This window comes from Ruditapes philippinarum, unplaced genomic scaffold, assembly GCF_026571515.1.
Source record: "Ruditapes philippinarum isolate M1 unplaced genomic scaffold, ASM2657151v2 ctg25_1_1_1_1, whole genome shotgun sequence".
NCBI lineage: Eukaryota > Metazoa > Mollusca > Bivalvia > Venerida > Veneridae > Ruditapes > Ruditapes philippinarum.
The window spans coordinates 198,281-263,707 of NW_026852675.1; the positions used below are offsets into that span (position 1 = coordinate 198,281).

Sequence of the window (65,427 nt, forward strand, 5' to 3'; positions counted from 1 at the left end):
CGTATAGAATAACATAATATACATTTACAATAAATACCATTCCATTTGCACAGTTATAATGCAAACTATTTGTCATAAACTAATGAAGACTCTTTAATATTTGCCAATGTAAGGTGACTTGGTGACTTATAGGTCCATTGGACTGGACCTAAATAAAGTTACTCTGAATTCACATGTATCACATCATTGAATTTACACATGTCACTATAGTAAATGAATTTCTTTTCTTATCTTTTCTTTTCTTTTCTTATATCTTATCTTATGTTATATGTGCGTCATATGTTCAATTATCTACGGATATGTCCTGTATAATTACTTAATAAATTGTAGTATCTTCTAGAACTTCTAATTATGTGAATGTCGTTCCCAATTACGCTATTGGTTATAGGCTATAGGTAACAAGATTTGGAAAAAACGTACGGTATAAGTAAAACACATTAGGGTGAAAGTATATCTTAATTATTGATAGGTATTCTTAAAAGGGTGATAGTGTTTCTGTTAAGTTACAATTATAGGAGACATTGTCTTCTCTGTCCTTGAAGAAGAGTATCTATAGTTGGGTCATAGTAACCACTAATCCGACAAAAAAATTTCCTAATAAAAGATTTTAAAAATTCAGATTTTGGTCTAAGGACGTATCCGTACAGAATTGAAAATAAAACGTACATCTTGATCAATTCATTTAGATCAACATTGTTCTTCCTTTCTTACTATACTAGGCCATTGTTTGGAATTTATATGATATAAAATTAGCGTTATAAGGCCTTTTGATCCGCGTTATAACGCCTTTAATTGCGTTATAACGCTTTTTGATTCGCGTTATTACGCCTCTTGTTTCGCGTTATAACGCGAATAAAGGCGTTTGAAACGCGAATTGAAAGGCGTTATAACGCTAATTAAAAGGCGTAATAACGGGAATAAAGGCGTTATAACGCGAATCAAAAGGCGTAGTTACGCCTTAATCGCGTTATAACGCGAACCAAAAGGCGTAATAATGCGAATAAAGGCGTTATAACGCTAATTAAAAGGCGTTATAACGCGAATTGAAAGGCGTTATAACGCTAATTTAATACCATATAATTTCCAAACAGTGGCCTACTTATGTATGGAAGGAAGAACAATGTTGATTTAAATGAAGTGATCTCGATGTACGTTTTATTTTCAATTATGTACTGAAACCTCCTAAGGCCACAGTCTGATTTTTTTTAAATCTTTTGTCATGAAATGCTTTCGTCAGATTAGAGATAAACTATAGATATTTTTCTAAAAGACAAAGAAGACAATGTCTCCTATAATTATGACTTTACTAAAATACTATCATTTAGGCATACGTTTCAATAATTAAGATATACTTTCACCCTTATGTGACTAACTTATACTTTCTTCCAAATCTTGTTACCTATAGCCTATTACCTATAGCGTAATTAGGAACGACATTCACATAATTATAAGATACTACAGGTTATAAGGTAATCATACAGGATATATCTGAAAATAATTGAACATATGACGCACATATAACATAGGATAAGATAAGATATAAGATAAGGTAAGAAAAGAAAACAAAAGAAAAGAAAAGAAATTTATTTACTATAGTGACATGATTGTGTAAAATCAATGATGTGATACATGTGAATTCAGAGTAACTGTATTTACGTCCAGTCCAATGGACATATAAAGAGTCTTCATTAGTTTATGACAAAAATTTGCATTATTACTCCGCAAATTTAATGATAGTTTTTGTAAATATAAATTATATTATTCTATACGAGTATATATCGTGAGCAATAAATTCAGATCAATATTGGGTTTTCTTTCTCGCGTCACTAGGCCATTTGATTAGTATAAATATGGTATAAAATTGGTATTTTAATGCTTTTAATTTGCGTACGCCTTTTGGTTCGCGTTACTTCACCTTTTTTCGCGTTACTACACCTTTTGATTTGCGTTATTACGCCTTTTGTTTCGCATAATAACGCGAATAAAGGCGTTATTACGCATTTTGATTCGCGCTATAACGCCTTTATTCGCGTTATTTCGCCATTTGATTCGCGTTATTACACCTTTATTCGCGTAATTACGCCTTTTGATTCACGTTATAATGCCTTGTTGGGGTTATTTCGCCTTTTGATTCGCGTTATAACGCCTTTATTCGCGTTATTACGCCTTTTGATTCGCGTAAAAACGTCTTTATTCGCGTTATAACGCCTTTGCATTTTTATTTTTTTTATTTTATTTGACACTATTAGGCTTTCGTACACTTCTATTACACTACATATATATAATTAAAATCGTCACCAAGCAAAGAACTTAAATATACATTGACATTTATTCATAAAGTCAAACACACGACAATAAAGTGCGAAGTAAATTCATGATGTGTTTAACGTCGTATTTATTTGGATTATTTCCCTTAAAGATTAATTTTACAAAACAAACACGTATAACTTCTCATGCATATTAGGACACTCAGTGAAAGATAAACGCCAAAAGTAATCGTATTCGATTTAACATTAATCAAATAATTTTAGTACTAGGTTTTTGAGCGACACATTAGCTCAATTATAACGTAATGCAAACTTTTTTCCCAATCAAGTCATAAATGACAAAGTAATGGACCGGACACGACCGTCTTTACAACATACATGACTTTGTAAGAAGAATTGTGTCCTTGACCTTAGTGCTGGAAATCAAACTGAAGCTATTGATATAACATTTGTAAGGGGTTATTAGTTATTTATCGTCACTGTAGCAGCCTCAGCGAAATCCAGTTCTTTGACATCTCCTGAAATGATAAAAGAGGATTTTGAGTCTTTAAAATATCAGTAAGTTTTGCAAACAAGAAGTTTTACCCTTTTAAAGACGATCATACATGTATATCTATAAGTCGATGATTAAAATATTTTATCCAAGCGCAACAGCTGGATAAAACTTCAATACCAATTTATTCATCAAAAACGTAATAATTTTCTTTTGATTATTTTCGCTCAAGTAAATGTTAAAATTTTCAAGGCTTTCATTGCTTTGTGACACAGCACGTTTTTAATAGCTCCTACTCTATCACATAACCATGCCTGACTTAAAAATAACGGTTTTGCACATCCATTGACGTCAATTGCGTTATACATACACAGCGATAAGTAAGCGAAGCATATGAGACTATCTGGTACGTGAATGGGTGCAGATTTTCTGTGTTACGATGCTTCCACCCAAGATGGAGGAACGATAAACAACAAGGAGGTACGTGATATTTTATTATCTACGTATTAAGACAAATGCGTAAAAGTAGAATAGTATATACATGAATAACATAAAAATAAATTCACTTTAACATCAATATATACACCACGAATGTAACATATGATTTATATGAATTATTTACTAAACATTTTGGTGCATAAATGCACCTGAAATTCGAACCGTGAGAAATGGTAAAGAGTTCAATATTCGTACAACAGGCACTTTACATTATAGTGAATACACTTATTACACAACATGTAAAAATCATCTTTGCAATTTCGACATTTTTTTCTGTGGATTTGTCGTGTCGAAATCTGTCTACTTTCTGTTTTGTCCTGATAACGGGGCAGACATTTAGCTACGATGCGGACTTTCAGTGAAAAATGAAAACAGTCATAAATCAGGCAAAGGATCATACATATGTATCAAAAAGTATATGTGAAAATATTAATCTTTACGTTATATGCAACTATTCTTCTTTATCATTATAAAGTATTTGTGTAAGATAATTAATAGATAATAAAATGCACGTGCCTTCTTGTTGTTTATAATATTTTCCATCTTGTATGGAAGCACCGTAACGCGGAAAATCTGCACATATGAGCAGATAATGACTAGCGTGCAATGCCTTCAGATGATGCATAGTATCCTACTCAGAATGCATGGTCGTTTGTAAATATAGTCAATGGTACCGAAACATGGGTTCATTTTCATAAACCAAAACAAACACCTGACCAAAACAAGATTTGGGCTTCCAAGTCTGACCAAAGACCATACATTGCAAAATGTCCATCAGTATATAGAAAGCAATTATACTATTTTCGTTACAACTCATGTTCCGCCCATTCAAGTTGCTGTTCCTGAAGGCAAATATGTTAATGCAAAATTTAACAAGTTCTTCGAAAACTAAACAAATACTTTCGAAAATAAAAGACTCGCAAACTGTTTGGCCAATGTCAGACAACGCGTCATCGCACAAGGCGTCTATAGTGCAAAACTATCTAAAGCAATACTTGAAGCAAAGTTTAGATCTGGAGGTTGTTGAAGGTGACACAAATCATTTAAACCTATGAAGAATACAGTTTTACGTTCTTAGATGTTTAAACACGTAGTTAGCAAAACTTGATGCATAAGTTGTCACACATGATTCATGCTGACAGATTAATTAAAAGCTGTTCTCCATTGATAACAAATTCAAGCAAACGTTGTTATTTAATATACCTAATGTTGACCCATTGTCTTGAGGGTTGAATAAATAATAATTGGTATTGCTCCTTGCTCATACCAGCAAACTGGTTCTCCGTCAACAGTGCAAAACCAAAGTTTTGTCTCCTTCACAACCGTTAAATACAGCACTGGCATAGAAGTGTCTTTTTCTGAAGGCAGAATAATTTCAAATAATAATAGACTTTACAATTAAGTGGGTATATGATAATGTGAGCATGCAATAGCATACGTCAGCACATTTTCACCTGTTTTATACAATTTTTTACTAAACCTTGTTCTGCTAGAAAAATTAGTTCTTGACAGTCACATTTATTTTCGTTCACTAGTATTTTATAAAACAAACGCGAAGAAAAGGCACAATGTAACAAAACACAAGTAAGTAAGACCAGAATGTATATCACTATATACTAAAAAATCGTACACTAGTCTAGATCTGCTTTCTGGTTATGTCAGTCTGCTGGTCAAAAGTGACGGTTTATAAAAATTTTACTCGGAGACCAGTATATTAAGAACACGGTTCTCATCGAAAGATAAATTGCAGAACGGGAATTCAATTCACACATAGGAATATAATGTAACTGATTCAGATATTCAGAAACAATATTTACTAACATGATTATATTTTGTACCATATTATAACGAAATGAAATAGATGTGGAGTCACAAGCATGTCTCATTACATGAAATGAGATCTTTTCCCGAAAAAGGATTCTGAGTGAGTTCACGTTCTGAATTTCAGGTATATTCACATTTCTGTAAAGTATGCCAAGTAGATCTAGCTTTGAGGTCTTGCCTAGGTCGTGACATACAACATTGATTAATATATACATAATTATTTATTCTTAATTTGGCAAAATTTGTAACATTCCATAACTTTTAAGATTCAAAGAGGTATATGCTAAACCATGAGCAAGAAAAATTAAATGACATACTAAGTTTACCGCCGTGCTCTTCTGTAATATACAAAAGAGAAAGCCAAGCAACAAATTACAAATACAAAAAGTGTTTTTCCAAAATACTCACAAAAAACCAGTAACAATTCCAAAATAGTTTGTTATTGACGTTAGGTTCAAATCAGTAGAGCTTGACTCAATTACACGTTCTTTCTGGAACCAATCCACTTTACTGCTTCCGGATCCGTTGAAGTCTACCCAAGCAACTTCAGTGGCGTTTTTATAAACGGAATATCTAACCTGTAATTAAATAGATTTAATTACTTTAATTCTGATTAAACATTTTTGATGTTGTTTATATTTCTTTGAGATATGAACTGCTTTTTATTAGAACAGGACTTCAGATATCAAAAAATTGCAATCGGACAAACAGTAGTAAATGGGTCGTGGAAAGTTTTTGAATTTACAATAAACATGCAATGCTGGAATAACTGTATACCGGTTGCAAACAAGTTTCGATAAATGTTTAAGAGCTTTCTTTTAAAAATGAAAAAGACGGACATCTTCAACAACTGATATTATGGCATTGAACATGACGATGTGACGTAATAGAAATGAAAAAAAAAATAGAATGACAAAAATCAAGGTATGTTTTTTTATAAAAGAAGAATAAAACAGTATACAAATACAGGTTTAATAAAAGGCTTATTATACAGTCTTAAGGCATTTAAAGTGTTGTATTTGTGACACATTTATTTTGAATTTTTTAACTATGCGGTCTAAATATGTATTTATGTATTTGTAAACGAATTGAACACAATAAAAGTTATTCCTTTTAAATCACTGAAAATGTATGACAAAAGTAAGACAGGTTCCATTGCTTGTTTTGTTTTTGGTATATAATTTCACAGCGACTTTACCTTTGTAACATTTAAAGTATCCCATTTATCAATTCTTGGATCTCTGTAATGGTCGGTGCAATTCGTATTGGAAATGTTTCTGCATGACTTATCACTAGTGGATTCAATACCGTCTCTCCAGGCATTTAGTGCGCTTTTCCCATTCCGAGCTACAACCTTAAATATTACACCTGAAAAACAACAATGGCAATGACCAATAAACACATAGTTAGATTAAGAACTAAAAAAAACCATTTAAATAAGATGTTGCATCACAAAAGGAACAATAAACGTTGAACCCAGTTATACAACTTAGACAAAATTGTCCTCACATAAAAAAATACAACAGTATTATAAAGTATTACAGCAGTCTAAAATAGTTCGACCAACAGATATCATCTAAGATATTAAACAGTGTAACTACGGACAAATCAGGCATCCCTTACACTAACAAATCTCCAAAATATACATCACCTAACCAGACGTCACATAAAATATTAAACCTCGAACAAAATAGACATCACCAATAATAAAACAGTCATTAACCTAGAACAGGACACATATTGAATAACACAGACTTCATACAAAAAGTTAAATCTTGGACAAACAGTCAACGACCTATAGCTATTACCTTACAAAAGTTTTAAATGTTTATTTTGAAGTCGGTATTTTGCCAAAAGTTTTACGATTGCACGATACCTATATCTAATATCATACCAGAAATACACACCTTTGAATAAAGACATCACTATAGATATATCAACTAGAACAACATCTCATATCTGATTAAAAAGATTTCACTTGAGATAAACTATACTAATGAAAACAAATTAACCTTCATAATTATTTTATTTGGAACAACTATACGTTATTTGAAAATTTCTAATTAAACACGTAGTCTTCACAAAACAAAAGAGACATCATTTAATTTCTCTTTTATTTGTATTTAAATAACACCCTAAAATTGAACTTACTGTTAGACTTGGTGCATGTGATATCCGGATTCCAAGATCCATCCGACATACACTTAATGTCTGACGTCACAGTGTTGACATCAATCGTTGTCTGGTCGATACACGTCACAGTTCTAACTGATCCTTCAGTTATTCCACCACTGGATATAGCGGCGTTTCTGATGAAAGGCTCATCACATACTGAACAGTGAAAAATGATTACACTTAATTATAAGGAATTAAACTTTTTAGATACAATTTTCGCGAATTTTTCTTTCAAAATCCTGCTAAGAGGCATTTTGAGATGCTTTTCTTAGATTCGAATACACTTTTTTGTGAAATTGCAGTGAGAAAATTGTTTTATCAGTTTTAAGTGTACTTATTATAAATAAGATTGTTTACTTATTACATGAAAGTGCAATCATATTTGCTATGCCCAGGATTTAGAAAGAATATTTCAATAGTTTAAAAGAGATATATTCTAAAAATGATTTTTCTTTTTTACAATAAGGCACTTAACAGATTTTTTTTTCTGCGATTCTTTCCATAAACGTAGGAAAATATAAAAACAAATTAAAGTGAAAGAACCAAAAAGGGATCTATCTTTGACAAAAATATTAAAGACCCATTATGTCTCAGAAATACTTTTAATTTTCTTTTTCAAAAGCTTTTTGACTTAAGTGTTCTTTCTAGTATTTAAAACTTTACTAATTGACCAATTTCCCGATCCATCCTTTTCATCTGTGGCTTTGTAGCAATAAATTTAGTTAGAGTGATTAAGTAATTTGTAATTACTATTTTGTTTATATTTTTTACTTTTATGACAAATAATTTAGCATTTATCGCTACTTTCTTCAGGTAATAAGCATCTAACATTCGCTAAAACCACCATTTAAACATTATACAAATCATGTAAACCCTTTGCTAAAGATTTAAAAAAATTAAAAAATAATTATAAGGTGCCTTAAAAAGAAAAACCCTAGTGGATTACCATTACAGCTATTTGGAAAATTTGTTTAAAATTGTATGCAATTAGGCTGACTGATATTGCTACACTTGGAGGGTAGTGGCTCTACACTTGTTGATATGGTTTACACAAAATAACTCCTGGTTGTTTCTATTTACCTATCAGAGAATAGGAAAGGCGGGTCTAAAATTTTTACCAGCTATCTAATTAGCGCAAAGTGGGAAAGCTTATTCTTTATGATAGCTAACATGAAGATGTTCCAGGCAATCGTCGATTGGACAAACTTTAAGATCATATTGTTAAATATAACATGAATACAAGTGACATATTCAAACTATTCTCTTATCATTCCACATCAAAATTAATTATAATAACCCTTTAAGCACTGTACAGTAGCATTCCATTTTCAATTTTCAAGACACTTGGCGACAACCGGTTTCCCATTCTTCTTTGTGTATCCTACGTCACATTTGTACCGTATGACGCCACCTATTGCTCTAAGATTGCCTAACACTTTTCCATTGGCAGGTTGAGTAGCATTAGCACATTCTGCGATAAAAAATGACAAAAAAACATTTTCTTTTTGATAAGATACATCGTTATTGGTTTTATTTAAGATATCTGTGTTTGATTTTTTGGCTATAATGGAAGGAAACTTTATTGTACTTTCTTTTCAAACAAAGCAGTTCCAAGTTTTCAATGTGTCGCTTTACAAAGTGCTTTTTGATTAAAAAAGAAACAAATTATATCAAGAAACAAATCAGTTTCAATCAAATATTTCTAAAAGTTCTTTACCACTTTGTCGGCATCTGTTCGTGGACAAATCGCAAACTTGGCCTCTATTGCATTCACCACACGGTTTCTGAATTGAATTTAAAATTATGGAATAATGACAAGTGATTTCTAAACATCTTAATAAATGTATTTTTACTAAAAAACTTTGGACAAAAAGAATCAAATATCATTTTTATTAAGATCTTTCTAATACTTTTGCCTCAATTAGATTATTTGTTAAACTGTTTGTTCAAATCACAAATACTCAGTGGAGACAGGAAACGTGAGAAGATCATGTAAGATTAATGTTGCATGCAAATCCCCCAAACATTCTTATTTTACAAACTGCCATTATCCAGTTAACATTCATGTAAGAGTAATCAGTCTTGAACGTGACCTCCAATTATAACCCAAAGAAATGCATAAGTTTCAAGTGAATACCCTGATTAGTTGTACCAAGAATTTTTAAAGTTGAGAAAGGACCATGATAATTCTGTTAAAATCCATGATAGTGTAACGGACCTGGAAAGCTCTCTCTAGGTATGAGCCCCAATTTTAAATGAATTAAACTTTGGTAGATTTTAAGATTGATGTTGCATGCAAGACTGTAGCCAATAATTTTCTAAGTTAAAGAAGGGAGGCCAGAATTCCATCAAAATCATGTTGCATGCAAAACTTTTACCGGTTATTTCTTTAGTTCAAAAAGAGTGTAATTTCTGTCGAAATAGTGACCCCTGCTAAGGATAAAAAACCCAAAACATGCATTCAGTTTCTAGAGAATATTTTAAGTAGTTTTTAAGAATGATATGGCATTCAAGAATTTAACCAAAAATGTTCTAAGTTCAAAAAGTGCCATATGTCCGTTAAAATCTATACAAGAGTAATGTCCCTTCACAAGTGACCTCCTATTATTGATTCTACAAGATGTATGACGTAACTAGCCAATATCATTCTTGGCTTATGATATATGATGTTGCATGCACAAAACCTAAAGGGGTGTTAAGCTGGGACCGATCCTACCTCGGATGTTTCAACTTAATATTGTAGCTTTTGCCACAGAGCCCTTAGTTGAAATATTCACAAAAGACATAGAAAACAAATACAAAATAAAAATAACAATTAATCAAAAAGAAAACAAATAGCTATGTGTTCAAAATGAAAAAGCAGAGCGTGACTGTGTAGTTTTTTACGTGCACGAGTGTATGTTTCGCTCTGTACCTTCAATCCTATGCTTGAGGCTGTGTTTTTACGCGCGTGCGTGTGTGACTTAGTAGTTGCGTGCGTGCATATGTGGATGCGTATCTTCCCGAATTTATGTGTTACAATGTAGATGCGCAAGTTCGCTTGCGTTACTGTGAAGCTTAACGCCTGCATGTGTTAGCATGAGGCCGAAGAGCTTCGCCCCTGCATGATCACGTGACATTGTATATTGTATCTTGTAGCATGTGCATTTATGTTTTAAGTCAAACTAAGACATACCGTCTGATAAATGATGTCGGATTTTTTCACTTGCATACACGTGCCGTTTTTAAAATATTTCAAGCTTGAATCTAGTAAGAAAAGTTCACAAATACCTAAAGTATTAACATAATTCAATGTTTTACAATGGGGTCATAATCCACATTCAATCACACAATCGTTAATAGAAATGCCATTGTAAAAGCCAATACGAGTGTTCCTATCTTTACACTTTGTTGTGCCGGAGAGCGTATAACTAAATGAAATCCTGTTCACTCCAATGCCAGTAAAACTATATGCAGAGTTGAAGAACAAATGAAATATGAAAACATTTTCATTTTGTCTATGAATCCTTCAGTTAAATGAATAACAATTGTGCCTTATACAAAATTTCGTGAATCGCGTTTTGTATATTTCCTGCTTATTTAAGCATTGCCAACAGAGTTGAAATTTTAATAAGTTAAACGTGACATAGATAAACTGATATGGGCAAATGGTATCAATAAATAATAATTTCCTGTCTTTTCCTGGTTGAATGTTTTGTATATATATCTTAAATTAGTTTCAAAATGGAAAGTTACTTATACTTATGACTGTACTATGTCGCATGTAGCTCTCGACGGATTTCTCTCTCTGCAGAGCTGTATACATTGCGCTAAGTAACATAAAGATGTTCGAGAAGAACAAACGAATAAAGCCCCCGGGAATATTTGTGAACAACATGCAACAATTTCAAGTGCCATGCTTCGCTTCAACTAGAGTAATACTTCCCGCCATAATGTTGGTAAAGGGTATTCAACGTAGATGCCATGAAAATGTTAACTTGCATAATCGTCATTATCGTCATCATCCTCATCCTCATCATCAACATCATAACAATCATCACCTCAATCGCCATCAACATCATCATTAAACTCACCATCACGTCAGTCATCATGAAACCCATCAACAACATCATCATCAGATTATAATTTTCTGACTTCAATAATCATTATCATAAAACTTATAGTTATTAACATATAATTATAATTATCATCGCATTCATATCCATCACCACCATCAAAATCGAGGAGGTTCGTTACATTTTTAAATTTTATGAGCATTTTGCAATTATGAGACGATAAAAAAATTAAAAAAACGATTTAAGGTAGAACGCGACACTTTGCTAACTTTCGAATAGGGTCTTAAAAATTGGCATGTGAGAAGTTGACCATAGTTTAGATTTGCTTTCGTTGATTTTATTCCAATAGTGTTAGCCATTTTGTTTACACATGACGTCAAAGTTAATCACCAACGCCCGTTTTCGAACTTGACGTCGTTGCGTATCCTTGGCCACTATTTCGGGTATCACAACGACACATGCGGGCAAAATGCCATAAATTCTACAGTATTCGACGGAATTTTATTTTCCTTCATGCTGATATAAATATATAGTTTTACGCCGAAGTATATTGAAAAATGGAATGAAAATTGTTTATTTTGTGTAAAATTTGACGTTTAGTGTAGCCACATTTTAAGGCTTTAAAGCAACTTATTAAAATTTCCTGAAATATTTTTTTTGATTTTTTTTCTTTAAATGTCTTGAAAAATGTATACTCAGTCTAAATGACTAAAAAAACAAAGAGGCTTACCGCCTCAAATTTTGACCTATTTTTCTTATGCACGGACTCTGTAGTTTCAGATTGATGAGACGTTAAACGAAAAGTATCCTTAAAACGATACTTTGCCGAGGTTAATCTGCTTTTATTTGCAAAACTCATTTCCAAGCCGGCCTTGCATTTCGCTTAGTACTCTCAAGTCCTGCAAATTAAGGACTAAATAAGTCATAACATTTATCTTGATATCTTGCACATCATTAAAATATTATCAGGTTTGCAATTGGTATACATATATATGGATACTGCATACCACGGGGCTCTTGCAGATTAAAGATAAAATGATACTTAAATGAAAAATAGACCTTCCAATGCGCAAACAAAGAAAACATTAAATGTTATCAGAAATTAAAAATGATAAAAAATGCACACGACTTTAAAATATTAGTCATAAAAAGTCTGCAGACAAATTTTAAACACGATGGTGTTTATTGAATGCACTTAGCAATTATGCCAGCATCCATGTATTGAATTTTTGAATAAAAATAATGGACAGCACATCAAAGTTAAGACACATTTAAGATTTATTTCATCAAGTCATTTTTTAAAGTAATAATAATCTAAGCGGTTCTTCCTTCATGAATTAAGTTCACAGCATGACAAAAATGGACGCTTCAAGTTCAATTTTTATGAAAATTAAAGAGTTATCATGTTATTGCGATTTTAATTCAGAAAAAACATAACATCTTAAACTTTTTAGAAAATTTACAACATGAAAATTGTACCAAAAAAATTTATACCGAAAAAATATAACAAACATATGTCAGTTTAAAACGCCTTTATGATCAAAATGACATTTGAAATACGCTTTGCATTGGAAACGGCAGTCTCTACACACAGGTAACAGCAAATTCCCTGGTTAAATAGCCACCAGCGGGATTAATCAGATTATTATATCAACTTTAAACGCACCTCTCTTTGAGTTAGGCTTTATCCTCCGGCGAAAAGTCAAAGCTGATTTCCCACAAAAAAAAATTCCGCAGCTAGGGCTTAGTTACAAAAAATGCTGCTACATAACAAAGTTAAAGTAATTTTGTATTGATATAAATGTAACTCCAAACTTGCCTATAGTGACAGTAAGACTTTAAAATAGATTGGTCTGCAATGGGTACGTTTCCAATAAGTATTTCAAATATCGATGAAACAGTAGAAATGTATTATTTCGATATTCCTAAAAATATTTCTTGAAAATGAATGTTAAATAAGTTTTAAGTTATTTAGTTAAAAATCCTAGAATTATGATGAACAATCATATTTTGTTCCAGAACACTTAATTATCTGCTATACAATGTATATAGTATCGGACCATGTATCTCACATTATCTCATAAAGTTTATATTCCTTAATATATGAACAATAAACAGGTGTCTTATTCTGATCAAATATCGTGAATTTATTTAGATTTTGTGATGAGTCATTGTTTGTTTTTTACAAAGATGTTATAGCGGTGAGATCGGGCAATTATTTCTTTGTCGTTTATCAGTAATGTAAAAATCAAACTTTGCAACGTTCAAAGTACAGAACATCTAAATTTTTGACATGCAAAATATCCAAATTAGTTTCATCAATATTATTACGTCATTTTGTTCTGGAGTTTCAATCTCTAAACATATATCAGTAGCAGAGTTTTCAGAAAAAATCTCTATTTCATATTTTTTTTCTGAACATTTCATTGAATAAGTGACTATTTGTTTTGCTATGAGCGCGCGTGTGTGGCTGTGCTTCTCCAATTATTCATGTGTTTTTGTATACCTTAGCTTGTGCATATGTTTGATTTTATAGCTGCGGTCGTGCATGATCTTTCGAGCTTAGTGAGTGCATACATGTAGAAATTATTCATACCTTGTGATATATGATGTCCGATTGTTTCACTCGCAAACATGCACCATTTCTAAAACCATTCAAACTTGAGTCGAGCGAGAAAAGTTCACATATACCGTTAGTGTTGACATAATTCAATGTTTTACAATGAGGTCGTAATCCACATTCAAGAACACATTCTTCTATAGAAATACCAGTGTAAAAGCCAAATCGAGAGTCCCCTTCTATACACTTTGTTGTCTTAGAGAGCGTGTAACTTAATGAAAACCCGTTCACATCTATGTCAATTAAACTATATGCAAAATTGAATACATTAAAACAGATGAAAAATAGAAACGATTTCATTTTCAAAATTGTATGGTTAACGGTTCTTGCAATTCACTATCGCGGGTATTAGGCTATTAGGTATTAGGTATTTTAATTTTTCACATAAATAAACATGAGCTCTTAAAACAGAAATATGAATCAAATATAACTAAGAAATATACAAGAAATACCTTGAACATCGTATGTTTGTGCTTTTCTCAGTCCGATTTTATTGAAAAGCGTTTAAATGCTTTTCAATTTTGTGTCATTTTTCACTATTATAATAATTATTATGGAAAAACAGAGCGAGCTAATGATCTGAAATTTTGCACATAAATTATAAGTATAGATCTTCATCAAATGGAGTAATAATCTCAAAAAAATTATTTCAAGTCCCGTCATGTCAAAACACCTCAGTGGAGTCCCTTTAAAGTAAGGTTTTAATTATAAATTGAAACCAAAAAAGGGAAAGCAAGCGTTGGTTGAAAAATCAATTGAAATACTCGTATGCTTGTATGACTAAAAAGGGAATAATGTTTCTTTTTTCGCTTAAGTTAAATATTAAACCAAATTCATGAATCAGCAGCAGTACTGAAGTTGAATCATTAGTATCTGATTCTGCAAACACTCAATGTATAGCAAAATGTGATTTCTCCGTGCAATGCGATATACAAGAACGCAAATACAACAAAAGCCTTACAGACAATGATAAACTCAAATCTGAAAATGTAAAACTCCTATCAATCAAAGATTAAAATAACAGACTTTCAGAAAATAACAAAATTTCCAACAGTGACTAGAATGCAAAATATCATATTAATGTAGCAGAAAAACACAAAAAAAAGAAAATCAGTCATTTAAGCAAGAAAATAAATTACTGAAGGAAAAGGCCTCTGCACAATGTTTGTAAGAAGACACCATTGAGACACCACAGTCAGATTTTACATCCATGAAAGAGCAATTTTAGGAAATTGCATGCTCACTCGACCTAGTGAAGAGAAGCACAATGAATGCACCTTTATCGATGAGCCCCTTTGTACCATAATAAATTTAAGTATCAAAATTGGAAAATTTCCAACTATTTTAAAACAATCAAAAAGGTAACACCTATCTAAAAGAAAGGTACAAAGACACAAAAACCCATTACAAACCAATTTTAGTGCTCCAATTTATCTCTAAAATATTTGAAAAACATGTATAAGATCACTTTAAACTCTTTTTAGAAAGAACTAATTTACTGCTCAATCAGGTTTCAGGTCACACCATTCAAGTGAGACCTTTGATTTAGTTAATCACAATGTTCTTCTGGAAATAACCTACTATTCTATCATCTCTCATCACAGGCTATTACTTGGATTAAATCATATCTGTCAGATAGGTCACAAAATGTAAGTGTTTCAGGTGTTATATCTAAAACTGCTGACTTTGTCACAGGAGTACCCCTGGGCTCAGTCATGGGACCCCTACTTTTTCTTAGTATGTATAAATGACACATATCTGCAGATAAAAAGATCTAATGCTAATATCCAGGAACGATGGTTAGTAAAAAAAACAACCCTCCTATATGACTGAAATACTGTTTGGAAAAAGCGTAAAATGAAACAAACAAAAAACTGTGTAAGAAGGATTTAAATGTTATGAGGATGTTAAAAGGCATCGATTTTGGGACTGATAAGAATAGCCTTTTACTCCTACCTACATAAATCCTTAATACGTTCAAAGATTGATAATGGTGCTCAAATCTGTTCTTGTCCTAAGAAAATTCTTTTAAATAAACTCGACACCGTAACATAAAGTGAACAAATCTGTTTTGCCGCATCTCGCAAATTCAGAAAACACAATTATATAGGTAAAACCCATATTTATACAGATTGATCTAAGGACCTGGACTCTGGCAGAGTAGCCTCCTCGGCGGTTGTAATACCTTCCCTTCAATTTGAAAATAAATGATAGATTAACACATTCATCTATACTGCCGAGCTCCTTTCAATTAAAAATGCTAAGTACTGGATTAATGACAGCAATATTAATAAAACTGTCATTTTCTCTGATCTACTCTCTTCACTGATCTCACTGATATCTAACAACAGTCAGTAGAGAGCAGATTTATTAAATGAAATCATTCTTTTAAATAATAAAGTCCTAAACCTAGGAAACAAGTTACATGTACCAACAGGCAATGAACAGGCAAGCAGGGCGGCCAAATTGGCTTAAACCTCAACCTTGTCATTGAATCAATCTCACTCTCCCCCACTGAGGTTTACTAGTACTCAATAATTAAAAATATAAAGTAAACTTATGACAGACTGAATTGAATTCCTACCAAGGTCATCACAAACATATCAATAACTCAGTGCAGTGGGGCTCAGGTGTCGAACAATATTCAAATCATCTTAAACTAGACAAAGCTATTACAAGACTGAAATTGGGCACAACCCTATTACCAGAGGATATGGGCCATTACGTTAAGCGAGATTGCCCCAATTGTGCTCAGTGTGGAGTGAAGTATGATATATCTCATTTATTGCATGAGTGCGACCAGTTCAAAGAATAAAGGGGCCGAGTGGTTAAGGTCGTTGACTTTAAACCACTTGCCCCTCACCGCTTTGGGTTCGAATCCCGACAGGGACTTTGAATTCTTTCATGTGAGGAAGCTATCCAGCTACCTAACGGAACGTCGGTGGTTCTACTCAGGTCCCCTTCCTGCCTGAAATAATGCATGGAAGGGCACCTGAGGTCTTCCTCCACCACTGACCACCAGTAAAGCTGGAAAGTCGCTAAACCTAAACTGTGTCGGTGTAACGTAAAGCCCAGAGCAAACAAAACAAACAAACAAAGAATATAGGAATGAGCTGCGGCCCGCACTTAATGTGATGGGCTTAGGATATTACACAAAAAAATTTACTAAGTCCACCTTATAAACATTCAATACACATTTTAAGACATTAGAATTATCCTTTTTAACTGTTATTTAACAGACTAAATTTAAATAAATGATACCCCGTATTTGGGAATACATGATCCAATATTCCCATAAAATTCTGCTTTTTGTTTTTCATAACCTAAACTTTTAATTACAATAGTGGTGGCATCTTAATTCTTATTTATTTATTAAAACATAACTGTGATCCCAGTTGTAGTTTTAATATAAAAAGTCATGACAAAATAGATAAATACAGAATCCCTAAAGAAAGCCCAACACGGCAAAATTGAAAATGTTGCAGACTCGGTTTGATTGAGCCTGTTCATGGACGGTACTGGAAAGTGCAAGTTACCGTCCACGCCCCCAGCACCGGCTTAAGCAGAATTCAACATTTAACATAAACTGGTAAAATTTAGAATTTTGAAACATCCGCAGATGTGTTCATATGGCGGTTATCATGGAACCTTCAATGTGACACTTCCGTGCCATTCCATGAAAAGCGGCATATGGTCCCCAAGTAAAAAAATGCGTGTGCCCTAAACGAGAAAACAATGGGCGGAACTAAATAAAATGGAATTTTGAAAGGGGATCCGAGGTTATGAAGCCTGCGTATCACAGATAGGACGTCAAAAGACAAATTTAAAAAGCAGGCAACATATCCTAAGGGTAATTCAACATTATTCAAGTAGGAATATTGGAACCACCCAACTAGAAAGTGCCAAAAAGTTGAAACTAAAAATACCACAAGCACAACAATAATGTCGTGCTGAACGATCTTCAAGGATCGAAAATATAACATCATTGATTAAATGTACGGGGAGACTTTTTATAGCCGCCACACGGCACAAATAACACGGATGTGATCATAAAATAGATAAATACAGAATCCCTAAAGAAAGCCCAACACGGCAAAATTGAAAAAGTCTTTGAAGTAATATCTTACTCCTCTTTCCCTCTGACATCAAATTGTAGATATAATTATTTGTATACCTATATCTCTTACTTAAAAACAGTTGTTTATGGGGACCCAGTTTGTACACTAAAGTCCCTTGACACCGGGTTTTCCTAGTCTTATAATATTAATAAGCTCGAACCGTACCAGACAACTTCTTCTACTTCTGCATTAAATATCAATTGATAACCTATAACACAAAATAGCAACTTGGTTAATAGCTATTTCACTTAAAACAAATGCATAATGATCATATCTAGTATCAAACAACAAAATATCTAAGATTCCTATGAAAATCAGTGAAATATCCATAAATTGATATAATTAGACCCAATAAAACCCTAAATAAAACTAAAATGGAAATGAAACATCTATATAATGAAATAATAACAATAAACAAACATCAACATGTCTGAAGTTAAAAAACCCATCAAGTTCTGTGGTTTACTACAAAAGTTATAGCTTTTTTCGGATGTGTGAAGTTGGCGGCCCAGCGGTCCAGCGGCCTGGTGGCGTGAAGTTGGCGGCCGGGCGGCCAAGCGGCCAAAAATTCTAATGTTACAGAAATGTTATTTAAACAATAAAACGTCATTGACTGAAGTTCTAAAGACATTTCTTATTATTTAAAGGATATATAAAAAGAAAAAATCACTTTGAGATTGTTTCCATATTATCATTTTTTGTGAAGTCAGCGGCCAGCGCCCAGAAATTTTTATTATTTAAACAATAAACGGCATTTAATGAAGTTTTAAAGACATTTCTTTTTTTATTTAAAGGATATATGAAAAGAAAAAATCACTTTGAGATTTTTTTTATTTTATCATTTTTGTGAAGTCAGCGGCCAGCGGCCAGAAATTTTAATGTTGCAGAAATGTTAATTAAACAATAAAACGGCATTTAATGAAGTTCTAAAGACATTTTTTGTTATTTAAAGGATATATAAAAATTAAAAGAAATCATTTCGATATTTTTTTTATTTTATCATTTTTAGTGAAGTTGGCATGTTTGTGAAGTTGGCAGCCTAGCAGCCTGGAGTTGGCAGCCTAACAACCTGGCAGCCTAGCAGCCTAAAGAAAACTTAGAATAGTTCAGACATGAAAACAGTCTGAAATACCATAGACCATTCCACGTCGTATTTCAGTATCGCGATCTTTATTTATTTTTAATATTGAACTTTGTTCCCAAATTTCGAAGCGTCAAAATAAAAAAACCCAACAAAGTTCAATATTTAAAAAAAATAAAGATCGCGATACTGAAATAAGACGTGGAATGGTCTAAGTATGTGCTACTGATTCATTTCCGACGGTTTTCATATTTGTTTTATCCTTAGTTTTGCTAATTTCACAAATTTCGAAGCATCAAAATAAAGAAAAGGTCAATAGTTAAAAAATAAAGATCGCGATACTGAAATAAGACGTGTAATGGTCTAAGTATGTGGTACCGATTCATTGCCGACGGTTTTCATGTTTGCACTATCCTGCTAGGCTGCTAACTTCACAAATTTCGAAGCGTCAGGATGAAAAAATTATGTTAAGATAAAGTTCAACATCTTAAAAGATAAAGATCGCGACATTGAAAAAAGGCCCGGAATTCGAATGATCTGTTACTTATGTATTTCAGATTGTTTTCATGTTTGTACTATTCTAAATTTTCTTAAGGCTGCTAGGCTGCCAGACTGCCAACTTCAGGCTGCTAGGCTGCCAACTTAACTTCAGGCTGCTAGGCTGCCAACTTCAATGCCAACTTCACGAAAATGCCAACTTCAATAAAAATTATAAAATGAAAAAATATCAAAGTGATTTTTTATTTTTATATACCTTTTATATAATAAGGTATGTCTTTAGAACTTTATAAAATGCCGTTTTATTGTTTGAATAACATTTCTGCAACATTAAAGTTTTTGGCCGCGAGCCGCTGGCCGCTGACTTCACAAAAAATGATAAAATAAAAAAAATCGCAAAGTGATTTTTTTCTTTTTATATACCCTTCAATGATAAGAAATGTCTTTAAAACCTCATTAAAAGCCGTTTAATTGTTTAAATAACATTTCTGCAAATTTAATTTGTGGCCGCTGGGCCGCCCGGCTGCAAACTTCACGCCGCCAGGCCGCTGGGCCGCAAACTTCACACAACTGCTATTTTCTTACATAGTATATCAACTATAAGGTAAATAGGCAAATTAACAATAAATAAGGAAAAATAACTCTAACTTAACCTCCCCAAAAAGAAAATGTTCATTATTTACAAATCATATATAGTAATTTTAATTAACAGCAAGCTTTGACTGACTCAATAAAGAAAACCCCATCAAATTTCATTGGAAATTAAAAAAGATATGGTCATTTGCCTATGATAAACAAATCTAATAATGAACATAATGGCCATGTATAATACAAGGGAAGTAACTTAGAAATGGACCAGATACTGATTTTTTATAGGTTAACTAAATTTACTTAATAAACAGCTCTAGAAACATAAGATGGTACCAATAAGATCTATTTTGAGTATAAATTAGTTAGTTTCTATAAGAATAACACAATATTTTTTAAAAATATGGAAAAAAAGAAGATATATAGCCAATAAAGGAAAATTACTGGTAATAGTATGATTTGTCTTTCTTTGTGTTTTTTGTTTGAAACCATGTGGTAAACTGACTTATATAGATACCTATGATCATATGGAAAGTATTATGATTGATTTGTAATGTTAATAAATTATAAAATGTTCTCAAATTACTTACTAAAGGATTTATATATAAACAACAATTATAACATGTCAGAGGGGGAATTTACACATTATATGATAAATATTTAACCCTGCTATAAATTATTTACTTGCCTTGGTGCCAGACCATAATTTAAACCTTAAATATCTACTAATAATTATCTTTCTTCCATGTTACTTAAAAACTTAATAATTTATGGTCGTTTTCCTTCCTCCGGTACGCACCTTCTCCATGTGAAATAATAGGTTTTCAATTTGGAATATTCTATTATTCTAAATAAAAAACTGTCTATTTTGGGTTTAATAACTCAACATATGACAGATATAGCATGTCACAATATAGGTACACATATTAATTTTCCACTAATCTTTCAGTATTACAATATCAATAAACCCTGTAAAAGTGTGCACACGTCGTACATCCAGGTGTTCGATACGGCCCCGTAGGGCTGGCACTATTAGACGAGTTTTTTAATTCAAATTAATTTCTAATCCCCTATTATTCTTAATCAGAAACTGTTTGTTTTTGGTTTAATAATTCAACATATTAGACACATGTTAAGACATACATGTATATAACATGACACATTATAGGTACACATATTAATTTTCTGTATGTGGCAACTTATTGCTATATAGACACTCAGCCTATGGGAGACAGCTCCATTTGATCAAGCTACATATATATAGTAACTATATGTGTTTTACAATTAACTGCCATTGGATGTTGCTATTATGACTTTGTTGTTTTTTGTAAACGTAATAAAGAGCTCCATCATATATAAATTTTAATAGTTATGTAAATTATGTAAAATCAATTACAATATTTATTAATTGCAATTTAAACTGTTCCTTCTAGTAGATTATTTTGACACTTCAATAATTTCTTATACATATTACCCAGTTTGAAACAGAGCACCATTTCTGATATTTTTCGGGAGTGACATTGTATTCAATAAGGAAGAATTTATTGTATATGCCTAAAAAACCTTTATTAACTGATAAGGGAACTTATTTAATACATATAGTTTACATATTAATTAAGATGACGTATCTCCAGATAAGATAATGATGCTTTTTTTAAATTTTTTAAAAGAAAAGAGTGAAAAGTATTTTTACTTGTTCAAATAATAAAGTCTGAATTTGTTGACAGTCGCATTTTATTGATAAAGTAAAAGACACTATTGAGTTTCTTGGCCTTAAATATTATATAGATTTTTTTCACATGATGGAGTTATTGTATAAACATTAAAATTGTTTTGACTGATGAGCTGTTTGTATTGTATAAAAAATATAATATATAAAAAATTCGAACACAATAACGTTTACATTAATCGGTCGTACCATTATGACAAAATGGGTTGTGCAAGTTATTCAGTTATTATATTTTGCATTTTATTTTTTGGAATATAGAAAATAAAAGTAGAAATGGAGACGTAAATCCGAGTAGCGTAGTGGTTAGAGTATTCACATTATAAAGAGTTCATTTTTAAAAAAACATTTATTTTTCGAGTTCAAATCTGCAGTTGCGCAATTTTTGTGTGTGTCTGTATAGCTTTTACGTTAGAAAACATTTTCATATTCTCTTTAATAAACCTGTGATTTATTCAATATTTTGTACAATTTAAAGTACACTTATAACGGTTTTGAAAAAAATGAATGTATTTTATTTTAACAGTCATTGAACAGATTGAATAGTATTTTCAATTTAATTATATTTAAAACTATGCATTCAATTTGCTACATTTTTTGACAATTTCGGCTCATTTGTATATTTAATTTTCTTACATTCCTCATTTATCACTCTAATCACGACTGTGTTGTTTCTTACTTAACCTGCTGAAAGCGAATTTGTGTAAAACGAAATGTTCTCTAATAGTATTGTGTGAAAGACATTCACGAGGAACAACAACAACATAAAATATAAGAAAAGAAAAAATGCCTTTTCAAGGAATCGAACCAGGGTCTCTACATTGACGAAGCTAACACCCAACCACTACGCTATTACGCTGAACAGATAAGATATGAGTAATTGTTTGGGTGATTAAAGATTTAGGCGATAAATAGTTTTTTTTTATATAAGAATAATTTACACACCTTTTTGTCAATATTGATTTAAACAAACAATGAAAGGAATAGCGTATTCGAGCATTTGTGGTTTGAACAAATTTGATTGGCAAAACACTGGAATTGTGTTAAGTGATCAGTTGTCCATTGCATTTTTAGCTTCTATTTGAAACTATTTATATTTATATGAAATACAACAATATTTTGAAATCCCGATAAACCAACGGAGAAATTTGGAGCAGACTACAGTTATGTAATGGTTTCTTCGATGACTGATTAACTAACAGGTAGACAAGTTTGCTTCTTTAAAGAAGCATACGAGAGGTCTTTTTGCTGCTGTGGAAGATTGGTTTAATGCAAAAAAATCGGGATATATTTGCATAAAAGACACAATAAATGGTTATAAATTACAAATATTTAACAAAAAAGAATTTATTATATATATTGAATATAGTATCATAATGAAAGTTTGTTTTATACATGTTTTGAAAGATTATATGCCGGAGAAATGGACTTTTTTCTTGGCGCATTAGGGATACTTTTTCAACAAAGGGAATTAAATTTAATGTTAACGATATATATATTAAAAGTAGTATCAAAATAAAAGTTTTCTTGCAAAATTCAATAAGCAAATTTTCGGTTAATGTTTTGGTAAGTATATGGAAACATTTCTTCTACATTTTCCAAAACGGGCATAAAGTATGTCAATCAAACAATTTAAAGTCCAGGATTCACATAAAAAATGTTTATATCATTTGATTGGAATGAAGAGTATATAAAGCTGCACGCCTTCAACAACAATATTTGAACAAAATCAAACTTGGGTTAAATTTGTACCATTTGCGCCAAATAATCTCTGTTGCGTTATTTTGTCATATCGATTCAAAAGTTTAAGGAGCAGCAAAGTTTCGGTACACGGTTCACTCGGTCATATAATAGTGCATGGTGATATTGTAGCTATAATGTTCACTGTTACTATTGATCGGAACATGAAATAGTAAAACGCTATCCAGAAAACAATACGGTAATCGATTTATACAGTTTAAAAGATTAAAACGGAATGAAACATCCACGTAGCACTAAGTAACATAACTGATATTTTCAGATTTTTCTATGTACCAATTTGTTCACACTGATTCGTTTAAGTTAAGTCGTATTTTGAAACGACGCATGCGCAAAACAATATTTGTAGACTGCTCCTTATGATTTTACGCTTTAAAAGAGATTCATTTACTACAATCAGATACGCAAAAATGGATGCCGCCAGCAATCAGTCTGATCACTGTGGAGAGGTCTGATGAGCTCTCCAATAAATGCAACATACTACTGTTAGATAGTAGAATAGTAAATTAAAACTTTGTGTTACCGTATTGTCAGTAAATTAATTATTGATAATTATTCAGATAAACTCCTCTATATACATATATATATATATATATGTTCCTTGGTGATATAATGCAATTTAACTAAGTGATAATGAAGCAGAGTAAAAACCAATTTCTGAACCATTGAAAACTGTCAAATAAACATTTGAAACACGGTCTGCTATATAAATAAAAAGTTTCACTTTTCAAGGATCACTTTGTTCCCATATTTTTTACTTTTACCGAATAAAATAATAAATAAAAAAATATTAATATTATAATTGTATTAAGAAATTAAAAAAGATAAATATTATTGTCAGTATTGAATAGTAGTTTGTGGTCCTCCTGGGCTGCTTGCCACTGGTTCTTGTTGCTGGGTCGTGTTTGCGTTCCTTGAACACCGCCTTTCCTTGTTGATCTTGTTTATTATGTTTTTGAACTCACTCATAGTAATAATTTATTTTTGAACTCATATATAAAATTTTGAGCAATGGAATAGAATAAATAACTAGTGCTGTTATCTTAGTTTGAGTTAAATAAAATAAAATAAAAATGAATATACATGAATTTATTCTAGTACTGAATTAAATAAATAATAACTTTAGAATAAAGTTGTAGGTAAAGGTTGTTTTCACCTCTTACATGAATTTTAAATATGTTTTTCAAAACTTTTAAATAAAAAGCTGTCCTATTGAAATTTACAACATTTTTCAAGAATAATATTTATATTAAAAGAACACAGTAGAACGGTTGTAACTTAAAAATATATATGAAGTATATAAAGTATATGAAATGAATTGCATCAAATCAAAGACTTTATTTGAATTTGATATTTGTCATAGGCCAATGCAATGAACAAAGAATTTGATTTGGAAAATACAAGGTTAAACATTTTTTTGTAAAAGGAAACTTAATGTCGACTCAAGAAAGGAAAGAAGTGTCTATTCATATCAATAACATATTTTGGCAAAAAAGGTTAAGAAGTACACTTATTCTTATCTGCGGTAATACTTATTGTCTTTTACAAAACCTTTTAACAAAGGTTTCTGCAAATTTCATCATTTTATTCTTACTCTATATCAAACAAATTGTTAAATAATTCAAGTAATTAAGAAATTGAGAGGTAACAGAAATAGTGTGCTTAATTTAACGAACTTTTTATTATAAAATTATTACTAACATTAACTTTTTTCCCGATAAAATGATGAATGCTGCATATAGGTTACAAAGATCTATTCATATATATTTCGAAACGATCACGTTAAATTAAATAAGTTTTGACAATTTTGAAATGTTAACGCTTCGTGTTTTCTCTTTCCTTTTTTTTCGCAAGTAAACACAGATAGGAATGCCTGTGACTGAAGTGAATTTGAAGATATTATAATCTTAGTCAAACCTTTTCACTGTTAATCGACTTGTAATTTGTCAATTTTGTTGCAAGAAAGTGTTAATACCAGGCTCTATGATTTATATTGATAATTTCGTTTCTGATGCGGAAATATTAATCATTCAGGTGTACGGTCTACGTGGTCGATTCTTACACATCAACACATCAAAACGGTTTAAAATATCCGATAAAACGATAACGTCTCCAAAAGATCATTATTAACACACATGAGCTAAGATAAAGCATCCAATTTTAATGATGAACGAACGTTATGCTGATTTCTACGCTTCAATTTGAGTTAATCAATTTTATCACATAACCCAAGGCGCAGGTATGTAATGAAGCCATTTAAATGAAATCGATAAGTCTTGTAAAAATAAAACATTTTTGACATCTTGCCATTTGCATTATATAGAAACATAGCGCAGAAACCCCGCAAATTATAGGCGTGTCAATGAAAAAAAGTCTTTTGGCAATCGTTCTTGTTTTGGACATATTATAAACAGAAAACAAATTTATTATTTTTGTGCAGATTAGATGGAACGTTGAATATAACAATGATATGTTCGCCAGTGTCTAGAATAATATGATTTTATACAGCTCGTTCAATAAAATATAGTAATACTATACAAATTGAATACATCATGTTTGTAACCTAGCTTTGTGTAAAGATTGCAATAAAACGCTCGCCAAGGGAATAAATCTATCAAAGATGTTTATAAACAATAATGTAAATGTACGCAAGGAAAATAAACTAATTTAGAAGAATTGATTAAAAAATTAGGAATGCATAAATAAACAAACATTGCTTTTGGAAAGTACAAATTATTAAATAATTCATTTATTACATTGGACGGTCGTGATATGCATGTTCGACATATGAAATTTATTATTGTTTTCTTCCTGAATAAATAACGACGCTCTTTAAAATAAATACTGCATTCATATTTGTAAATTATCGACATCCATCTGTTTATAATTGAATTAAAATACTTTCTAAGCTCTCTGAACTCAGGAATATATTCGATATTGACATACCTCCGAAATGTATTGCTAATATATATCGCTATTAGTAAGTGTGTTTGTTCAAGAATTAATTCGAACATTTGTACATTAAAAAATGTTCATAAAATTAGGAACTTATTTTGATTTCAAATTTGTAATAAAGAAGAACTTGTCTTGGAAAATACAAGGTCGAATAAATTCGTGTTATTTAAAATAAAACATTATTTTAAGCTCAAGCCGGTGCTATGGGGCGTGAGGGATGTTGCATGTTTTCATTATCCCTCATGTACAGACTCAATCAAACCGAGTTTGCAATTCTCTTGTAATTTTGTTGTGATTAATGCTTCCGAGGTATCATTTCCAGATTATTATACTTCACAACAGCAGGTGTCAAGTGCTGTATGGCAGCTGTAAAAAGTTGCCTCGTACTTCACTTCAGTGTTGATATACTTTTCTGGTCCTTCGAGATCATTGATGCCAGCACTATTGAGTGTTGAGAATTGAGTATCCCTCAAGCCGGTGCTAGTTGGCGTGAGGGATGTTGCACGTAGGGTTCGGCCTTATTTTACTTATAATCAATAATTATGAGAGCTATATAAAGACCTACTAGCATTGTATTTTTTAAATACAACTTATTCTTATAGTTTATGTTAGATTTATTTGTGGCTCGTGTGAAGGATTCATGGGTGTTTTGTTTTTTATTCTTATACTGATGTTCTTTTATCATGGACTCACATTCGCGTTATCATAAGCTCAAATTATTTTTCATAAAGGTCTCATGTAAGAACAATTAATGGTTCGTGTTACCTTCAGGATGCCCAATTGCTTTACCTTTACCTTGTGTTCAAGTAAGAACATTAATAAAGACATTATATTATATTTACACAGCATAAAATCTTTAATATTTCTAAATACAAACAATGTCCCATAAGTTGTACATTTACTTTGTATCATCAACAGGGACTTTGACTAAATAATATCACCATGACCTTTCAAAAAACAATACTTTTAATCAGATACAATGTATATAGATCACCTAGAACATTACATCAATACCCAGTACCTAAGTTTTAATGCCATCTTAAGTAAATAAACAACACCCAGTCTATCAGAACGTACTTTATTATTGATATTCTTTTAATATTTGCTGAATTTGCTTGGTTTGAATCATTTCAATTTTGAAAAGAATAAAACAACAACTAAACAAACTATTGTAGAAAGTACATCTTTTTAAATTCCTTTTCCTGGTAAGTTCTTTCGTATTTCTGAAAGAGAAGAAAAACATTTTATTCACAGAATAGCTATGTTGTTACCTTTTTCTACCGAAAAGATGTTTAAATATACTTTATGATTCTTTTTTGAAATTAAATATTATCTATTTCTATTGAGTTTGGTTTATTTTTTTTATTGTTTATATCAACAAACTTACTAAGCTGGCGATACAATATGATACACTTAAACATAAAGTATCATTAAAGTATCAAATTGTCATTGTTCGTTAACAGTAATAGAATATAAGACACTGGACTTTATACATAAACTCCGACAACAAACGTTAAAATGAACAATTTTCTAGTTATTAAAGGAAACGATATTTATTATTTCTGTCATAGTCATAAACCGTTCACTTATTGTCAACCTTGATAAAGATTCAAAACAGTAAGCGGAGGTTCAAGGATTTCAATCCTTGGTCTACAAATAATTCCGTGTGACACTGACACTATATAGTTACAGCAATGAAAGAACGCTACAAAATATCTTATTTACATCAATTGTTATTTCAACAATTTAAAAATGTAATTACTATTAAGACTTTACTCACAGGGTGACATTTCGCACAAATAATACATTTTAAATACACAATCTTCTGCAGTCCAAGGTGGATCGTAATAAAGGTAGACACAATCGTATTCAGGACCATTAAACCTAATGTTTTTCCCTAATATGGATGTGTCAAATGGTGCTCCTGAATATTCCCACAAAAATGTACCTTCTGATTTGATATCGTTTACTCCTAGCCAAACACCTGAAAAAAAAATATTTCATGATCCCATTGACAATTTTGTTTCTTAAGATATCAAATGTTCAAAAATTACGTTGTACCCCTGTTTTTATGGGAAACAAGAAGCATTTATAGACTGTTAAATATTCCGTCGACAGAAAAAGTGTTATAGAAAAAGGATCATTCATTGGCACCGACTGACATTAAAAATAAGAAAGAGGTTTGTGATAATAGCTAAATTTTTCTGCTAAAAGTGAAACACTTATAAAAGAGGAATAACTCAGAAACCGTAAAAGGGTGGAGCTCTCATTCCGATTCAATGCATTTCTCTTCAAGAACCTCTGGCTATATATTCGATTATCATGCTTATGTGTACAGTTAGTTATAGGTCCATCCGAAGCAAGCACAGTTTGTGTTTTTATGTGATGCACTTAAATTTTAAGAACTACAAATGATAACAAAGCGTATTTTTTGTAAACAACAATTTATATAAAACATTCACCGAACAGACCCGTGTGCTCATATAGATTTGATAGTTTATCTCATCATCTATGTAATAAGATATACATGCATTTAATTTCATGAACTATATCTATATTAACTGATATATAAATACCCAACTTTTGCTAAGCACCATATGGTTGAGTTTAATTATTATTGGGGCAAATTTTATTAAAGCCATGTGAAAGGTTTTAAATGTTGATTTACTTTTTTATCAATTTAGCTTAAGGACGAATTTAACCCTATGAAATAAGATTTGCTTAACAAGAGGATGACCTCCTCTTTGAAGATTCCAGAACATGCAGCGTGTTTTTAAAATTTGGTAAATTGTCCGTATTAGGTTTTTGATCGTTCTAAGGTCAACCAGGTCGGTTTGTCCATTCCAGCTTATTCCTCCCCAGACCATAACTTATTCCTTAGTGGTCATGCTCAGCCATATTTGCAGTTTGAAACTATTCACCTCATCTTTTAAAGACTCTAGTTAGCCTACCTATGAAGTCTATACAGAACCTGGACTCATCAGTGAACAGAAAGTGTATCCAGTTTTGCATGATCCACGTATATGCTCCATGGTCCATTCCAAACCGGCCTGGCGATGTCGACGTGTCAAGGGGATACGTATGCAAGGTCTTCTCGACCACAAATTACCCTCATACAGCATTGTGCTATCATTTCGAAAAGAAGTCGTTGTTAAAAACATTGCACGACGTGCCTGAACGACCAAAAACCGATCCTGAGCTGGTTTTGTGACGCTTTGCCGACCTCCAGCATGCCTCCTGGCGGTAGTTCCATGTAGCCGGTACCTCGTCCAGGCTTTGGTGATGGCGCTTTGGTGTATACTACACTAAACGCGGCATCAACCTGGCGGAAGGTGGCCACCCTGTTGCACTATCCCTATAGCCCTCCACAACTCTGCTTCTCTCAAATGCCGCCTAATATTAGCACTTGCCATATCAAAGAGACAGATTTAAGATATTTAATCCACTGAATGACAATAGGCCAGTAATCTCGCCTTATAACAAAAGACATATAATTTTGTGCACACAATAATACACATTAAAATATTAGGGTGTATGCATTCAATGCGACCAAGACGAGTTGTAACTAATAATTCAATACGGATAAATTAGGGGACTATCTCAAAACATTGTGCTATCAATCTATTCAAAAATTAAAAAGAAATCTGTTTTAAACTTGTGAAATATAAAATTTAACAAATGATGCTTAGCAAAAGTAGTATATATAATAATCGCACAAAGAAAAACGAATGAACGCATTGAAGGAGATTATTTTTATATCCCTCGCCATCGATTCTGTGCGGAAAAAAACATGTTTTTATTTATCTGAATATACATTTCTTCATACATTTTCACAAAGATACCAGCATATGGACATGAAGGTTTTAATATGGGTTAAAAATTAAATCTTACCTTTCTAGAAAGGTATATAATTAAATTCAAAACGTCTTTAACTGTAAATGTTCTTATTTTTGCGGCGGTTATATTTTGTTACAAATAAATTTCAATATCTATATTGTTCACTGTAAGCTGACACTTTTGTTATAACATTTAACCTTTTTGAGAGTCAAACAAATAGATTTCAAAAAACATAATTACACTTTATATATTGATAACTCTACTCTATAGATATATCACAGTGTATACATTGTTTATGTCACTGGTATAAATGCACATATTCATAGAGATATTTATTATACATTTTTTTTTGTAATGGAAACTAAGTTTATTTTCCTTTGTAAAATTATTCACTACATTACACATGACTTTATAGGTATTTTCGTTGTTAGCAACTGATATGTTCGGTCTTCAATTATTTCTAAATGAAATGTATGATTATAGACACGGCGCGTAGACAGTACCGTTTCAAGTCAAAGGCCATCCCCAAGACCCCCTTCAAAAACCTTGAAGTTAAATTAAATTACGTGAATGAATTTTCTAAATCACAATAAATATGATTGATATTTCACATATCAATATAAAAATATACTATAAATTTATATCAAAGAATACAACGCTCCACTGACTGTTCCCTGAAATTGTGCACTTGTGCAGCTTAGATCGGCATAACGTCATCATGTTTAAGAAAATATTAGAAAAATATGACTGTTTCTAGAAAAAACTGTCATTAAATGATCTTGGGTTTTCATGAAATTTTAAATAAAAAATCATTCAAAAGTGTCCTTTGGAAAAAATCAGATTGCATTATTGTAAAATTGCCAAACTTGAGCTACAGATGTTTGAAGATTATAAAATGGACCAATCAGATATCCAAAATAAAACTTAATTCCAAAGTCCAAACGTCAAAATCAATTCGAACGTACACATGTATGTTTGTATGAATACAACTAACTGGCTAGATCAAAGGGTTCTTTCCAGAGAAATGAGTGTATGCAGGGACGGGTCTAGCTTACACGCCTTCTTTCCGACGTTTAAAACTTGGTAAGTTATGATTTGTAAGAATGTATTATTGGTAAAATTCACAAAATGAACAAAACAACTAAGGAAAGTCGCCATATGGTCTTTATTGTGTTGCTGTGACGTAAACTCAAACCAAAAACATAAAATAATAAGCTGTTCCCTTTCAATGCTATACTGTAATAACGTTTTACTTACTTCTTAAATCGATCAACCCTTTAACAAAATCGCTTTCAGAGGTAGAGGTGATTTCAACAAGGTGTCCTTTTTTTGATTCGCAATCAGTCTGAAGTAGATAAAGCAACTCCACATATTTATTATTTTAAATAAAGCTGAATGTGTCCTATAATATTTTAGTACAGAAGTTTGACGTCACTACTTGTGATCCATTTCGTTTCTCTCTCTATCATTTTCAACGAGAGTTTTTGCCAAGAACAATATAGCAAAGTAGCTTCAAATGTATAGAACTTGTGTCATCTATTTGATACATGAAGTAATCTCTTAATGAAGATATAACTATTACTATTAAATTTAGCTGAAAACCAAAGTGTCTTTAATCAGACTTGTGAGCGAGACGGAAAGATATGTCATTGTTGATGCATTATCAAACTGAAATTTTTGTTTTTATTAGGTAAGCGATTTCACTCTTGTTTAATGTTTGAAAGGAAGTGATATACGGAACTTAAATGATTTGCCTTATAGGGGAGTTGTTTCATAAGGAACTGAAGACATTTTTCGCTTTCTTTAAAACATTATGAAAAACTATTTTAAATAGTAAACATTAAAAACTAATAAAAAATATGTTAATGTACATAATTACAGAAAGTGACATAATTAAGAATAAAAAGCTGTTATTTATACAGTCAAACTAATTGTTCATGGAAACATGCATCTAGTAATTCATTATTACAATTTCTTTGGTTGAATTAATGTTTGCGAGTGTATTCATTTGTTAGAGAATTTTATCAGTGTTTTCAAGATACATGCATGTTTGCACTTTAATTTTATTTTCGTCTTATGTTCTACAGTGACAGAATATATGGTTGTTTTTATAAGAAAAAAAATGTATAGCAAAATATTGACTTAGTATGAAATGATTATACATGTATATCTACAGCACTGCTTGATAAATAATATGCAATAGTCGTAGTATATTATTTTTTAAGAATACTGACCGTTATCATATTTTCAAAAAAACTTATTTAAAACGATATCAATCTAAATCGTATGTTTAATTAAGCAGACATATTTTATCTTTCAAGATAATTACACTGCTCAAGTAAAAATGCACCTAGGTGCATAAAGGCTGTTTCGCATGGAATATACGTTCTTATATTCATATTGGGAACCAGTGTTTCTATAAAACATGTTGTAGATGGAGTAAATAATAAGCTGGACTAACTGCTTAACAGTATAGGATAATAAAAGAAATAATATTACTTTGGCAGTTTCCCATGTCACCAAACTTTCTACAAGCAGATAACAACTATTTTCGAATTTGGTCCATCCTCCAGGACACTCAGGAACTAAAAGAAAACACATAACAACAAAATAACATAACGAGCATTATTAAGGTTAGTGAAGAATTACAATGACATACACAAATATAATGAGCAGTTAGGCGTGAGTCTTTACAACCATATTATCAAACACTTAATATATCATTAAAAAAACGAATTAATAGTTTATTAAGGTGCTAAATTTGTATTACATCAAATACATTAATTTTATATATCAGCTAAATCATTATCATAAATCATTAAGATAAAAATTACACAAAATAGGTTAAATGTTCAACGTCATAGTAATGATGACCTCCGATCATGTGGCCTATGAAAACACGACATGAATGTCTCATACATTAGGTGCAATTTAAGCAAAAAAAAAAAAAAAAAATAACGAAATTGAAATTTATACTTGACGAAAATATTTGAAAAATGCGTAATAAACCATTCTTCTGTTATTGAAAGGACTTCACTTAATCAATAAGTTACATATCAGTAAGTAGATTTTGGGAAACAATTATCTTGCTAAAGATCACAGTGATCTTCAACTTAACACATCATAGACCAAAAATATTATGCTTTATCTGTAGCGTTATCCTATTATGAAGTTGTATTTCCCTATCCAGATTTTTAATTCTTTAATGTTGTCCAAGAGATACATTTCTGAATAGATAAATATAAAGCTTCTATGGCTATAGTCTACACGCTAATATTAAAAAAAATCAAATGAAAAAAAAAAAAAAAAAAAAAAATATAGATTTATAAATCAGTAAAATGTAAAGTGTCATATGTAGTTAGGCGCCACCATTTTTTAATGAAACACTTTTATAATAGGGAGAGTATTCCGAAACGTTTCGGCTTTAAAGTTATCGTCGAAGTGTGCCGAGTGAAAAGAGTATTGGTGAATTAAATACCGAATGACACCTTTTAAACGGAAAATGTTAAGTAAAAAATGAACGATTTTTGTAACCGACTTTCCAGCTCAAAGGCTTTGCAAACAATTATATTTACGTAAGAAAAATTAAATATGACACAAAATAAAGGTGATGATAAAAATTAATCACATATTGTGTAAAAACGTATTAGATAATACGGTGTAATTCTTTATCTTTTTCAAATATTCTATACAGTAATACATATAACTCGTTTATAACTCATTGACGTCCGTGATTATATTGCAATAAAATATACATTAAACATTAATTGACAATAACACTGAATAATAAAAAAGTTTTAAATTGATACAAATTAAGATTGACCTTTAATAGAACATGTTGGTGGTGTTTCCCAACTGCCAGTGTCAAGACAGCTTATTGTCCCGTTTCCATCATATCCACTTTCACAGACAAGGGAAGCGGTTGATCCAAACTTTGTTGCGTTAAAGTGCAACTTACCATTCGTCACATTTAATGGAGACCCACAGTCTGAATAATTGTTAAATTCATAAGTAAAATTTCAAATTTATATCATGACGTAAAACATAGGCGGAAAATGGTTTATATTTTTTGTAATGATTAACAAGAATACCTAGAATGAAAGTATTCCTCAGTATATTCTATTGACAGCGAGTGGGGCATGAGTGAAATGATCGTACAGTGAACAAGAAATAGCTTCTTTATATTTTTGCCCCGGAAAATTTTATCCTATTTCCGTACACTATTTATATAAAACGGTTTAATTTTACCGTTATTTTGTTTCATAAGTAAACATCATAAGACATAGCTTAAAACACTTTAATTTATATTTCATATAAACACGCCAAAATGTATGGAGAAAAGCTTGTCAGGTTTCAAAAAGCACGAATAACATCAAACTTTTTAACAAGGGTAATCTACTGTTTCCTATTCTACCCATTGTCACATAAAAACCAAATTGTAAGCGCGCACGTACTAACACAGGACGTCATGTGGTAAAAAATCATAATAAATCTGATAAAGAATGTTGTTCTTTGTTGAGCTACAAATGTGAGTGAAATATGCTCTGGTCAGCTAAAAATACAAGAAGAATCTTTTGATGTTTGAGTGAGACACTCAGGGGTCGATTGATTGATATATAACATTTTATGTAAGGAAATGCAAGAAAACATATATTTTGTATAAGGTCTTTGGGACATTTATTCTTAAACGTCATTAAACAGAATCAATTGTTTATCAGTAACGTTATTCTACCATGACGTTGTATGTTCCTGTTCCAGTTTTTTTATTCTTTAACGTTGCCCTAGCGGTACATCTTTAAAATAGATATATATAATAATTAAAAAAATAACAAAAGACAAAAAAATGGATGAAAAATATATCAAGGTGATATGCAAAATAAGATAATGTGTACACTACCTATAAGGTAATACGGAGACAGATCTTTTTTCGAATAACCTATACAGTAACAATTATAAAAAAACATTTATAAATCATTAACGTTCGGCCTTACATTGTAGTTAAATGTATACATTACCAATGTATTGACAAAAGTTCTTAATATTAAACAATGTTTTAAATTGATAAAAATTAAAATTGACCTTTAATAGAACATATTGGTAGTGTTTCCCAACTGCCAGTGTCAAGACAGCTTATCGTCCCGTTTCCATCATATCCACTATCACAGACAAGGGAAGCGGTTGATCCAAACTTTGTTGCGTTAAAGTGCAACATACCATTTGTCACTTTTAATGGAGACCCACAGTCTGAATAATTGTTAAATTCATTAGTTAAATTTCAAATTTATATCATGACGTAAATTATAGGCGGAAAATGGTTTATATTTTTGGTAATGATGAACAAGAATACCTAGAATGAAAGTATTCCTCAGTATATTCTATTGACAGCGAGTGGGGCATGAGTGAAATGATCTTGCAGTGAAGAAAAAATAGCTTCTTTATATTTTTGCCCCGGAAAATTTTATCCTATTTCCGTACACTATTTATATAAAAACGGTATAATTTTACCGTTATTTTGTTTCAAAAGTAAACATCATCAGACATAGCTTAAAACACTTTAATTTATATTTCATATAAACACGCCAAAATGTATGCAGAAAAGCTTGTCAGGTTTCAAAAAGCACGAATAACATCAAACTTTTTAACAAGGGTAATCTACTGTTTCCTGTTCTACCCATTGTCACATAAAAACCAAATTGTAAGCGCGCTTGTACTAACACAGGACGTCATGTGGTATTTAAGTCATAATAAATCTTATAAGGAATTTTGTTCTTCGTTGAGCTACAAATGTGAGTGAAATATGCTCTGGTCAGCTAAAAATACAAGAACAGTCTTTTGATATTTGAGTGAGACACTCAGGAGTCGATTGATAAATATATAACATTTTATGTAAGGAAATGCAAGAAAACATATATTTTGTATAAGTGTGAAATACTTGTAAAGTCCAACGTCAAATAACGAAGCTTTGGGCCGGACACTATTTTGCAGCAATGTTATGCTTTTACCTTGACCTTCAAAGTAGCGACCCAAACGTTGCACTCGACACGTTTTCTCAATATTGTGATTATTACTGTGATAAAGTCCTACAATCCAACTTCAAATAACGAAGTTATGGACCGGAATTTTTCGGGGAGCACAACAATTCAAAAATATATAGATTTTTAAATCAGAGAAGTTTTCAGTTTCATATGTAGTTGGGCGCCGCCATTTTCAATGTAAAACTTTGACAAAAGGCGGGTATTCCGATAACGGAACGATTGCAGCTTTTCGACTTATAAATAATCGTCCAGGTGTTCCGTGTGAAAACAGAAGTGGAGCATGAAATACCGGATGACACCTTTAAACAGGAAATGTTAAGTAAACAATGAAGGATTTTTAACCGACTTTCCTGCTCATACGCTTTGCCAAGTTTCATATTAAAGTAAAATCATAATAGAATGAAACAATATAAAGATCATGATAAAAACACAAATTGTGTAAAATACTTATTAAGTTATACGGTGTTATTCTTGATAGATCATTTTCAGATATTCAATACAGTCATACATATAACACATTTATAACTCATTAACGTGCGGCATTTCATTGTAGTAAAAATATACATTACTAATTTCTTGACAAAAGTTCTTTATAATAACAATGATACTAATTGATACAAATTAAGATTGACCTTTAATAGAACATCTTGGTGGTGTTTCCCAACTGCCAGTGTCAAGGCAGCTTATTGTCCCGTTACCATCATATCCACTATCACAAACAAGGGAAGCGGTTGATCCAAACGTTGTTGCGTTAAAGTGTAACTTACCATTCGTCACATTAAATGGAGACCCACAGTCTGAATAATTGTTAAATTCATTAGTTAAATTTCAAATTTATATCATGACGTAAAACATAGGCGGAAAAGGGTTTATATTTTTTGTAATGATTAACAAGAATACCTAGAATGAAAGTGTTCCTCAGTATATTCTATTGACAGCGAGTGGGGCATGAGTGAAAAAACATCGTACAGTGAACAAAAAATAGCTTCTTTATATTTTGCCCCTGAAAATGTTATCCTATTTCCGTACACTATTAATATAAAAACGGTATAATTTTACCGTTATTTTGTTTCAAAAGTAAACATCATCAGACATAGCTTAATACACTATAATTTATATTTCATATAATCACGCCAAAATGTATACAGAAAAGCTTGTCACGTTTCAAAAAGCACGAATAACATCAAACTTTTAAACAAGGGTAATCTACTGTTTCCTATTCTACCCATGGTCACATAAAAACCAAATTGTAAGCGCGCACGTACTAACACAGGACGACAAGTGGTAAAAAATCATAATAAATCTTATAAAGAATTTTGTTCTTCGTTGAGCTACAAATGTGAGTGAAATATGCTCTGGTCAGCTTAAAAATACTAGAACAGTCTTTTGATATTTGAGTGAGACACTCAGGGGTCGATTGATTAATATATAACATGTTTGTAAGGAAATGCAAGAAAATGTATATTTTGTATAAGGTCCCTTGGACATTTATTCTTAAACGCCATTCAATTTTTTATCAGTAGCGTTATTCTACCATGACGATGTATGTTTCTGTTCCAGTTTTATTTTTATTCTTCAACGTTGTCCTAGCGGTACATCTTTTAAATAAATATATATAACATTTAAAAACATAACATAAGACAAATATTGGATGAAAAATATATAAAGGTGATATACAAAAATAAGATAATGTGTACAATACCTATAAGGTAATACGGGGACATATCTTTTTTCAAATCATCTATACAGTAACAATTATAAAAAACATTTATAAATCATTAACGTCCGGGCTTACATTGTATTTAAATGTATACATTACGAATGTATTGACAAAAGTTCTTAATATTAAACAAAGTTTGAAATTAATAAACATTAAAATTGACCTTTAATTGAACATTTTGGTGGTGTTTCCCAACTCCCAGTGTCAAGGCAGCTTATTGCTCCGTTTCCATCATATCCTCTACCACAGACCAGAGAAGCGATTGATCCAAACGTTGTTGCGTTGAAGTGCAACTTACCATTGGTCACATTTAATGGAGACCCACAGTCTGAATAATTGTCAAATTCATAAGTTAAATTTCAAATTTATATCATGACGTAAAACATAGGCGGAAAATGGTTTATATTTTTGTAATGATTAACAAGAATACCTAGAATGAAAGTGTTCCTCAGTATATTCTATTGAAAGCGGGTGGGGCATGAGTGAAATGATCGTACTATGAAGAAGAAATAGCTTCTTTATATTTTGCCCCTGAAAATGTTATCCTATTTCCGTACACTATTTATATAAAAACTGTATAATTTTACCGTTATTTTGTTTCAAAAGTAAACATCATCAGACATAGCTAAAAACACTTTAATTCATATTTCATATAAACACGCCAAAATGTATGCAGAAAAGCGTGTCAGGTTTCAAAAAGCACGAATAACATCAAACTTTTTAACAAGGGTAATCTACTGTTTCCTGTTGCACCCATGGCCACATAAAAACCAAATTGTAAGCGCGCATGTACTAACACAGGACGACATGTGGTAAAAAAATCATAATAAATCTTATAAAGAATGTTGTTCTTTGTTGAGCTACAAATGTGAGTGAAATATGCTCTGGTCAGATAAAAAATACAAGAACAGTCTTTTGATCTTTGAGTAAGACACTCAGGAGTCGATTGATTAATATATAACATTTTATGTAAGGAAATGCAAGAAAACATATATTTCGTATAAGTGTGAAATACTTGTAAAGTCCAACGTAAATAAACGAAGTTTTGGGCCGGACACTATTTTTGCAGCAAGGTTATGTTGTTACCTTGACCTTCAAAGTAGCGACCCAAACGTTGCACTCGACATGTTTTCTCAATATTGTGATTATTACTGTGATAAAGTCCTACAATCCAACTTCAAATAACGAAGTTATGGACCGGAATTTTTCGGGGAGCACAACAATTCAAAAATATATAGATTTTAAAATCAGAGAAGTTTTCAGTTTCATATGTAGTTGGGCGCCGCCATTTTCAATGTAACACTTTGACAAAAGGCGGGTATTCCGATAACGGAACGATCGCAGCTTTTCGACTTATAAATAATCGTCCAGGTGTTTCGTGTGAAAACAGAAGTAGTGCATGTAATACCGGATGACACCTTCAAAAAGGAAATGTTAAGTAAACAATGAAGGATTTTTTAACCGACTTTCCTGCTCATAAGCTTTGCCAAATTTCATATTAAAGTAAGAACATAATAGAATGAAACAATATAAAGATCATGATAAAACACAAATTGTGTAAAATACTTATTAAGTAATACTGTGTTATTCTCGATAGATCATTTTCAGATATTCAATACAGTCATACATACAACACATTTATAACTCATTAACGTGCGGCATTTCATTGTAGTAAAAATATACATTACTAATTTCTTGACAAAAGTTCCAAATAAATACATAGATTCAAACTGATATTAATTTAGACTGACCTTTAATAGAACATATCGGTGGTGTTTCCCAACTGCCAGTGTCAAGGCAGCTTATTGTCCCGTTTCCATCATATCCACTATCACAAACAAGGGAAGCGGTTGATCCAAACGTTGTTGCGTTAAAGTGCAACTTACCATTCGTCACATTTAATGGAGACCCACAGTCTGAATAATTGTTAAATTCATTAGTTAAATTTCAAATTTATATCATTACGTTAAACATATCGAAAAATTGTTGATATTTATTGTAACGCTTAACAAGAATACCTAGAATGAAAGTATTTCTCAGTATATTCTTTTGACAGCGAGTGGGGCATGAGTGAAATCATCGTACAGTGAACAAGAAATAGCTGCTTTATATTTTTCTCCGGAACATTTTATCCTATCTCCGTACACTTTTCATAAAAAAGGCATAATTTTACCGTTATTTTGTTTCAAAAGTAAACATCATCAGACAAAGCTTAACACACTGTAATTCATATTTCATAAAATCACGCCAAAATGTATACAGAAAAGCTTGCCAGGTTTCAAAAAGCACGAATAACATCAAACTTTTTAACAAGGATAATCTACTGTTTCCTATTGTACCCATGGCCACATAAAAACCAAATTGTAAGCGCGCACGTACTAACACAGGACGACAAGTGGTAAAAAAATCGTAATAAATCTTATCTTTGTTGAGCTACAAATGTGAGTGAAATATGCTCTGGTCAGCTAAGAAATACAAGAACAGTCTTTTGATATTTGAGTACTCAGGGGTCGATTGATTAATATATAACATTTTCTTTAAGGAAATGCAAGGACATATATTTTGTAAGAGGTCCCTGGGACATTTATTCTTTAACGGCATGAAACAGAATCATTTTTTTTATCACTAGTGTTATTTTACCATGACGTTGTATGTTCCTGTTCCAGTTTTTTTTATTCTTTAACGTTGTCCTAGCGGTACATCTTTTAAATAAATATATAAAATATCTAAAAAAAATAACATAAGACACATATACAAATATTGGATGAAAAATATATGAAGGTGATATACAAAAATAAGATAATGTGTACAATACCTTTAAGATAATACGGGGACAGATCTTTTTTCGAATCACCTATACAGTAACAATTATAAAATACATTTATAAATCATTAACATCCGGCCTTACATTGTAGTTAAATGTATACATTACGAATTTATTGACAAAAGTTCTTAATATTAAACAAAGTTTGAAATAAGTAAACATTAAAATTGACCTTTAATTGAACATCTTGGTGGTGTTTCCCAACTGCCAGTGTCAAGGCACCTTATCGCTCCGTTTCCATCATATCCTCTATCACAGACCAGAGAAGCGATTGATCCGAACGTTGTTGTGTTATAGTGCAAATTACCATTGGTCACAATTAATGGAGACCCACAGTCTGAATCATGGTTAAATTCATAAGTTACATTTAAAACGGATATCATGACGTAAAACATAGGCGAGAAAAGGTTTATATTTATTGTAACGACCAACTAGAATACCTAGAATGAAATAGTTCCTCAGTATATCTTATTGACAGCGAGTGGGACATGCGTGAAACTATCGCCCAATTAACTAAGAAAAGCTTCTAACTATTTTGTTTCGCTTAAAAAAATATTTAATTTGTAGCGTTCCCTTATCATAAAGTTGTATTGCCCTGTTCAAAATTTTACTTTTTTAGCGTTGTCCAAGAGGTACATTTCTGAATAGCTAAATAAAAAACTTCAATAAAACGGGAAACCAAAGACCGTGTCTGCGAAGCGAATCCTGAATTTGCATTGCCCGTTCATAGACGCGTAGATCTAAAAGAAAATCAAATAAAAATGAACAAGAGCCAGTTCAACCGGGAGATCCCGGAATAGGTTTTGGACACAGGAAGGTATACCTTTTGAAGTGTCAGAGTCATGTCACAGACAAAGTTCAAAGTGTAAAAACAACCCAAATGTTGTCCGCGACACGCCGTCTTAATATGGTGATCATTTCTTTGAAATAGTTGTAAAATCTGACTTGAAATAACAAAGTTATGGGTCGGACATTATTATGCAGGAAGGTCATGCTGTGGCCTTGACCTTCAAAGTAGCAACTATAATGTTGCGCGCAACACATCTGTCGCGTCTTAATCTGGTGATCATATGCATTCTCGATATTTAAAAGTCACTTTTTGGTAACAAATGGATAAATGTGGATTATTTTGTCAAGTTACTGAATTCATGGCATTAATGAGTGCTTAAGTCTGAGAAATAAAAACAAGTCAACAGTTAATGTTGAACAGATGATGTATTTATAGCATTTCCAGATATAATCATGGAGGAGAAACAAATAATATGCGTTGAATACTACCTTTGATTTTGCACCTTGATTCTTCCCATTTCCCTGTGTTCAAGCAAACTATTTTCGCTTGATTTGGTTTATACCCTGGAAAACAGTTCAAAGTTGCTGTTGCCCCAACCGTCGATGTCGAATTATTGTCAAGAATTACTTTTCCTTTACGAACGTTCTCAACAGGCCCACAATCTGACGATGTTTTGAAAAACAATTAGAATCATTTTCAATTAGACATTCTGGCAAACTAAACGATGACTTCCATATTCCTGCATGAAAGTTAATTTAGAAATTTATGGTAATTTTATTAAGTAAAAGAACGTTATATTATCCCTTGATACTTGAATAACGTTGTTTCCAAATGTCTAATTAAAATGATTGTCTTATGTGCAATCTAAAGGTAAAATTCTCTGTGGAAAGTTCCAGTAGAAACTTGTGATATCTGTATTGAATGGCAAGGATGCCATTTTAAAATTAATTATTTACATCTACATTAAATAGAAAAGGATGGGCACAATAAGAAAAATTAGGGTATTGTTATTGCGTTGTCAATATTTTATGAATCTTACCAAACGATGGTTCGAATTAAAGTCTTGATCTCTTTTAAATTATATATAAAAAGCCTGCTTAACATATGTTACGACAATATAAAGAATATACAAACCCTTTGGATATATAAGTGTTTGATGAAGGAAAACAGTCTATGAAAGACAACTTAACAATTGGATCTTTTTTAATATTATATTAGTTTAAATGGCAATAATGGCAAACGATACCGAAGCTCCTAGATTTGATACACATGGGTCAAGATATATATACTTAAATACTTTCCCTGAAATAAGTACCAAATTTTACCACTTATAACATTAATTTTATTTGTAGAATCACTTGAATAGGTTAATCAATCATACAAATCATAAAATCATTGGTTTGTCAATTTTAAAACGTAATGAAGATGACTCTATGAATGGCGGAACTTTTGCTTAGCCATTTCAATTCTTGTTTTTCTTTTTTTGTTTGTTTTTAAATTTTGGTTTTTTTAATTTTATTGACCTATTTCATACATTTGTTTGGTCATAACAAGTTGGTCAATCATTGTAGTCATCTTCCTTGGAATACAAAGTAAACAACATTTCTGTTACCAAATCAACCATCACAGAGAACTTGAGCCTGGCTCGCAACATGATCTGACCTGCAGCTGCTTAGCATTTCCAGCATTGCTACTTATAAATAAATATCTATTCTTTATGCATTTCAAGTGGGTGGGGGAATACAATAATTCCTCTCTTTTTTTCTCATTTATAATCTAATATTTATGTTTATATGTAAATAATCACAAAGTTCTATTGTTCTGTATTGTATAAATAGTTCAATTGTTTTAATATCATTTTAATTATGTATGTTATGATTTAAAAAGTACCTTTTATTTTGCAACTTGATTTTCCCCAGTTTCCAGTTTTTAGGCACTTTATTTTTCCCCGGCTTGCCTTATAGCCAGGATCACATTGAACTGTCGCTGTTGCCCCCATAGTCGATGATGCTGCATCGTCTAAGGTAATCTTCCCATTTTGGATATTTTCAACGGCTCCACAATCTGCAATTGTCAGAGCATCTATATCTCATTCTATGTTAAATTAAGTGTCACAAAGTGCCAATTTGTACACATTTGAAAAAAATAAAAAGCAAGTACATATAAAACAAATACTGTATGACTTTCAATTAATTAATTAATTAATTAATTAATTAATTAATTAATTGTAAAAGGCATATATAAATAAATATGATGAGTATGTCCTATTAAAAAGAAACTATATGTAACCTAATTTACATGATAAACTAAATAATCGAAACATTTGTGGTAAAAAAATAATAAAAATAAAAATAAATTCGTGAAATATTTATACAGTAACAACGATTTAGAGAAACAATTAATATAAACAATAAGAAGAAAGAAAGTATATATTGTAATACACATTTGTGTGCAAATGGTACACAACTTATCTCTTTGTATTTTCAATTACAGTACATATGCCTTACAGGTACATATTATTATGGCCCAGTATAAACAGTTGTTGGGCTTTACGTCACCGCACCAACAGAGTATAGGTCACATGGCAATGTTTCAAGCCTCTTAGTTTCGATACTGCAGGGTTCGAGATAGATATCCCTGAAATTAGTGCCAACTTTTACCAATGAAAACATTTTCTTAATTTGTATGTAGCCTTATTCGAGTAGGAAACACAATCATAAAAACATAAGATCTTTGGTTTGTCGTTTGCAAATTATCCAATTATTCGTTTGTTTTCTTTAAATTCCTTATCAGTTTCAAATTATTGATCATATTAGTGATTAGCTTGTCCGTGCTCTGCTTTGTGCCCTGTCGTTTTTGGTGGGGTCCTTGCCACTGGTTCTTGTTGCTTGGTCGTGCGGGGGTTGCGTTTATTGAACACCGCCTGTCCTTGTTGATCTTGTCTATCATATTTTAAATACATAATATAATATAATTCTACGAATGGGGAGACGTCCTTTGCTGAGCCATTACAGATCAAGTGCTGTTAAATTTTCTATTCTCAAGTATTTTCTTTTTGCCGATTTTAAGACATTCTTTTGTTGATAACTTGTCGGTCGATCATGGTGACCAGCTTCCGTTCAATACTTATCAGTTATTAAAAACTTCTCCGCAAGTAATCAAGAAAAATCAGATAACTTGCGCTGGCTCACCACAAGATTGTTCCAGCAGCATCTAAACAACTTAGCATTGTTACTTATTAACATATATCTTTGTTAATTGTTGTTCATGTGAGAGAGGAAATCAATCTCTGTTATTTTTTTTTCGAACTTTTGTAAATAATCTAATCTACGGAAGCGTCCTGGTGCCAATTTAACATGTTCTATAAAAAAAGATAACTCCTACGTAGGACTTTGTAACTCCTACGTAGGACTTTATAACTCCTACGTAGGAGATAAAAAAACTAATTAGGAGTTAACTCCTACGTAGGACTTTAAAAGTACCTTTTATTTTGCAACTTGATTTTCCCCAGTTTCCAGTTTTTAGGCACTTTATTTTCCCCCGGCTTGCCTTATAGCCCGGATCACATTCAACTGTCGCTGTTGCCCCCATTGTCGATGTTGATGCATCGTCTAGGTTTATTTTCCCATTTTGGATATTTTCAACGGCTCCACAATCTGAAATTGTCAGATTAGAAAATAAGAAGCATCAGTATTTCATTCATAAAGTGCCAATTTACACACATTTGAAAAATTATAGGACAAACATATATAAAACAAATATTGATTAGTATGACTTTCAATTAATAAATAAATTAATTAATAAGTTGTAAAAGGCATATTTAAATACATTTGATAATTATATCCTATTAAAAAGAAACCATTTGTAACATACTGAACTAAATAATATAAATCCTTGTGTTTAAACAAATCGAAAACAATTTCGTCAACATATTTATACAGTGAGATACTATAAGAAGAAAAAAGTCTACTAGATAGTTGTTATAAACATCTGTATGCGAATGATACACAACTTATCTCTGTATATTATTAGTTATAATACACATGTATTGTTTGTAATATGGCCAAGCATAAAGAGGTTTACTTTCAACGCACCAACACAGTATAGGCCATAAGGCGACTATCCAGCTTTACTGGTGGAGGAAGACCTCAGCATTATAGACACCTTTGTAGAACAACCGAAGTCCCGTAAGCTAGATACAGTTGTAAGCTTATTGTTCCTGTAAACCATGTAAACTGTATATAATTTCACAACAACCAGGCTGTTGATCGTTTTCTTCTCAACCACATACCACTGTAATTACCTTACCTGTCACATAGTGAGAATGTATGTTATTTGTTATAAAAAGCTAGCCCTTACCTTTTAATTCGCACTTTGGCTTTTCCCATTTCCCGTTTTCTAGGCAAACGATTTTCTTTTGAGATGCCTCATACCCAGAATCACATCTAATAGTCGCTGTGGATCCTATTTTTGTCGAAGATTTTTTGTTCAGCTTCACCTTGCCATTCCGAAAAGTTTTAATTGGACCGCAATCTGATAATATTAAAAAAAAACGTCTGAAGAGTATATGCATTACATGTCAAGTTGTAAGAAATGTATATAGTAGAGAAACAGTGATTTTTTTTCAGAAGAGAAAATTTGGAACACCTTTACTTACAGTGGATAAATACAGTAGGGATTTTTGTTGTTTTTGTTTCTTCTTTTTTTTTGTTTTTTTTTTCTTAGTCGCCAGACTGTGTCAACAGTATTTTAGAAATTATTTTGAGAAAGTTAATAAAATATAGACAGTATTTTAGAAATTATTTTGAGAAAGTTTACAAAATATAGAACAGAGTGATGGCATTGAAATAATATTTTTCTAGATAAATACCAATAATGACCGAGTTGATCCAGTTAACTTGCGGTTTTATGACTGCAATAGATTGAAGCTGTGATGAGCAAGGATCAGATGATGTGACTGCAAGTCCTTGCAGAATTATTTGTTTTTTCTTGGATCCAAACACTGGACTTCCTGGCTAAAAAATTCATAAAATATATCTTTACAATTGATTTTTAGCAACTGGGTGCGGCACGAATTTTCACATCATTCAGAACTGACAGTACATCTTTGCTTTAAAATTGTAAATTATGAATAAGTATGGCAAATTAGTTCTATAAGAACCATTTCGTATAATATGGTAAATTGATAATCACAGCAAGAACTTTTATGCGAGTCACAAAAAGGAAGAACATAAAGTGCCGCGTTCAAAATGTACAAGTCCTCAGACCTCTACTTCCTCTTCACAACTAATTAGCTTATCTTAGATGTGATCATCTTCCAAAAAAAAAAAAAAAAAAAAAAAAAAAAAAAAAAAAAATCGAAAAAGTAAGTCTGAAAAGACATGTTTTATTTTTTCTCAGGATATAATAATGCATTTTAAGATTTCGAAACAGCCATTAGTAATGAGTTTTCTTTAGACAATTGAAATTTCTTATAGAATCTTCCTAAATTAATCACTAAGATTTTTAAATGATTATTTACAAATTATTGTTATAATGCGATGCGAATAAGATTAGAAATACCCAAGTACTACTTAATCCTTTTTGGACAAGGTTAATTGTGTAATGAACGGAAGCGTATCAGGTGCCTCACAGTGTTGCGTTGCAGATGTTTTGCGGCGCTTAAGACGACTTATTATTTATTTCGCATTTATGAAAGATGTTTCTTGTGCATTTCTCAAAAAAATTTACTGACACAGCAATGCGAGAAGCTCTTTAGCATTCGCAACGTGAAATAATTTCTCGGCGTCAATATGTTCTCAGTAAGCTTTTGTCAGTATTATAGCCAGCAAAAAATATCTTCGCAAAACACAACTGTAGGCACTGATACGCTTCCGTAATTTATTTAGGAAGACGCAAAGATGTTACTCGCATTGACAAATCGTTCACGTAATTCAATAAAAGTTTTTTCGCAAAGATTAAAAACTTCTATGTATTACGTATTTATCATTACGTATTCATTGGATGTTTTAGTCACAACAAGATGGAACAAGTTGACATGACATGAAACTTTTAGATAAGTGGAGGCCCTGATAAGCTTCCGTAGTGAATACTGTAAAATAACACAATTTCAATTTCAACGTACTAGACATCTAGCTTTTTTCTTCATGTTGCCTTGAACACATTTATGTGTCTCGCCAAAATTACCATCAATTTCTTCCTTCTCACATTGAGTGCCTCTGACAAAATCGACTTCATTTGCGATAATTTTATCTGTAATATCAAATCAAAAGGATACAGTTATTACCATAGTTATCGGGAAGGAATCATCAAACAGAGCATTTGAGCCGTGTCACGACAAAACCAACATAATGGGTTTGCGACCAGCATGGATCCAGACCAGCCTGCGCAGTCTGATCAGGATCCATGCTGTTCGTTATCAATTTCTCTACTTGTAATAGGGTTTGTAAGCGAACAGCATTGATCCTGACCAGACTGCGCGGATCCGCAGGCTGGTCTGGATCCATGCTTGTCGCAAACCCATTATGTTGGTTTTGTCGTGACACGGCTCATTTATCTAATACTTACTAAATATTTCATTGTTGATAACAAAATATCTATTCCAAAAGTTTATCAACATTTTGAGGAGTTAAACCATTTTATCAAGAAGATTGTTGTTTATTTTCTGAATCGCATATTAATATTTCTTTTTCTTTCAGTATGTTCGATTGTTGATAACAAATGTATACTTTGAATGACAAAGCCACTATTCATTTAATTACTTTACTTCTAAACAAATAATGAAAGCGTTATCTAAAATTCTAACACTATCGGATTTTTTCATATATAGACAAAGAAGGCCTGAAGCGTGCATTATTCTACAACAATGCACTCGCCGTTCTTATTCCTCCCTGTGTATTTTCACATTGAGGGCGCCATTTTGTTTAAAAAATCTGATAAATAAAAACATTTTTTGTCGAATTTTGTTGTGAAAGCTATCTAGAATGAAAGAAAATGGTGTAACTAAGAAAATGAATCCGAACACCAATATCTTTAATTCAGTCGTTAACGCTGTACAGACGTTTAAAGTGTTGTGTATTTGACGTCACAATATAGCGCCAAACAGCACGTGCAAAACAATCAAATCAAGCACGCTATTTAAATGTCGCAAACAAGTTAAGTTCCACATTTATTTCACTTTTAAACATTTTTATTTTGCTTGAAAAATTATAGAGTGAAATAAAATAAACAAGCAAAGTTTTACCAACGTTTTCAAAATTTGTTTTTCTTAAAATGTTTCTACACACGGTAGATTTATCGACAGCTTTTTTCAACCAACTGGGACAGCCTTTAAAGAACGTTTCTATGGGAAACTCTGAGGCGAAAACAAATTAAACCACCAAACATAGAGTCCAACTTTATAATAATAATTATATTTTTCTTGACGTGTTAGAATGGAAATAGATATTAATTCTTCGTGCATTGTTGTAGAATAATGCACGGTTTGAGTTCAAATGCGTTGTAAAATCATCACAAAGGCCGATTGGCCTGAGTGATAAATTACAAAGCATTTGAACGAAAAACGTGCATTATTTTACAATAATGCACGAAGAATTAATATCTATTTCCATTCTAACCCGTCAAGAAAAAATATAATTATTATTATAAAGTTGGACTTTATGTTTGGCGGTTAAATTTGTTTTCGCCTCAGAGTTGCCAATAGAAACGTTCTTTAGAGGCCGTTCAAGTGGGTTGAAAAAAACTGTCGTTAAATCTACCGTGTGTAGAAACATTTTGAGAATAACGAATTTTGAAAACGTTGATAAAACTTTGTTTGGTTATTTTACTTCAGTCTATAATTTTCCAAGCGAAATACAAATTATTAAAAGTGAAATAGATGTAAAACTTAACTCGTCTGCGACGTTAAAATAGCGTACTTGATTTTGATTGTTTACGTCTGTACAGCGTTAACGACTGAATTAAAGATATTGGTGTTCGGATTTATTTTCTTAGTTAGACCATTTTCTTTCATTTTAGATAGTTTTCACAACAAAATTCGACAAAAAATTGTTTTTATTTACCAGATTTTCAAACAAAATGGCGCCCTCAATGTGAAAATACACAGGGAGATAATAAGAACGGCGAGTGCATTGTTGCAGAATAATGCACGCTTCGGGCCTTCTTTGTTTATATAGAAAAAATTCCGATAGTATTAGAATGTTGTTTTTAACAATTTTATTGATCAAACTTTATACTTATATCTTATCCTGTCACATTCATAATTTTTATAATTTACCAGAATCGTCTCGATTGTACAGATGAAACGTGTACTCTGAAGATGGTAGCATAGAGTCAGCAAGTGGTGTGAACTTTGTTTTTGTTGGTTCTTTTGCCTTTTCAATCTTAAGAAGGATAAACAACTTTCCAACGGAGTCCTTTAATAGATGAATTGATATCCAACATTGAAATAACATTTTCATAGCAAACGTCAATATTTACCCCCCCCCCCCCCCCCAAAAAAAAAGAGGAAAGAAAAAAAAAAACAAACAAAAAAAAAACAACAGGGTAAGGAAAGACTATTCAATATCAATCTAATACCTGTAGCAAATAGTCTAGTATATGCATTCCGTTTCTATCATATATAATATCATAATATAATTCAGTTAGTCTTTAATGTAAATGTGCCCTTAACTCCTGTAATATGTGAATCGGACATATTGTTTTCAATTTAAGATACTAATGAAAAATATCAGTTTGAGTGATGATATGTTAATCTTACGAATGGTTTCAAAAGGAATACGTGAAGTTAAAACCGTGATATAAAAAGTTGACAAAAACTGAAATTCAAGACGTAAACTCAATTTGTGATATTTTATAAATAAAGTTGTAATAATTGATTTGTACGGTGGACGTTAAAGGGACTCTATATAGTGCGTTCATGAGATGCAAGACAACTGATTTTTGTTCGATTTGATTAGATGTTTTAACACACATCAATTCATTTTATTCACAAAGACATTTCTAAGTATTTTAAATATTTCTTAATCATCTTTTGCATATCTTTTTGTTTTAAACATCCAAGTAATTCTATTTCAGAAATTTAAATTGTATATGTGTATGTTTTTAAACTTTAGTGGAGTCTCTTTTAAATGAAGCACATATTTGTTACAGTGCAAATGTATTTAGAAAGATCACCAATTGTCATAATATTAAAGATTGTCTTTTAATTAAACATCATACGAATGAGAAATTTTACACAAATGTCTCTTAGATTAAAACATCACACTTACCCGGTCTTCGGCAATAACCTTCCTTGAACCATCTTTGTAAACAATTCTGTATTTTGTAAGCTTGCTAAAATTTAGAAAACACATGACTTGTTGTTAAAGTATATAATCATCCATTTTATTAGATGTTAAAGCTTTTTTCACATATAACTGGGCAATTAAGATTTGTTTTATGCTTATACTGGCAGGTCATATAATCATCCCATATTCGTGATCAATCGTTGTAGAGCAGGTAACAAGTGTCGTGTGATAGACGTATAAGTCACCATCTACCTTTACTTCAGAGTTGTTTTCTGATCCTTCAATGATCATTGATTCCAACAAATTTAGTGCGGACGATTGAAAACCGTTTAAGCCGGTGCTAGGTTGCGTGAGGGATATTGCACTTTTCCCTCATGAACAGGCTCATTCAAACCAATTCTGCAATTCCATGTAATTATGCTGCTTTATTTCCTTCCAATGAAATTCCCCTTTCCCAGACAGTTAGATGCATTGGTAAAATATAAATAAGACAAAAATAAACGATCATCAAGTAATAAATAATTATATGATAATTCAATATGGGAGAGAACACTCATTAGCTTTCATACATTTCTGTCCGATCCCAAAATGTATTGTGTAAATATTGTTCATCATACATAATGTAAATTTACCGAATAAATATGTTTAAACAAATATAATAAAATGTCTTACAATTTTTTATCAATGCAGTCAGCAAGGGTAAGAACCCAATCGTCAGAGAGTTGTACACCTGCGCACACCTCGTCATTGCCGAATTTTATATACAGTAACCAATTTTCTACTGCCTTCAAATTGCCAGCTTTTTGGGGTCGTATCTCTTGTGTCCCGACGCTGTTTATTTGCCCTTTAGATACCATATATAAGAATATCATGTGTGTTACTAAATTATAATATTCGTAAATTCATTGTTAATGCATTTCAAACCAGACAAAGTTAGTTAAATTCATAAATTTCAGACTTCACATTTTTGTGATTAATTATGTACATGTTTATATATTATATATTGTAAATATATTTGTCATCATAAACTTAACAAGTGCAGCTAACGATTGCAATATGTCGTAGCATTTCATTACATGTGCTTAATTTAGTTTATTATTTAAGGTGACTTATAGGCCCATTGGGCCGGTAGTTGACTTATTTTTTTTTTCAAAATATGTTCATATTGTATGTTGTAACACATGTCACTATAATCAAACATATATCTATATCTAACATATAAAATACAAATTCAAAACGTAAATTCCTGTCGGATTATCAATCAAGTAATCTGCTACCCGCTTCTGTAATAAAATAATATTATTCTAAAGTCAATTGCTTTTTTAACTAAAAGACGAAAATATAAGTATTCGTATAGTAATTATCATAAACAATGAATATACTTACATACAATGCACATAACAATAATGTTAAAAACACCCATTTTGTCCATACGTGTGTATAAACTAATGAATAACTGCCACAGAGTCTCCAGACAGCATTATTTATATCTTCATTTCAGCATGTCAACAGAATAAAATGCCTTAAACCAAATATTTTATATCAAATAATTGCTTTTTAATTGAATAAATTATTTTTTTACATTTATTCTTGCGACATGTCAAATTCTACAAAGGTTCAATTTTCGGACACTGAATGTGTCATTTAATTAGTAAACGTTGCAATAATGCAGACCATTGTGGAAAGTACCTTAAGCTTACCACGTTCGTTCCTGCAATTAGTTTTATAAATTCTATTCCACTGCCAATTATTATTCTATATAAGGTTTTGTTTCTTTTTTTAATATGTAAATTAAATTTCCTGGGACCATTTCGTTTTGAGTTCAAACCCCGTCAAGAGCAAGCCATTGTTTCCTTTGGCAACAACCTTTACACCATAAAATTGCTCAATAATGGTTGGTTTCAGGGACGGATTTGAGAGTGTTTCTCAATTATTGATCGGATGAATTGCGATTTACAATCACTATTTGAAATAAAAAAGAAAAGCTGTCCCTGTGTTTAACTGAAAATTGAAAAAAAATAGATACCGACTCCGGTTTAGATAATCAATAATATGATGTAAAAACAAATAAAATAAAAAATGGTATTTAAAATTAAGGTAGATGCATACCTTAATTTAACTTTTGTGCATATATATTTTGATAGGGGCATCTGAGGCTAAATTGTTCATCGAACCGGATTTCAAACCACTTGCCTCCCTCACCCCCATGGGTATGGTTCAAAAACCAACAGAGACATTTGAGCCGTGTCATAACAAAACCAACATAATTGGTTTGCGACCAGCATGGATCCATGCTGTTCGCTTACCAACCCTATTACAAGTAGAGAAACTGATAGCGAACAGCATGAATCCTGATCAGACTGCGCGGATGCGCAGGCTGGTCTGGATTCATGCTGGTCGCAAACCCACTATGTTGGTTTTGTCGTGACGCGGCTCAAATGATGTGATCTTCCACTAGTAAAGCTGTAACATCGCCGTAAACACCAACCACAAAAGAAAATAGTTTATATAAAAGCATCGTCAAAAGTTTAATACTTTGTTAAATTATTTCTTTACATAACTCCCTAAAGGCATTTAAAAAAAAGATTTTCATTTATATGACCTGTTTTTTTAAAATATTTACCATGTTTTGAACCATTCTTACATAAATATTCAATTATTTTTTAGCTTCAATAACGAGATAATATCTGCTCAAATATCTCATATCGTTTGTGACTTTAATTAAAACAGTTTGATGAGTTATATAAACAAAGAATTACACGTGTATATATATACAATTAGAATATTGTTTAAAGGCACATTATGCGTCAGAAATGCTATCATTTTTATTTCTCAAAATTTTAAATATTTGGTGTCTTGTTACAAGTTCCACAAAAAATACTTATTTGCAATATAAATGAACTATTTTTGCATCTTTTGCTTTGCTGGCAATTGGTATAATTATAATGAATTAGTATTTTGTATGGAAGTCAAAATACTATTTGTTTACATTTTTCTACCTTTACGACACATTACTGCACATTCAGCACTACTTTCTTCAGCTGTTAAATATCCTACATGTTCTAAATCCATTATTAAAACATTATTAAACATGTGTTTTACATTTCTAAAGTATTTAATAAAAAAGGATTTCTGAGGCATAATGTGCCTTTAAATAGTTAGAATCACTCCAAGTTCCGTACATGGCTATTTTATTACCATACATTGAGAACTGGTATCATTTAGTGTGATAACAACTAATTTATTACAACTTGGCCCCCAAACATTGAAACATTGGTTTCATATATTGTAAAAATGAATTAATATATCGAAAATATGGATTCATATGATGATACCTGCTACTGTGGTACTATACATATAAGACTTAGAGACAACAAACTTATAAATTATATTGCTAAAATGCATACACACACTGACAATAGGGTTTCATATAAATTATTGTAACCGTGGATTAATATAATTGCTTTATAATGTAACCAACGCCGTGTATATTGTAATTATCATGATATGCTGATATAATTGTCTATGTCAGTCGGTGGTACTTTCTTAAATCGTTCGGCAATAATATATCACTTTTCCAAAATAAGATTTATTCGAAGGTATAGGTATTTTATCCAAATATATTGTTAAGTCTACTACAGATAATTTGGAAGCATTATCAAACATTTGTCACTACATTCAATCAACTGATTTAGCCATTAGTATCATATAATCTTGATATCTAAGGTAACCTCCCAATGAATTTCTACTTAGTTCATTGCTCAGCTTTCACACGTGGTCAGCAATGATATGCATTGTTCTATAAATAATCAGTTTTAAAGGCGTCTATATAAATCACTTTCGAGTTCGCCTCCTGGGACCAACCAGTACTGGTATCATGTGAAGTTACACGGTTGTGTACCGTGTAAGGCTCGAACTCATGATCTCTGGGTTGGGAGGCAGACACATTAAGCATTAGACCACCACCCATCTCAAATAATATTAGTATAATTTCACACAATCTTTGAATTTTTAAATGAAGATATTAGCAATACATTAAAAAAACATGAACCGTTATATCTTAATACATATGATAATTTATCAATTTGATGATCTTACGAATAGATTAATATGAACTATTGACCAACATGTATTGTGCTAACTATTTTAGCGTAGGTTGGAATATTAACCTGCGGATATGATAAATAATTAACTCAGTCCATATCAATGATACAAAAGAAAGCAAAAATGCTTTCAATATTGAACCAATTAAAAAATCAAATGCCAGCGGCCTGTTCATTTCTCTTTTATTAAGTAAGATAAATATTTAGCTAAGTATGCTTGAAATATTAAAAATTAAATCAATTATAAAAAATATTTAGTTTTATATGCAAAGTAAATTACAATAAATTTGTCAAACGCAATAACAATTTCAATTCAATTCAATTCAATTATTTTATTAGCATATAAACATAAACATGTTCATCGCCATACATTCAATTGCGGCGGTTACATACAACATGAGAAGAGCATGAGTATTAATACATCTATATCATGTGTATATTAGTAGTATTATTCTATCAACATATATTAACATTAATACACCAATAGCATGTGTATATAGTAGTATCGTTATATCGACATATATCCCACACAATGTTTATATAAAACATAAACAGTAACGAAAAAAACACAACACCAAAAACCAAAAATAACAGGAAAAAATTGATTTGATACACTGACCTACATTATCGTGTTGATTGTCGATTGGTGGATACTTTACTGTCATATGCATGATATACATGTTAGTTTGATTTTGCACGTGAATTCAGTGCCATATAATGTTATCATTTTTTTCTTGTTATAAAAAGGCCAAGGTATGAGATCAATTAGTTTCATGTGGCTACATTGTAAAATACAAATACATGATCATTGAAATAGGTAACTAACACATATTTCTAAATAAAGCATATCATCCGGTACGTTTCTTATTTGCTATATAAATAAATTTTGCAAGTTTACACAGAATACTTGTTTGATTTGAAGCTAACTATCCTTTAAATTTTTGTAAAGATGGCCAATTGCAATAATATTTTGGACAGACCAATACAAAGTGATATTCGTCTTCTACTACCTTCATATTGCAATACACACATTTTCTATTACAACGTTCTATATTTCGAAATCTACCTTCCTCAATAGCTAATTTATGAGCTGAACAGCGTAATCTTGATAGAGCAATACGATGATTATTATTAACAACACAAGATAAATATTTTTCCTGACATATGTTTGTTTTAATTTTCTTATATGTACTTAGTTTAGGCATATTATCTAACATACTATAAAAAACTTGATAATATTGATCATATAATCTCTCAACAACTTTATCTATTTGAACTCTAGTGACAGACATATCATTCCATAAATAACTAAAACCTAGTTCATCAAGCAGATTTTTCACACCCGAAGCCCAAGATCCCAATGAATTAGTATTAACTTGATTGATGAAACATTTATATATCAATGTATCTTGGGAGTTCAAAATTCTATACCAATATTTCAATATTCTCCCTTTACGAACAACATCTAATGGAACTCTACCCAGTTCACCAAGAACAGCTATATTTGTAGTTTGAGACCTTACACATAATAATTGTTTACAAAATTTAATATATACCCTCTCAATATCAAGGGGCCTTATGGAATCCCCATATTTCGCATCCATAATTTAATATTGGTAAAATCATTGAATCAAATAGTTTAATCTTCTCGTTAACACCAAGTGGTACAACATCAAATAAGGAGTTCAATGTAAATATGGCACGAAGTGCTTGTTCTGATAAAGCTTTTTGAGCATTATAAAATTTACCATTTCCTGTCAAAACTACACCTAAATAACAAAATTTACTAACAACATTTAACCTTATATCATCATGATATAAATCAACTTGCTCAAACCTATTTCCTAATTTAAAAATCATAGCAACTGTTTTTGTAGTATTTACAGTGACATTCCACTTTAAACAATATGACTTTAATTTATTCAATAATATTTGCAAGCCATTAGACGAATATGAAAACAACACAGTATCATCTGCGAACATGAGCATAAATATTTGCAATTCTTCTAAAGTTATTGTATCAGCCTTATTATCAGCAATATACCTTTCCATGTCATTTATAAACAGTATAAAAAGCAAGGGAGACAATGTTTCGCCTTGCTTAATGCCCATATAACTATCAAAATATGAAATTAAACAAATTAAACAGAAAATTAGTACAGTTGAAGAAATAAAAAGAATTGTGAATAAAATTCAATTAACAGTTTCTGACCTTGATTTAAAGTTCAACTCTCTTGAAACTCGATAGGACGCAACCGAAAAATCATGTGAATTTGTTTCAAAGCAATTTGAGACACATATCAATGAACTTGCTCATGTCAAAGGAGATATCAAAAAAGTACGGAAGGCTTGTGACACTCTAGAAATTAATTCAGAGACAATATCTTCTACCACCGCGGAATTCGACGCAAGAGTGACGGAATTAGAATCCAAGACAATGCACGAAAATCTGATGTTTTACGGCATTACCGAGAGGTGCCGACGAAAAATGCATTGAACTGGTTAAAACCGTCATGAGGCTGAATCTGGAAATAGCGGACGCAGATGCCACTTTAATCGAACGTGCTTACAGGTTTGGCAAAAAAGAAGTTACCAAAACTCGTCCTATTTGTGCAAATTCCACTACCCTCGGAAAAAAATCTGGCCAGGAACTTATCTTTCGACAAGGCAGACGCTTTGAAAAAGACTAAATTGGGAATATGTGCACAGATTCCAAAGGCCATACGTGATGCGAGGAAACCCAGCTACCCAGCAATAAAAGACGCAAAAAATAATGATAAAACTGTGAAATTTATAGGTGCTAAACTTTGCATTGATGGTAAGAATATATTACCACAGCAACACATTCAAACTAGAGGTGTCATGCAGACAGTAAATTAAACGTTTTGGCATGGAATATTAATGGTTTAAAAAGGAAAATTGTTGAAGAAAATTTTATTTCATTGTTGTATGTGAGAAGTTAGCAGTTAACAGTGAGCTAAGCAAAAAGGCATAACGATTTATATAAGGAAATCAATGATCTGCTGATATGCTCAACTGGGTAAGCAGTCTAGCAGAGCATTCCAAAATAAAGTGTAGAATTGCTCTGCTGGTATGCCCAGCTGGCTAAGCAATCGAGCAGAGCATTCCTAAATATAGCGTAAAAATGCTCTGCTGGTATGCTCAGCTGGCTAGGCAATCTAGAGGGGCGTTCAAAAATACAGTGTAAAAATGCTCTGCTGGTATGCTCAGCTGGCTAAACCATCTAGCGGGGCGTTCCAAAATATAGCGTAAAATGCTATGCTGGCATGGTCAGCTGACAAAGCACTCTAGCGGTGCATTCCCAAATATAGTGCGAAAAATGCTTTGCTCGTATGCTCAACTGGCTAAGCAATCAAGCAGGGCATTCCAAAATATTGTATAAAATGATTTGCTGGTATGCTCAGCTGGCTAGGCAATCTAGCAAGGTATTCCTACATAAAGTGTAAAAATGCTCCCCTGTTATGCTCAGCTGGCTAAGCAATCAAGCGGGGCATTACAAAATATAGTGTAAAAATGCTCTGCTGTTATGCTCAGCTGGCTTAGCAATCTAGCGGGACATTAAAAAAAGTGTAAAAATGTTCTGCTGGTATGCTCAGCTGGCTAAGCAATCAAACGGGGCATTCCAAAATATAGTGTAAAAAATGATCTGCTGGTATGCTCAGCTGGCTAGGCAATCTACCGGGACATTCCAAAATATAGTGTAAAAATGCTCTGCTGTTATGCTCAGCTGGCTAAGCAATCAAACGGGGCATTCCAAAATATAGTGTAAAAAATGATCTGCTGGTATGTTCAGCTGGCTAGGCAATCTAGCAGGGCATTCCTAAATATAGTTTAAAAATGCTCTGCGGAATTGCTCAGCTGGCTAAGCAATCTAGACGGGCATTCCTAAATATAGTGTTAAAAATGCTCAGCTGGCTAGGCAATCCAGCAGAGCATTCCAAAATAAAGTGTAGAAATGCTCTGCTGGTATGCTCAGCTGGTTAAGCAATCTAGCAGGGCATTCCTAAATATAGTGTAAAAATGTTCTGCTGGTATGCTCAGCCGGCTAAGCAATCTAGCAGAGCATTCCTAAATATAGTGTAAAAATGCTCTGCTGGTAAGCTCAGTTGGCTAAGCAATCTAGCGGGGCGTTCCAAAATATATAGCTTGAACATGCTCTGCTTGTATGCTCAGCTGGCTTAGCAAACTAGCAGGGCATTTTTAAATAAAGTGTTAAAAATGCTCAGCTGGCTAGGCAATCCAGCAGAGCATTTTGAAAATTTGTGTTAAAATGTTCTGCCGGAATGCTGAGCTGTCTAGGCAAACTAGCAGGGCATTCTTAAATACAGAGTAAATATTTTTCCTCTTTTTATCCTTATGCATTCACTTGTAATCCTTATGCCTCTGAAAATTTTATTTTTGTTGCGAGATCTATTTCACTGGTCTTTGTCTGCGCCTTAGACTGTCATCCTCAAAGACTTCCAGGCTTTTGGTACAAATGGATTGATAGCTTATTTTGGGTTCTAGTAACCCTCAAGAGTCCATTTCGTTGGTCTGCAGCTGAGATTTGGCACTCGTAGACTTTCTGAAATATTTAGTGCCAATGCAGATAATGACATTTTTGACTTCTACGGAACCCTCAAGCGTTTATTTCTTTGGTCTGCGACTGGTTCTGGGACAATCGCAGACTTTCAGGAATTCTTGTTGTCAATGCAGATAATGACATTTTTACATCAAAAGGACCCTCCTGAGTCTATTTCGTTGGTCTGCGACTGATTCTGAGTTGGTGACAATGCAGATAATGATATTTCTGACTTATTGGGACCTTCCTGAGTCCATTTTGTTGCTCAGCGACTGATTCAGCGGCACTCACAGGATTTCAGAAATTTATGATGTCAAGGCAGATAATGACATTTTTTACATCTAGGGACCATCCAGAGTCCAATTTTTTTGGTCTGAGACTAATTCTTGGGCACTTGCAGACTTTCAGGAATTTTTGGTGCTAATGCAGATAATGACATTTAAAAGTAAAAATGTTCTGCTTATGACTAAGGGGTCCTTAAAATTAAAAAATGTCATAATCTGCAATGGCACCAAACATCCTGAAAGTCTGCAAGTATTAAAGAATCAGTCGCAGACCAAAGAAATGTACTCTGGCGATTCCCTAGAAGTCAGAAATGTCATTATCTCCATTGGCATAAAAAATTCCTGATAGTTTGCAAGTGTCCCAAAATCAGTCGCATACCAGCAAAATGAACTCTAGTGGGTCGCTAGAAATCAAAATTTCATTATCTCCATTGGCACCACAGATTCCTGAAAGTCTGCGTGTGTCCCAGAATCAGTCTCAGACCAGAAAAATGGACTCTTGCGGGTCCCTAGAAGTAAAAATTGCCATCACTGCTATTGGCGCCAAACTTTCCTGAAAGTCTGCGAGTGTCCAACAATACGCCGCAGGCCAATGAAATGGATTCTTAAAGGTCCCTAGAATTCAAAAATATGATTATTTCCATTGGCATCAACTATTACTGAAAGTCTGCAAGTGTCTCAGAATCAGTCGCAGACCAACAGAATTGACTCTTGAAGGTCCCTAGAAGTTGTCAATATCAGCATCGGCACCAAAATTCCTGAAAGTCTGCGAGTGTCCATCAAAAGGTCGCAGGTCAATGAAATAGTCTCTTTAAGGTCCCTAGAAGTCAAAAATATCATTATTTCTATTGGCACCAAAAATTCCTAAAAGTCTGCGAGTACCTCAGAAGTGCCTAGAAGTCGAACTAGTCAGTTACACGTTAGCAACAAAAACTCGGAATCATTCTGCCAGCTGACCATTCCAGCAGAGCATATTAATACTATAATTCAGAATGCACCGCAAGATTGCTTATCCAACACAGAATTTTCACACTATTTTTTCAGAATGTTCTGCTAGGTTGCCTAGCCAGCTCGGAATATAACGTAAATTTAATACTATATTTAAGAATGTCACGCTATATTGCTTTGCCAGCTGAGCATTGCAGCAGAGCATTTTTACACTATACATTGAATTTATGAATGCCCTGCGTAATTTCTTAGCCAGCTAAGCATTCCAGCAGAGCATTCTTACACTACATTTAGTTACGCCCTGCTAGATTGCCAAGCCAGCTTAGCATTCCAGCAAATCATTTTTACACTATATTATGTAACGCCCTGCTACATTGCCTAGCCAGCTTAGCAATCTAGCAGAGCATTTTTACACTTTATTTAGTAACGCCCTGCTAGATTGCCTAGCCAGCTGAGCATTCAAGCAGGTCATTTTAACACCATATTTAGTAATGCACTGCTGGATTGCCTAGCCAGCTGAGCGTTCCAGCAGAGCATTTTTTCACTTTAGCTAGGAATGCTCTGCTAGATTGCCAAGAAAGCTGAGTATTGCAGCAAAGCATTTTTACGCTGTATTTAGGAATGCCCCGCTAGATGTCCAAAACAGCTGAGCATTACAGCAGATCATTTACTTACTTCCCTATATAAATTGAAATGCCTTTTTGCTTAGCTCACATCTGTACTGCTAACTTCTCACATACTTCAATTTTACAAAAGTATGATTTAATATTTTTGTGTGAAACCTGGTTATCTAAAAATGATACATTTGACTTTAATATTAGTGGATATAATGCTGAACATATATATATATATATATGATAACAAATCTTAAAATGTGTCAAAAGGATGTTATGGTGGAGGAATTTCTTTTTATTACAAGTCTTATTTGAAAAAATATGTACACATTGTTGAAAACATGATTATGGTGAAATATGGGTAAAACTTTCACATGTATCATTTTGATCAATATGTATTTTTATGTCATGTTTATATTCCACCAGTTTGAGTCTAAGGTACTTAAACATGTAGATTTTGATTTTTTCGAACAGATAGAATATGATGTTATAAGATATAATGACCGAGGGAAAGTTTTTGTTTCCGGTGATCTGAATAGTAGGACTTCCAATTTCTCTGATAATTTAGTCTATGATAAGTATTTAGACCAAAATATATCATTTTTGAATATACGTGATGTGCCTTTAAAAGTAAACAAGAATCACGTGATTGACAGTCATTGGCGGTGCTTAATAGATATATGCCAGACGACAGGGTTACTAATAGCAAACGGCCGAATTTACAATGATCGAAACAGGTGTGACTTTACTTTTTGTGCAAACGGTGGCCTCTCATCTGTAGATTATCTGTTACTGAAATTTGAAGATTTTGATTCGCTCAACGATTTTGAAGTTCTTGAATTTAATGAATATTCGGATCATGCACCATTGCTGTTTACGTTTTCAAGAAAAAAATGACAATTACAGTCTTAACAATGAAAAGTCAACTATGGCAAGCGATACTAAAACTGATATGGGACGCGGATAAAGTACCCCTTGTTCAGGTCGAATATATTGAATAACTATGACGTTATACATTCATTGACAATGAACCGATAGACCACGTGTTACAGAAATTTACCGATTATTTCTACGTGAAACACGTGCCGTATTTAATGGTATACACGCGACACTGGTCATCGATCTAGCCAAAAATTGTTTGATGCTGATTACGTTTATGTAAAACGCGACTTTAAAAGAAAGCGTAATATCTTTAATAGAGACAAGTCAGAAACAAATCGGACCCTTTTCGTTAGTGCGAGAACAAACTATAATCGTATTAAAAAACATAAAATAGCTGAGAGTAAAAAAAATAACCAATTGGCCAAAACTCAGCCAAGAAAATTTTGGAAACATTTAGAAAAACATTTAAAAAGAAACCGGCGGAAGCTGACAATCTAAATGTCGAGCAATTTTATGACCACTGTAGGTCATTATTTGGAGTGCCCCCGGAAATGGATATAAATAACAATAATTTGACCATTGAGGATAATGTACGAAACGATATTTTAGATCGTGATATTTCTGAGGAAGAAATACGAGCGGCTGTATTTTCCCAAAATAACAACAAATCTCTCGGACCCGACATGCTTATATCAGAGGTTTTTAAATCTACTTACTATAGATATTTTCTCTCCGTTTCTTGGGGAGAGGGTATAATTACACCTATTTTAAGAAGGGTGATACTAATGACCCCAAAACTTCCGCGGCATTACACTTAAAAATATCTTGGCAAAAATATATTCCCAAATCCTACTAAATAGGCTCACGAAGTAGTCAGAAGAGAATGATAAGATTTGCAAGAACCAATATGGTTTTCAGAAAGGAAAATCTTTTGTAGAATGCATATTATCTTAAATTCTATAATATCAAAAGTACTTAACTCTGGTGATAAACTGTATTGCATTTTTATAGATTATGAGAAATGCTTCGATAAGATAGACAGGACATATTTATGGCATAAATTGCTTAAAGAAAACGTAAGTTCTAGACTTGTGAGAGCTTTAAAGTCAATGTATATGACGGTAAAATCGTGTGTTAAATATAAGTCGAATTATTCATTATTCCGACTTTTTCGAGTCGCATATAAGTTTGAAGGAGGGGGACCCGAGTTCCCCTCTGCTGTTTATGTTCTTCGTGAACGACATCTTAAGGTATATTAATACCGACCTAGAAGGTATTTTCTCTATTGATGAACTTCAGCTGTGATTAATACTTTTCGCAGACGACCAAGTATTGTTTGCTAAGTCCCCGCAGAGTTTACAGTCGATGATGTCCGATGTCGAGGGATACTGTAGTCTTTGGGGATTAAAAATAAATACTTCGAAATACTTTGAGAGTTGTGAAACATGTCTGTTCATGAGTAATTATATTTGTTGCTCATATTAAAACTAAGGAATGATGAGTTTAAATGGTAATGATTTCCCACAATAACGATTCATCACAAAGTAATATAAATATGTAACATTAAATTATAAAAATGTAAATAAGATAAACGGATAGCCATTCTTAAACTGTTACTTCTAAGGGGGCAACTCCACAAACTATTTTATATTAATTATAACAGTAATTGTCTCTGTATGACTGGTTAAATTAACTCAAGGCAAAGGAAATTCATTTTTTATTAATTTGTCAAGATCTATGACGATGTTATTATTCGAGACCAGGGGCCAGTTTCTCAAAGCTCTGTTAAATTTAACCGTCTGTTAAATTAACAGTCCGTTAAAATAGCTAACCGACTGTTACTTAACAGTCGGTTAAAAACTTGTTGCTCAAAACTTTTTAACAGGAGTGTTAATTAACACCCCTGTTAAATTTTAACCAGCTGTTAACAGGTTCATTCAATCCCATAATTCCCCATTCTGTAGTCTGCAAAATGGCGTCTGAATTACCAGAGTTAAACAAGTTGTCTAAAATAATCATGTTTGAAAGATAAGAGCAACAAATTTCAATATTAACAAAACTCTTCTTCTTAAGGAATTGGTAAATGGAAATTTTGATGTGTTAACTCAAATTCTGACACATTTCACATTATTCACATATACATGTATATACATTATGTACACGGCATAAAAAATGGATGCTGACACCCCGTATGACATCAGACATGACGTCAATAAACCAAATGACGTCAGGAAAATTACTTAGAACTACGCTATAAATTATGTAGTTTGGTTTATTATTCAAATGCTTTGTAATTTATTACCGATACAGGTCTATCGGCCTTTGTGATTATATGCCTGCGCATTTGAATTAGAACCATGCATTATTCTACACCAACGCAATCAAAATTGATATCTATTTCCTAAATTTATCAGTGACAAATTCATGGAAACCTGAAATTTAGAAAGACTCAAGATAAGTAGCTGTAGGATATAATCAACAAACAGAGCAACGTGTATTGAAAAGTGGACCAACCTAAAAGGCTTTTGTGTTAAGGCCCATACATGTTGCTGGAAACTGGTAATTCTATGCTACCTGCTGAGTAATGAAATCAAATTAGATGTATAATTCAAAAAGCATAACCTCTTTTACAATAATAAACATTGAACTTCGAACTGTGATCATTTCCCATGTGGGTTTGATTGAGGATATTATTTTATTTAATCTCTGAGATCAGTGTCAGAAGCAAAACTGATTTATATGTTTGAAGATAATCGTAACATAATCGTAACCAATTATCATTACAATTTTTGCTTGGATTGATTATTTTTTACGATATCTCAGAATACCAATTAAAACTAGTTAGAAAATAGTGATGTAGAACTA

At 32.0% G+C, this 65,427-nt stretch overlaps 1 protein-coding gene and 1 long non-coding RNA gene across 2 annotated transcripts; both read right to left on the bottom strand.

The window, feature by feature from the left end:
• Positions 1 to 27,731: 27,731 nt before the first annotated feature.
• LOC132720786 (sushi, von Willebrand factor type A, EGF and pentraxin domain-containing protein 1-like) lies at positions 27,732 to 50,315 on the bottom strand. Its single transcript, XM_060705001.1, has 17 exons — positions 50,138 to 50,315; positions 47,987 to 48,114; positions 46,733 to 46,877; positions 46,222 to 46,395; positions 45,345 to 45,518; positions 43,753 to 43,926; positions 42,351 to 42,524; positions 41,245 to 41,409; positions 40,000 to 40,164; positions 38,412 to 38,576; positions 37,161 to 37,325; positions 35,573 to 35,737; positions 34,317 to 34,481; positions 32,993 to 33,078; positions 31,751 to 31,838; positions 28,437 to 28,640; positions 27,732 to 27,879 (listed from the first exon to the last, which is right to left on the bottom strand). Coding segments are annotated over exons 1-17 (2,517 nt in total). The 3' UTR covers positions 27,732 to 27,877.
• Positions 50,316 to 51,130: 815 nt separating this feature from the next.
• Positions 51,131 to 52,637, bottom strand: LOC132720758 (uncharacterized). Its single transcript, XR_009624384.1, has 3 exons — positions 52,536 to 52,637; positions 51,822 to 51,993; positions 51,131 to 51,195 (listed from the first exon to the last, which is right to left on the bottom strand). It is a non-coding gene; the product is annotated as an uncharacterized LOC132720758 (long non-coding RNA).
• Positions 52,638 to 65,427: the final 12,790 nt, after the last annotated feature.

What these genes read in the sequence shown, in the direction of transcription:
- LOC132720786 (XM_060705001.1), bottom strand. Translation starts at nt 50,315, where the DNA reads ATGTTATTTCAATGTTGGATATCAATTCATCTATTAAAGGACTCCGTT. An exon ending in ACCAAGATGTTCAATTAAAG is followed by an intron (nt 40,165 to 41,244) that starts GTCAATTTTAAT and finishes ACAATTATTCAG; the next exon opens with ACTGTGGGTCTCCATTAAAT. An exon ending in ACCAAAATGTTCAATTAAAG is followed by an intron (nt 37,326 to 38,411) that starts GTCAATTTTAAT and finishes ACAATTATTCAG; the next exon opens with ACTGTGGGTCTCCATTTAAT.